The sequence below is a fragment of the Blastomyces dermatitidis genome, assembly GCF_000003525.1.
Source record: "Blastomyces dermatitidis ER-3 genomic scaffold supercont1.3, whole genome shotgun sequence".
Taxonomy (NCBI): Eukaryota; Fungi; Ascomycota; class Eurotiomycetes; order Onygenales; family Ajellomycetaceae; genus Blastomyces; species Blastomyces dermatitidis.
The window spans coordinates 2,862,810-2,934,898 of NW_025544776.1; the positions used below are offsets into that span (position 1 = coordinate 2,862,810).

The 72,089-nt window shown below is 30.8% G+C and overlaps 5 protein-coding genes and 1 pseudogene across 8 annotated transcripts in view; 4 read left to right on the forward strand and 2 right to left on the reverse strand.

The window, feature by feature from the left end:
* Nucleotides 1–16,033: 16,033 nt before the first annotated feature.
* Nucleotides 16,034–16,453, forward strand: BDCG_16654 (uncharacterized protein; the record flags this gene model as incomplete). The annotated part of the gene is made up of 2 exons (XM_045425857.1): nt 16,034–16,221; nt 16,306–16,453. The coding sequence occupies 2 exons, from the start codon at nt 16,034–16,036 to the stop codon at nt 16,451–16,453; spliced, it is 336 nt and encodes a 111-aa protein (XP_045280256.1).
* Nucleotides 16,454–23,813: 7,360 nt separating this feature from the next.
* Nucleotides 23,814–24,319, forward strand: BDCG_02989 (uncharacterized protein; the record flags this gene model as incomplete). Its single annotated transcript, XM_045418577.1, has 3 exons — nt 23,814–23,876; nt 23,985–24,254; nt 24,299–24,319. The coding sequence occupies 3 exons, from the start codon at nt 23,814–23,816 to the stop codon at nt 24,317–24,319; spliced, it is 354 nt and encodes a 117-aa protein (XP_045275113.1).
* Nucleotides 24,320–29,945: 5,626 nt separating this feature from the next.
* Nucleotides 29,946–30,034, forward strand: BDCG_16655 (annotated as a pseudogene). Its single transcript has one exon. The product of its transcript is annotated as a tRNA-OTHER (tRNA).
* Nucleotides 30,035–34,266: 4,232 nt separating this feature from the next.
* Nucleotides 34,267–35,038, reverse strand: BDCG_16656 (uncharacterized protein; the record flags this gene model as incomplete). The annotated part of the gene is made up of 3 exons (XM_045425858.1): nt 34,267–34,551; nt 34,781–34,826; nt 34,944–35,038. The coding sequence occupies 3 exons, from the start codon at nt 35,036–35,038 to the stop codon at nt 34,267–34,269; spliced, it is 426 nt and encodes a 141-aa protein (XP_045280257.1).
* A 29,550-nt stretch (nt 35,039–64,588) lies between these two features.
* On the forward strand, nt 64,589–65,236 carry BDCG_02990 (the record flags this gene model as incomplete). 3 transcript variants are annotated; one of them, XM_045418579.1, is made up of 2 exons in its annotated part: nt 64,589–64,764; nt 64,789–64,850. In XM_045418579.1, the coding sequence occupies 2 exons, from the start codon at nt 64,589–64,591 to the stop codon at nt 64,826–64,828; spliced, it is 216 nt and encodes a 71-aa protein (XP_045280259.1). In that variant the 3' UTR covers nt 64,829–64,850. The 3 variants fall into 3 exon arrangements, with proteins under 3 accessions (XP_045280259.1, XP_045280260.1, XP_045280258.1); XM_045418580.1 differs by having other exon boundaries at nt 64,589–64,718; nt 64,743–64,831; XM_045418578.1 differs by having other exon boundaries at nt 64,589–65,236.
* A 6,498-nt stretch (nt 65,237–71,734) lies between these two features.
* Nucleotides 71,735–72,089, reverse strand: part of BDCG_16657 (uncharacterized protein) — a gene marked incomplete at its 3' end in the record, with an annotated part of 593 nt that continues 238 nt past the window's right edge. The window contains exon 1 of the mRNA XM_045425859.1: nt 71,735–72,089. This exon is cut by the window's right edge and continues 238 nt beyond it. Within this exon, the coding sequence (XP_045280261.1) occupies nt 71,735–72,089 (355 nt within the window).

Genomic DNA, 72,089 nt, shown 5'->3' on the forward strand with positions numbered 1-72,089 from the left:
GAGTGTAATACTCTGATCAGGAAAAGATTCAGACATTGAAACTTTCTAATATGAAGTGAACTCAGTTGAAATATGTGATTAATTTACTGTTTCAGTTTTATAAGATAATAAAGACAGTCTTAATCACTTGTACATCAATACTGCAGTCAGTCTGATGAATATATAACAGTTTATTTACTCATCTTAAGAAGTAGTTGAATCACTTAAAAAGAAATTCAGTCTGAAATAATACTATAGCACAGGCTATTATTACTGTAAGAAATAAACTGGTATATTACTACAGCAAAACTGAACAATCTTTTACAGAGTACTATGCTATAGCAGCTCTACTAGATCTCTCTCATTGAGTTAATATCTACACTTCTCAAGATTAAACAGAGAAGAAATGAGACTTATATATTAAATTAGTCTGAGACTACTACAATGTCAACTATCAGAGATTTGAATAAGCAGATATTCAAGATATAAAGATAGTGAAATACAATTCTCTAGTAAGTAATAATCTTTGATAATACTTCATATCTCATAGAACTATAATACTAACTTTGAAACAGAACTTATATACATTGATTATAACTGAAAATCAGATAAAACTACATACTTATAAAACTGAATTTAATCACTATCTTCAAGATAATCTGATAAATTTATACATCAAATCAATTCTAGAGTTATAAAAAATTGTTAAGAGTATATATTTAACTGTTACACTGATAATATATAATATTCTGATAATTTCATTAACAGAGATGAGAATAAAGTGAAAGTTCAACTCAAGTTAAGATATTTATTATTATTATCAGAGACAATTATAAGAAGAAATAATCAAGAAACTCATGATTATAAAATATAAAATTATCAGACAGTTTAATATCTCTAATCACAGTATATCAGAGAAGTGTAGTTTTTATGAGAAAGTGAAGAATAAACTTATACAAGAATGTATTTAGTTGTTTCATGAGTATTATCAATAATTATTATCAAATTCTGATTATATAAGTAATCACTGAATGAACTGAATAAGACTGATTTTAATCTTCAGTCTCAGTCTCATTCTGATTTTGAAAGAATAATCATCTTTCACAGTTTATTCTGAGAAATTACTCTCATTTCACTGTTCTTGAATTAAATCTGGTCATTTTTCACATCATTTCTCTCAGAAATGATTCATTTTCAGATTTTTTTGAGGCTTGGTCCTGGTGGGACTCACGCCAAGAAATGTATGAGACCAGACCAAATGAGACCAAATGTGAAATTCATGGTCCCACCGGCCAGTCTAAACCCCTCCATGCTGGGCGTACTTTTTCTTCGCTTATTTTTCAACACTTTTGTCACAAGCTTATGGCATCCCTCAAAAACCTTTATTTCTGTGGCCTTTGACAGGACAAAGGGAAAGCCACCGCACGAAATGTCTTTCGAGGTCTAACCTGTGTTGGTGATTACTACACCATCCCGGAAGAACGTAGGGTTAATTTACAGTGATTCCACGGTGGTTCCACCGTTCCACGCCGGTCACGTGTCGCCGATTGTAACTGTAGCGCCTTGGTGGCATTGCTGTAGGCTACTGGGGCAAAAGAGCTCGATCACCACCAGCGCACTGCTGGTAGAAGGGCCGACCAACCACGGGACCCCCAACACCCCCCCTCAGACCAGCTATCACAGAGTACAGTACTTCCCCTCAGTGGCTCCCTTCAGTGATCTCTTCACAATGGCTCCTTTTTAATAATGGACTGGACCACTCAGTTCTAGAACTCATGAGACTTCTAGAGCACACTTCTGAGATATCTCTTGACACTGTTAAAATGTTCAGAGTATTTGTTAGAAATTTTTAAGTTCATTCTGATATTGAACTCATGCATGTTGACCACAGCAGGACTCACACTTAACAGTCTTATAATCTGTAGACTCACACTAAACAGGTCTTATAACCTGTAAACTACTGAGGTAAAAGAGCTCAATCACCACCAGTGCACTGCTGGTAGAAGGGCCGACCAACTGCGGGACTCTCAACACCCTCTCTCAAACCAGCTATTACAGAGTACAGTACTTTCTCTCAGTGACTCTCTTCAGTGGCCTTCTCACAATGGCTTCTTTTTAATAATGAACTGAATTACTCAGTTCTAGAGCTCATAGAACTTCTAGAGCACACTTCTGAAATATCTCTTAACACTGTTAAAATGTTCAGAGAATTTATTAGGAATTTTTAAGTTCATTCTGAGATTGAATCCATGCATGTTAATCACAGTGAGACTCACACTTAACAGTCTCATAATCTGTAGACTCACACTAAACAGGTCTCATAACCTGTAGACTACTGGGGCAAAAGAGCTCAATCATCACCAGCGCACTGCTGGTAGAAGGGCCGACCAACCGCGGGACCCTCAACAATTGCCCTAGCGATCGCTCCGCCTGCACGTGATCTCTTATGTTATATAATGTAGCTAGCTGCTCTCATAATAATAGAAGAAGCAACCTTTCTCACTTACAGATTATAGCCTGAAACATTCGTGTTTTTTTTCTTTTAATAAGACCTCTGATACATGTTTTTATAGAAGAATTACACTATAGTTAATTACTTGTGAATTGATTCACTTTTCTATATTGATTTGAATAGAAGATACTCTCATTACTCAGAATAAGCAGATGTGTCTAGAGATTAAGAGATTATATTCTTTCTTCAAGTTAATAACTGAATGAGATTGATCTTGTCTAAATCTCTTTTCTTATATCTATACTCAGATTGTGATGACTGATGAGTAGCTTGTCTACTTCTCAGAGTGATAGAAAGAAGACTCTACACTCTTATTCTTGTACTCAGACAGCTCAACAGGCCTCTATTAATAAAGAATCAGACAAAGATGAAGATGACATTACTCAGTATGTGAAAGTCACAGAGAGAGTCATGAAGTCATCTGCTAGTCAAGACACAGACACTCATTATGAATCTGATGATGAAATCTCAAGCTCAAGTGCTACATGTACAGCACTTATAGAAGTGTGTCCTGCCAGCAGTTCTATGCCTAGAATGAGTCAAGATGACATGATATTCATGTCATTAGATGATCTTATGATATTCTGTAATAGAATGAGTGTGTGTTGAGAGATCACCTCTGCTGCAGATGATTTCAAATCTCAGATTCACAAATATCAAAAGAATGTTTAAAAAGTCATGAATACTAAGACTGTAATCACATTTGATAGCATCAATTATCAGGCCTGATGTACAGAAATTCTTGCAGACACTGAAGTTATCAGTGAATCTGACATTCTTATGAAGAATTAATGTGTCTGTTCAGAAGATATCAGTCAAGATATATTAAGTGCTGAAAAATAAAACATTTATATCAAAACACTGTATTAATGTATATTGCAGTTCTTATTAGAATCTGTATATACAATCATTGAAACTCTTGAGTCAGATAATACAGCTATGTTATAGAAAAGAATTGAAGTTAAGTATACTATCTCACTTGTAAAAGAATGTATGAATATTATAAAAGAATTAATTATCTTACATGTTAAGAAAAATAATTATCTAGTGTTTCAGAGAAGATTCTGTTATTTAATTATATATTATAAGAAGTTAGTGAATAACTTAGAAGACTTCTATTATAATCTCTTTCTTATTGATTTAAAAGATTATTAAAAGTCTTTTATCAAGATGTATTTAGATGATTTCTACATGACTGATCAAGACTCTATTTATAATATTGATATTAAAGATCTCATAAAACAGTTGATAAATTGTATAAGTAAGTCTAAGAATGAATGTTTCAAGCTGTAGTGAGTTAATATAGTTATTATAATCTCTACTATATCATCTACTAACAGCTTCAAGTGTGATATATACAGTATAAACTGACACTCAAAGAACACTTACTGATAGACTGGCCGCCGGGACCATGAATTTCACGTTTGGTCCCATTTGGTCTGGTCCCATACATTTCTTGGCGTGAATCCCGCTGGGACTGGCTATCAAAAAAACATGTAAAGTGACTATATATCAGATCTTAAAATGAAACCATGACTTGAAAAAAATGAGAAAGTGGTTCCATTTGATCCCATTTAGTCTCATTCTTGGCATAAAGTTACTATTTTTAGACATTTTAAGGTTTTTTTTAGACTATTTTTAATTTTTTAAAAAGTAACGCTTTTTGGTAATGCTCAAATGAGATTTAAAGTCATTTAAAGCCATAAAAATAATTTAAATTGAGAAGTGGAAATCATGGTCCCATTTGGAAAATGTGACAAGAGTAGACAGTAAGTCTCACTGGGACAGTATGGGACTACTATCTAATGTTAAAACTGTGTAATGGGATCAGTCGAATTGGTAATGGGACTATCAAAAAATCTGGTCCTGGTCCCAGACACGGTCACACGGTCAGTCTACTTACTGATATCTACATTCTGAACTCACTACTAAACAGTGATGTAAGTTAAACAAGAACTGTATTATTACATCTGAAGGAAATGATAGTAGTAATATCAGTGAATACAGCAAGTGAAGAGATAAGAAGAAGAATAAGAATAAGAATGATAAAAAGAATGAATCTTCTGATCTTCTAGTCTCTCAATCTGTGACAGTCAATACTGTGATTGCTTTTTCAGTGACTGTTGACACTACATTCAAGTCTTGGTTTCTTGATATATGCACAAGCTTTAACATGATGAGGGAAAAGCAGTCTCTTATTCAATATAAGACTTATATTGATGATCTCAAGATTAACACTGCAGATGAAGATCACAGTTATATCAAGAAAATCAGCAATCTTCTCTTAGAATCTGAAGAAAGAAATATTACAATTCATGATATTCACTGAATTCTCAATCTCACAGTCAACCTGTTGTCATTTATCAAGCTTGAAGACCAGGGCTTTTGATTTGAATTGTCATTGTCTGTCTCATCTTACTTTCTCATGAGAGTCTCAAATAATGTTACTTTCACTGTGATTCACACACCTCAGAGCTCTATATATAAGATTGTTGAAAGAATGTCAGAAGTTGATATTTATCATAAGTCAAGAGTGATATATTACACTGTGAAATCATATGCATATGTGAATACTGTAACTACTGTCAATAATAATAATTTCATTAACAATAATCAGACTTGATCTCTCACAATTGCTAAAACACTTGCTGAATGATATACAGACTTAGATTATATATATACAGAAGTCATCATTGTGTTGATGAAGAATCTGTTATCAGATGTTCAAATTAAGAGTCTCAAGACTGGTTTTTTCTGTGACAGTTGTGTGAAAGAGAATATGACATGTTGTTTTTCTCAGATCTCTATGTCACAAGTGACCTGACTCATGCAATGTATTCATATTAATTTTGCAGATGATGAGTGCATATTAAATGAGATATCTGATCACTCTGTTGAGTTATATCAGAGAACTAAATACTATATATTGATTACAGATGACATGATAAGATATAGATGAGTCTATTTCATGCAAAACAAAGATCAAGCTTATGACTATTATACTCATTGAGCTCAATTTATAAAGAATTTGAAGTTTACAGCATCTGTATATGTTAGAACTGATATCAATAAGGTATTCAGATCTGCAAAGATTGTTATATTATTCAGTAATCACAGTACAATTTGAGAGCTGATAACTTCTTATTCTTCACACTAAGATAATGTCTCTGAACATGGAATTCACATGATCATGATGTATACAAGAGCAGTCATTATTGACAAGAACATTTCTAAGAAATTTTGAGTGAATATATTGAACACTGTCATTGTAATAACTAATAACACATCTATGTCTACTATACTATACAATGAGAAGTATTGATCTACAGTTATGAAAGACAAGAAACCTGTCTGCAGCTTTTATACAATCTCTTTTTCAGCTCTGATAAACACTTCACTGCAGATCTCACATTTCTGTAAGCTTGAGTTGAATGTCTACACTCATCTTTATGAATTATAGAAGTCAGTGAATAAACTGTCTACTCAGACTGATCTATATAAACTTATTGAATTCTGCAGATGCGCGATCTACCGCATGTGAAGTTCTATGTCAGATAAGCTCATTGATACAAGTGATGTGATTTTCCCTGCAAAAGCACAAGAAATGCCAAAGAATGTGACTGTCACTATAACTGCAGAAGTTAATACTGACTCAATCACTGTTATCTATATAATGAAGAATTCTGACACTTCTGATTTTTTGAAACTACATGTTTCATGAATGCAGTCTGCAAAGATCTTTATAACTTATATCTCTTCATCAATTACTGATGACTTGTCAAAGAGCTTTAAGAATGCAGTAGGCTGATCAGAAGATATAGAAGAATAGTGAAGATATTTAATATAATATGAAATAACTGATTTAGAGAGATGAAAGACCTGAACACTTGTATTATATTCTGATGTTTCTGCTGATGAATCTGTGACTCTCAGTCACTGAGTATTCATAGAGAAGAATCACTCTGAGAATCTTAATACTGATGAAGACAGTATATTGTGAAAGTTCAGATGAGTAGTCTGCAGCAATTGACTTAAGAAAAGCTCAAGAGAGGAAATGTATACCTCTGTTATAATAAATACAACAAATCACATAATATTTATCATTGCAGTGAAATGCAGATGAACTCTGTATTAAGTTGATATTGTACTTATCTATCTACACAGATGACTAGAGAAGACAGTTTATATATATCAACTCACTGATTTTGAAGCAGACACTTCACATATGATAATGTATGCTGTTGAGAAATCTCTATACAGCTTGAACCCTGCAGTAAAAATCTAGTATAATTATCTCACAATTCTGCTGCAGGAACATGAATTCATCCCCAGCCTGTACAACTCTGACCTCTGGTGACATGACACACAGAAGAATCTATATATGACAATCTATGTTAATAATCTTCATATTATAGCTGAGCAGTCTGTGAACACTAATTGATTAATGAATATGCTGAATTAAAAGCTTGAGATTAAAGATCTCAAGAAATCTAAAAGATATCTAGATATGAAAGTCAGTTGTATGAAGAATGAGATCAAATTGATACTTGAATAACATATCACATACTTGATGCAAGATTTTCATCTTGATAATACAGTTACTGTTCACTCATCTATGAATAAAGACTTATGTCTAGATGACTTCTCTGTGTCAGAGAAGAAAAGTGAATTTACAAAGACTTGATATCAACATGAAGTCAGCTGTCTGCAGTATTTAGCAGTTAAATTACATTCAGACATTGCTCATACAGCATCTCTTCTAGCACAGAAGAACTCAGCTCTCATACTGAAAGTATGAAAAGCTCTACTACATGTCATATACTATCTTCACAGCACTAAGAATCTGAGCATATTTTACAAGAATCTGGATAATGACATGAGTGACTTACTGAACACAATGTATGCATCAGTTGAATACACAGATTCTGACTGAGCTGACTCTCTCAATGATAATCAGAAGTCTATATCTGAGTTTGTCTTTAAAGTTGCAGATGCCTCTATATCATGACAATCTGTCAAGCAGCTCTGCATGTCTCTCAGCTCAAATGAAGCTGAGTATATGACTCTTAGTGAGGCAGTGTGTGAGGCAATGTGATTATATAATATAATGATAAACTTGTTATTCATTCTGAACAACTCAATCAAGATTTATACTGATAATAAGAGTTCAATTGATCTGGTCACTGTGACAGCAGTGACTGTGTGCAGTAAGTATATTGATACATGATTTCATTTCTCACATACACAGCTGAATGAGAGGATTATATCTTTGAAGTACATCTCAACTGAGAAAATGACAGCAGATGAATTGATCAAATCTTTAGACACTATTGCATTTCAGTGATTCCTTAATTTATTAGACCTTACAGGCAGAAAGGGCCAGAATGCCTGAAATTAATGTATGTAGCATGATTTGAAGAGACTCAGAAACTGCATGACAGACTTTTCTATATAGTGTTTGAAGATAATCATGGTGTTAAGATCTCGCACGGTGATGTGAGAGAAGGTGTAGTGTCTTGATAGCATTGCTCTAGCAATCGCTCCGTCTGCATGTGATCTCTTATGTTATATAATGTAGCTAGCTGCTCTCATAATAATAGAAGGAGCAATCTTTCTCACTTACAGTAACACATGTTCCATCATTGATTTCAGTGACACATTGCTGAAAATTAAATGTTAAGAAGATGTTGAAACAGCACAGAACTTCTTGACATTATCAGAGAATAGCTCAGTCATCATGTAATTAGTAAATATCATTATCAAGATACTACTGAGATACTGTAAGTCATGATATACTGTTCTATCAGTGAAATTAATACTTATATACTATTCAGTTAGACTAGTTAACTACTTTATATAAATTAAATTACTATCTAAAGAAATAAGATATTTCAAGTGTAATATAAATATCTTATTATTCAAGATTTATATATTAAATAATTATTATTTTTATCAGTATTCAGTATTAAAATATTATATAATACTATCTTTTAAATCACTGAAAGTCTGATAATAGTGTAACTATTGAAATTCTCTTATAAAATTAACAGATTCAATAGATAATTCTGTCTGATATAATATAAAGAAGTAAGTATAAAAAAAATCTACTTAATTCTTCTTATTTCATAAATAAAGATAGTTATAATTCAGTTAAAATCAGTCTTTTAATATTGAAGAATATCTCTTTTTATAAGAGAGATTCAGTGAATACACTTTTTAATTTATATATTAATAAGTTAATAACTGATGGATTAATTAATTAAAGAGATATACTGAACTGAGAATATTAACTTATTATAGAAAAGAATTAAATACTAATCTAGTTTTAAAACTAAGAACTTATTTCAATCAGTATTATAAAATTCTCACAGATTATTAAGAAATAAATGAAGTAATTCAAGCTTAAAGAGATTTATAAATTATATATTAACTTTCTCTAATATTTTATTTAATAATAGATAATTAAAAATCTTCAGAGTAATATAATCTTTTATTAATATTAACTTAATAAAGTAGTTTAATAAATTATTATTCTTATCTTCAGCTTCTTTATTTATTCTTAATAAATTATTAAAAAGTGCTGAGTAATATATATATAAATTCTGAATCTTCTATATCAGATATATATTAAAGCTATTAAAGAAATCTTTTAATATTAATTATAAAATTTACTGAAAACTCTTTTATAAGAGCAGTGTCTTTTTTACATCTTAATAACTTATTCACTGTACTAGATTTTTATAGTTTTAATATTTATTCTCTTCTATCAGAATATTATAATTGTTAGATACAGTGTATTCTTTAATCAGCTTAATATAGTATAAGTTAATATATATATTCAGTTAACTCTTTATATACTATATAAGCTTTGCTTTTTTGATATAATTACTACTACTGATATGTGTAGTAACTAGACTGACCGTGTGACCGTGTCTGGGACCAGGACCAGAATATTTGATGATTTCATTACCAATTCAACTGATCCCATTACACTGTTTTAACATTAGATAGTAGTCTCATACTGTCTCAGTGGAACTTACTGTCTACTCTTGTCACATTTTCCAAATGAAACCATGATTTCCACTTCTCAATTTAAATTATTTTTATTACTTTAAATGACTTTAAATCTCATTTGAGTGTTATCAAAAAGCCTTACTTTTTAAAAAATTAAAAATAGTCTAAAAAAAACCTTAAAATGTCTAAAAATAGTAACTTTATGTCAAGAATGAGACTCAATGGAATCAAATGAGACCACTTTCTCATTTTTTTCAAGTCATGGTCTCATTTTAAGATCTGATATATAGTCACTTTGCATGTTTTTTTAATGATTAGTCCCAGCGGGATTCACACCAAGAAATGTATGAGATCAGACCAAATGAGACCAAACATGAAATTCATAATCCCAGCGGCCAGTCTAGTAGTAACTGTACTCATAGTTAAAGCAGAGAATAATTGATAACTAATAACTGAATCAGCTTAGAATAATTCAAATATCACTGTTACTCTCACTGCAGCTTTAATAAGAAACTGTAACTATCAGTAGACTATAAGTATAATTTGATAAATCACTTCAGAATCATTTTCTCTCAGAGATTAAAATATTAATAGACTATTATTTCTTATAATAACTATATATATCTGAATAATAAGATTAATAGATGATTGATTTTAACTTTATACTGAAAATGTCATAGAAATAATCTATTTAATTATCAGACTGAGTCATTTCTCTCTGAGCTTACACTGTAAGATAAGAGATATAATAATTAAAGCTTAAGTATGTTCTTAAAGCTGATACTTCTTAAGATAAGTAATTAATAACTGTAAATAATTTTAACTGTGAGAAAAGAGAAATATCTGTAATATTCAGAAGTATTCTTACTAATTATATAGTGATAGAACAGAATAGATCAGTAATAAGTATAAAATCTCTGATATTTCAGTGAACTCACTATAATATGAATCTGAAGAGAAAAATAAAATTAAATTCAAACTTAAATATATTTAAACAAAAAGATACTGTCTGCACTGTCATACTCTGCTCTTAATATATTTAATCTCTGTGTATAAGATTCAGCAGATCATCTAATTTAGTCTGAAGATACTGTATATAATGATGAAATCAGCTGTTATTGTATAAATCATAGTTTAAATTCAGTTAATTCTTATTATTAATAAAACAGCTTCAGTAAGATCTTCTTATAATTAATTCTTTAATCTCTGTATTATTATTTTACTGTAACATATCTTTAAGAAATGTTATATGAGATGTAATCACTCTTATCTTTTCTTTATTAATATTCATTATAACTCTTTTATAATTTAATGTAGATAAGTTATGTAATAATACAGTGATAGTATCAGAGAAATTAATATCATAAGAATCAAAGATTAGAATAAAAATATTGTTTTACTTTGAGTGTTTAACAGCACTTAGTGCAGAAATTATATAAAAACTTATCAAGCTTTAGTACATATTCTGATATAATTCAAATTTATCAATGAATAATTGATATAATAGAGAAATAACTTGTATATCAGAGTAAAATATACTTTTCAAAATGTCTTATTCATATGCAGTAATTTTCAACTCAGCTTAAATTAATAAAGATTTATAATATAATTATATTTCAATAGCTTCAGTCTTGATTCTTATAATCTAATGAAGAAAATACTGATCTTTACTTTTATATTTTACTGATAGATTGAAATCTGATTCAAATATTGTATCTATATAAATATTAAGTTAGTTTAGAATCTGAATAATTGAGATATATTTCATCTCATCTTTCATTGTAATTAATTTAAATGAAATAAATAATGAATTTAAGAATGATAATCTTTATACTATCTAAGAAGTATAATGATTAACTTCTTAAACTTTTAGAACTATTATATAAGATCTTATTTTCATATCTGAATATCAGTGATTACATCTGATAAAACATACTCTCTTAATATAAGATATATCATTCAATTCTGATTTATAGTAGCATTTGAGATTTCTACACTAATATCAAATAAAATCAGAAGAAAAAAGAGGTTTATTTATTAATGAATATTATATAAAGTTGCTGAAATAATATTTAACAGAGTTTCTTCAAATGTGAGATTGTTATAACTCAGTGAAATTATTGATAAGTTTCATCATTTCTATATACATCTATCATCAGAAATTTGGGAATTTGAGAAGAACAGATATTAATGAAATTGAATTTTAAAAGTAAAGTAATCTTATGAAGAATACAGTGAGATTTTTCTGAGTAAAACTCAGAGTTAATATTTATATTAATAATACTATTAAAATTGATATTTTCTTGATTGATAAAATCAGAAATTATACTCTGTATTACTTTTTCAGAGTTGATAGGTTTTTGAAGAGTAGACTTATCAGTGATATATTCTTCAATAAATGCAGGATTTATAGCAGTGATTAATAGTTTTTTTGAGAAATATCTGACTCTTCAGCTCAGAGTCTTATTATTAAAATAAATGAATTCATTTCAAAGTTACTGTGATTATGAGCTATATCAATTACTGAATCAGAATCAATAAATTTATTAGTAGAATGAGAGATAGTAATAATATCTTTGATAGTAGTATCTTTTATAGTAATATCTTCAGTGACTGACTTATCAGAATCTTCTTAATCATTATTTTCTGAGATATTCTTCTCAGTATCTGCTTTCAAAAGTCACTTTATATACTTAATATTATCAGTGACATTCTTGTTATATAACTCTGTCTTTAGATAATATTAGTTTTTATAGTAATAAGATATTAAAAGTGATAAATATACTGAGAATAGTAATACTTTTTTATCAGAAACATTATTATCTGAATCACTGTCAGTGAAATTCTTATTTACAGTTTCTAGAAAAAGAGAGCTCTGAGATTGAAATTTTAATTAATTATCTCTGAATTCTTGTCTAGAGATAGATAGCAGATAGTATTTCAGATTTTAATTAAACAGATATAATATTTTACTTTCTGATATAATTTATAGAAATAAGTTATATAGTTGAAAAGATATGATTGAAGTGAGTGAATAATCTTGATAAAATAAAGAGATGAGATTGAATTACTGAAAAGAAGTATATTAATAAGAGCTGTAATCAGTGATAATCTATATTAAATTAATATTAATAACTAAACTGTTTTCTGTATTTTAAGATTATATTTCTGCAAGCTTCTGAAATCAGTATCATTCATTAACTAGAATTTTAATCTAATTTCAAAAATAAATACTCTTATTGACTCTAATATACTAAATCTTTCTGAACTTTCTCATCTAGTAGATTTAATAAGACAATTTACTGATTTCAAAGAAAATTCAATATTAATATTTCTTAATCATAGCAGGCACACAATGACATCAATGAATAATGCACAACAGATGAGAAGAATAGTAAGAAGAACTCAAACTCCTCACTGATAAACAATTTATTAAGAAGATATTGAAGAACTAGACACTCTGATACTGAAATGTATGAGAAAGAGATTCACTCAATGAAGCAATATCTGCAGCTAGAGATTAAATGAATGTATTTTCTATTCTTTATAAAGAAAAATCTTGATCAGACAGTTACAAAAATAATCAAAACTAATGATAAAACATTATATATATTCTCATTCAGCAGAATAACAATGCTGGACAAATCTCTCTTTACTTTATCTTTTTCTTTCAATTTCTTTCTATCTATCTATTTAATGTGTCTATCTTTAAAACTGTGTTCTCTTTTCCTTTGTCATGATATTGTCAAATGGTTTCAAAGTATCAGAAGATGTTAAAACACTGTAATTTGTAAACAGTTTTTGTATTCTGAGCTGAAATTTTCTGATTTTGCATATCTGAAATTGATGAATGTATAATAGTTAACTTTACAGATATAGGAAAAACCCTGAGAACTAAAAGTTCTCAGGTAGATGTCATAGTCTCTGACTGCATACATCTATAATTGAAGAATAATAATAATAATAATAACAATGCTGAACACAGTCAAGATCTGAAAATCAAGATTATTAAAGAAAATCAAGATAAGTATTTAAATTTAATAAAATAGTAACTTTTCAACAGAATATAACAAATTCTTGATAAGAGATTATAAATCTCTGATGAGAATTTAGTGAGAAATCTTAGAAAAATCTAAACTTTTATAATCAAGTTAGCTAACTTAATTTCAATATAAAATCATATTCAATAGAAAAGAATAAAGAGCAGAGCAAGTTCAGAGATAATCAGCTTATATAATTATTATAAAGAAACAATTATCTTTGATTACTTTTATAAGTTATTCATCACTGAAAAGTTCTTTCTGATTTTTTATTAAGTGTAGAGAGTTATTGACTTTGACTGATTCTCTGAGTAAGAATAATAATATATAAAATGTAAGTTAGTATAATTCAAATTGTTCTGAAAACTAGAAACTGATTTCAAAAACAGAGATATATGTCAATCTAATAACTTAGATCAAAATATTTGATAATACTAATATAAATGAAAATTCTACTGCAGTTATAATATAATGATAAAATATTCTGATATTTTGAGGTCTGATGAGTGATATTTCTGAATATCAGAAAATTGTTAGAGACGACTTTACAGAGATAATTCAGAATACTCTGACAGTTAAAAAGAGATATACAGTGAAAGATATGTAAAAGAAGATATAAAAAAGAATTAAATTTTCAGAGATACTTTCAGTAAAAGATAGATAATATAGAGATTTCTGATATAATCTATTTTAGATTGACCGTCTGACCGTGTCTGAGACCAGGACCAGAATTTTTGATAGTCTCATTATCAATTTGACAGATCTCATTACACGGTTCTAACATTAGATAGTAGTCTCATACTGTCTCAGTGAGACTTACTGTCTACTCTTATCACATTTTTCAAATGAGACCATGATTTCCACTTCTCAATTTAAATTATTTTTATTGCTTTAAATGACTTTAAATCTCATTTGAGTGTTATCAAAAAGTGTTACTTTTTAAAAAATTAAAAATAGTCTAAAAAAAACCTTAAAATGTCTAAAAATAGTAACTTTATGCCAAGAATGGGACTAAATAAGATCAAATGAGATCACTTTCTCATTTTTTTCAAGTCATGGTTTCATTTTGAGATCTGATATATAGTCACTTTGCATGTTTATTTAATGATTAGTCCCAGCGGGATTCACGCCAAGAAATGTATGAGACCAGATCAAATGAAACTAAATGTGAAATTCATAGTTTCGGCGGCCAGTCTAATCTATTTCTATTTCAATATATTTAGTTTTCTATGCATTTTATATATAAATTAGTTAATATATACTTTATCATATATCATTAGAAAACATCTGTCTTGATATTCATTTACAAAAGTTATTATATTATCTATCTTATATTTGATTATAGTTATAGCTGCAGCAGAATCACTGATTTTACTGTATCAGAAAATCTTCTTATTTATCTGAAATTCTGTAGATATTGTAACGTGGCGGAACTGAAGCAGTGGCTAGTCAGCGGCGACACGTAGAGGTAGTTGTTTGAGAAGCTGTATAAGTGAGCTTGACTATCTTGCTTGAATAGCGAGCTCATAGACTACAGGGTTATTGTAAGAATATCACAGATATGATACTTAGTATACTAAGAAGATTATATGAGGCATGCAGTAACTCTTGTGTATATTTCAGTAGAAGTAAAATGAATTGCTAACTTCTTTGATGAGAAGTCAGCATCTAGCTATTCTATATAGACAATGAGTGAATACTCTTCTTTCATTTCATAAGTAAGAATAGTTGAAGTGATATCTCAGCAGTGCTTCATTGTCAAGAAAGAGTAATCTGCTGACCTTGTATAGAAGCAGAGTTCTCATATTTATCAATCAGATCTTTCTATGATATATCTGAATGATATCATAGAGCAGTTGAAAACTGGTTTGAATAAGATGAAATTATTCACATAAAAGTGATGAGCTGTGTGAAACTGCAATGAGGTCTTGACATGGCTGAGAGTGTGATAATACTCTTCTCTTTAAGAGTATAGTCTCTATGCTCTCAAGATTACTGAATTAGAAATTATCTTTGTTATATAGCAATGATTATCAACTGATTGACAGTGTATATACTGTATATAATATAAAGAAATAGATGAGTTTTTCTGCTGACTGTGTAGATCTTTCTTTTCTCATCTTCATTCAAATCAAACATATGATAAGTGAGTTCCTTATATATCAATTTAGAATGAGAAAAATGTAGTTAATAAGTGACTTACATATCTCTCATCATATTCTGTTCTATATATGAAATTCTCTGCAAAAGTGATGTATTTTAGAGACAAAGCTGACAGTAGTGACAGAATTTTTCAAAAAGATTCTTCTCTCTGTGAAACATTCTTCTTCCCTCTTCTTCTTCTGTAATAGTAAGTGCATGAGAGTATTATTCTTGAAGAACAGTAGAGGGCTTATTCTGATGTTTTCTAGTGAGTAAATATCTTTGTGATGCAGCAGTGGTCTCTGTGACTGTCAAGAAAGCCAGGTTGAAGGCAGAGACAGTGTCAATGAGCCGCAGGAGCACCGCTCTCATTGTCACACCTTCTCCTGCTTCTCTCACGGCTGTGGTAGTAGTTGCCATGCCTTGCAGTGAGATGTCATTCCTTCTGCTGGCTGGTGCATCTGTGTCTGTTCTGTTCTCTGCCCCTCTCACTGCTGTTGTGACGCCGCCCCCTCCCTCAGCCAATACAGTGATGTATGACCCTGTGTGATCATTTGGAGAGGAACTCGGGGAGAGCTTGATTCTGGGAACAGTGACTCTGAGAAGCTCAATTCATAGTTCCTCTCCCGCGGCACACCTGAGCCCTGCTCAGAATACTGCTGAGTTGAGTCTGCAGAGTCCTGTGATTTCTTCATCTTCTCTCTGTGAAGAGGCTTTAGTGCAGTCTCTGACTGACACTACTACTTATCTGCACTGTGTCAAGTAGCTGAAGAAGAGAGGGATTTTATACATCTATCTCTTCTCTCACTTCTATTATTTCTATTATATCTGTAACAACAACTTCTGTCTCTCTGTAAGTATTATCTCACAGAAAGATGTTATATTGACTCTGATAAGAAGTCTAGATACTCAAGTAGTACAGAGTGAGAATCTCAGAGCTTTAAGTATTGATAAATTCTGTCAAGACTGAGAAGGTCTCTCTTACTCATCTGTAAAAGAAGATGAAAGCATAAATCTCTGAGATGAAAAAACATCTCAGAATGACTGATCTTAAGAAGAGATCAGCTGACATCACTGTTGAAAGTATTATAAAGATTAATTACTGATTAAAGAGAATCTCACTTCAGTTGAAGCAGATGACTGAGATGCTTTATAAGTTGATAAGTTGATACTTTCAGTATCTCTTATACTCTTCTGCAGTATGCTCTTCTACAGTGTCACAGTACTAACTTCTCAGCAGACAAAGATACTGATACTGAAGACTTTAACAGTGAAGAATGAGTTTGATGAGAGTGTGATTATTAATGAGTAGACTCTGAGATTCTCTCTTTTTATTTTTTCAGCAGACTGCAGTCTCATTAGATTAGCAGTGATCTGCAGATTAATTAATATTAATCTTTTTATTAATTTCAAATATTTCTTTCTTTTCTTATTAACTGCTTCAGGAATTTTATACTTGTATAGTCTCATTAAACTTCTAAAAAATTCTTTGAGAGAAAATAGAAGAAGAGTGCTATAAAGTCTATAAGATGCTGACTCATCACTGTGAGATTATCTCTAAAAAACTCTTTAAGAAAAATGAGAAGTCTTAAGTGATGTTTCTTATTCAATATCTCTGATGTGTAATGAGATAATCTCTACTAGCTATCTTATAGATTGCAATCTCTTTCTCAGCATTTTTCAAATACTCAAGCAGTTTTCATGAATTCTCTGATAATAAATATTCTTCTCATTTAATAAGGTATTGAAGCTTACTGTAATATGTTCACTTGTTCAATATTTTCTTCATAAGATATTCAGTATCACTCTCAATCTTGATATCATCTGACTGAGATGACTCTGTCTCAGAGTGTTGCTTATAGAGCTTCAAATAGAAAATGTAAAAAACAGAATGAATTAATTTCAATTCTGTGAGTAATTTTAACTCATATGTCTGCTTACTCACTACTCTTATTATCAGAAAAGATTCTAGTCACTGCTCACTGAGCTTCTTATATAATCTTATTATCTTAATATTCTTTACTGAAAGTAGCACTTGATTCTCTATTAAGAACTTTATCAGAAGATGTTTTCAATTATAGTATTTCATCTGCTACTTCTAAGCATGGTGAATGCTTTTCACTGTCTTCTTATGAATTTTGTTTAAAAGTTTCAATCTCACTTTTACTTCTAACACTGAGAAATACTTCATTCTCTGTATCTGTCTGATATTCTGACTGTCTATTTCTCTCTTTGAAACATTATCTGTGATGTCACTGAGTAATGAAGAATTATATTCATAATAAGCATAGAAAGAAGATATCTTTAAGATTACATTCTTTGCATTGTTATATGTGAATTCAGCAGTTAGAAGATGTTTGAGCTAATCATTCTGATGATATAAATAGAATACTTAAAGATACTGTTCTAGTGTCTGATTCTGGCATTCAGTCTGATCATCAGTCTGCAGATGAAATGCAATACTGAGAAGATATCTTATTATAAGATAATAGTAAAAAACTGATCAGTATTTGCTGATAAAGAGAGATTCTCAATCTGTTATTAATGATTTCAGAGCACTGTGATCATGAATGATGATATCTAAAAACAGGTCAGTCAATTCAGAGGCTTTAATCTTTTTATAAGTAGAGATATATCTGATCATCTTTATGAAGCAGTTAATAATGATCAAAATTAAGTCATATTCTTTGACTCTTATTGATTTCAGCAGATTAACTATGAAATTCATTGATAGATTCTATCATGAGCTCTTTGAAACAGGCAGTGATATCAACTCACTGTATTACTTATACTGTGAAATCTTTATTCTTTGACAGATATTGCAAGTTTCAACATACTCTTTGACATCTGTCTGAAGCTTATTCTAAGTATATTTATATTTTAGAAGCTTCTCAGTCTTCTCTAACCTGAAGTGCTCTGTATGAAAATCATTATGATGAATTCTTAATAACTTCTGATACACTGCTCTGCTATAAGAGATGAAGACTGAATTATTCAGCAGTAGAAGTTCACATTCTTCTAGTTATCAGTGACTTGATTTCTTAGCAGCACTGTTCTGCTCAGAGTCTGTCTCTTTCAAGTTCAAACTGAATTCTTTCTTCTTCAACTTTTGAATTCAAGCTGCAGTAGAGGCATCCTTCTTCTGTAACTTTTCAATGAATTTTAAAAGTAGTCAGATTGAAAGGTTGTAGACTGTTTCATTCTTTATCAATTCAATGATTGTAAGATATAACATGAGAAGCTTATGATCTTCAGTGTCAGTTCTCTACAGAGACCTGAGTTCTCTTTCACCTTCTATACTGAGTCACACAGCTGTCTCTTCAGTGCTGTTTCTGAGCTTTAGAGAATCTCAACCCTCTGCAGCCAGCTTCTTCTGCAGTGATGACAGAGATTCTTTTATAGAATTCTTCTTCACATCAATAATATTATAATCAGACTGTCTAGATAATGTGTCAGCAGGATTAAGCCAACCTGAATAGTATCAGATATAGAAATCATACTCTGAAAGCAGCTCTGCTCATCTGACTTGATGTTCTATCAAGCTCTTTGTTGTCAAGAAGTAATACAGATTTGCATGATCAGTGAGAACTTACACTGAGTACTTACTACTCTGAAGATAATGTCATCAGATCTTAAAGAATTTGATAATTGCTAATATCTTCTGATTATGAGTATCATATCTTCTCTGTGTAAGTGATAACTTCTTGAAGAAGAAAGTCACTGATCTTCATTCACAGTGTCTTATAGACTCTGTGAAAAAGCCTTCTCTCACAGACAATTCATTACCTGTTTTCTCAGAGATGATTATTCTCTGATCCTTTCAACATTGAAAGGTCTTCAGTGTCAACTGTGAAAAGATTTCACAGATCTCATTCCTGAATACATCAGTCTCATACTGACTGAATAAGTTGAGATTAAAGTGATTCAGCATTGTGACATCTGTGAAAGCTTGTTTCAATTCTGCAAATGCCTGAACAGTGTCTTAAGTGAGAATAAACAGTTCTGTTTTTCTGTCTTTCACACTTCTCTTTAACAGATCTGTAAGAGGGACAGTAATCTGTGAATATGCATAGATGAATCATCTGTAGAAATTTGCAAATTCTAGAAACACCTACATCTCACAGTATGTCCGCGGCGCCAGCCAGTCCTCAATGATGAAGACCCGGCTCCTGTTCATTGAAATGCCATTCATCTTAACAATATAATCTAAGAAATCAATCTTCTGCATGTAGAATGAGTATTTTTCAGTGTTTGCATAGAGTTGATACTGTCTCAAGTAACTCAACACTTCTCAAACATGGGTATCATGTTCTTTCTCTGATTTTGAGAAGATTAAAATGTTATTCAGGTATACTATGCAGGAGATGTTGACAAGGCCCTACAGTGCCTCATTTATATAGGTCTGAAAGATGACTGAAGTGTTACAAAGATCAAAAGATAAAACAAGATATTTGAAATTGCTGTACTTAGTATGAAAAGTCATTTTCCAAATGTCATCTTTGTTAACTCTGATTCTATGATAGACATTCTGTATATCAATCTTTGAGAACATCTTCACTTCAGATAATTGATTGATCATCTTGTCAATCAACAGTAGTAAATAGTGATTCTTAACTGTCATCTTATTGAGGCCTCTGTAGTCTATGCATAGATGTAGTCTATCATTCTTCTTAAGCACAAAGAGTATAGATACTTCTGTCAGACTCTTTGATGAATGTATTCAGTTCTTTGATTACACTTCTTCAAGATATTTGTGCAGAACATTCAACTTCTTTACAGACAAGTTGTAAAGAGGCCTGTACAGTGCTGTTACACTGTCTTCAAGGTGAATCTTATATTATATCTTGATGTCAGGAAACTTCACTGCTTCTCTTTTTAAAAAGACATTCTTAAAATCTGTAAAGAGACATTGTGTACATCTGCCTTCAATGACAGATACTGCTGCTATTCTTGTAGTGAGAATGATGACTTCTTCATCTATTCTCAAGTCTCAATCACCTGCTACACAGTATATTAACTCAATCTTTTTCTTAAGATTCTTTCAATGAAACTCTTCAGATTTCTCTATCATTATCTCTTCATCAGTGAGACAGTACTGTCATACCTGAGTAACTCAGTCAATGAGAGAATTGTTTTCTCTCAATTATGAGAGATCTAGAATGACATTCTCATCTATGATATTGACTGTGTGAAGGAGCAGACTGCTCTTCTTGAAGATTTCTTCTGAGTCTGTGATCACACACTTTGCTTGAATTATGCTAAAACAGTGATATTTCATTTCATCTGTAAATTTTGCATGATCTGACAAATCTATCTTCTTTCAACTCTTTATCAAAGAAAAGAAATAGAATATGAAGTTGATATCTGCTCTGAAGTTAAGTAGGCATCTCACTGATATCTTCTCATTCAGAGTATGCATTGTGATTATAATATGAACTTAAAGATGTGAGAATTGTCAATTCTTTTCTTTCTCTTCTTTATCTTTCACAGATATATTTGTCAGAAGAGAAGTTGACTTTAAGAAGATATCTTCTCAGTTTCTTCTCTTCTTCAGCTTCTTATAATCACTGATATAGTGATCACCTGCTCTGCAGTTGAAATAGAGATCTTTGTTAAATCTTTTTTAATGTTTCTTCACAGTGAGTGAAGAATCAGAATACTTGAAATTCTTCTTTACTTTCTCTGCACTGAAGCTGTTATAGCACTATTTAGATTCTGTTATTGATTACTTAGAAGAGGTCTTGTTAATCTTTTTCTCAGAGAATTGATTATTCAAATAGATCTGAGAAGTCAGGTTGACAAGCTCAGTGCAATTGATTGATGAACTCTGATACTGTGATATCATTGTTCACACCTTGTGAGTCAGCTTTGTAAGATAAAGCTATATTTTTAATTAATTCAAATCATCAGTCAGTTCCTCTTAATATTCTTCAAATCTTACATTGAAATCAGAAGAATTCTCATCATCTTATTAATATAATAAGTTGAACTACTGTGCTGCTGTGAAGTCACAGTTACAGTAATCTTCAATTTGATTCAGTAGAAAGTTCTTGAATTCTTCTCAAGTCATAGTAGCATTGATACACTCAAGCTCTCTCTTCTTAATAGCTCAAGTAGTCACAGAGATGCTCTCAAGGAGGTTGACAGTGTATATTACTCATATCTTATGAGTATTATACTGACTTGGATTAAGGTGGAATTTCTGTTCAAGAATACAGATAAAGCTGTGAAATTCAGATAAGATGTTTCTCTTATATCTCAGTGAATCTCTGACCTTAATCTCTCTATCTCCATGATAGATGTAGGTGTGTAGAGGCCGCGGCGGTGGCAGGGCGGTTGAAGAGCTCATGTCAAAATGCACAGTGAGTTCAGGAATCTTGAATTTCTGCTGAGATAGAGGTGTACACACTCTAGGGAATGATGTAGTGTTTTCTTCAGAGAGTGAGGTTGAGTCAGTCCCAGTATGAGTGTGTGAGGTTATATCAGTCTGTTAGAGCTTGACTGATTCAAATATGTAATCAGATCAAGTGATTTAAATTGTAACATGATGAAACTGAAGCAGTGACTAGTCAGTGATGATATATAGAGATAGTTGTTTGAAAAGCTGTATGAGTGAGCTTGACTATCTTGCTTGAATAGTGAGCTTGTAGACTACAGAGTTATTGTGAGGATATCACAGATATGATACTTAGTATACTAAGAAGATTGTATGAGACATGCAGTAACTCTTGTGTATATTTCAGTAGAAGTAAAATGAATCACTGATTTCTTTGATGAGAAGCCAGCATCTAGCTATTCTATATAGACAATGAGTGGATACTCTTCTCTCATTTCATAAGTGAGAATAGCCAGAGTGATACCTCAGCGGTGTCTCATTACCAAGAAAGAGTAATCTGCTGACCTTGTATAGAAGCAGGGTTCTCATATTTATCAATCGGATCTTCCTATGATATATCTGAATGATGTCATAGAGTGGTTGGAAACCGGTTCAGACAGGATGGAATCATCCGCATGGAAGCGATGGGCCGTGTGGAACCGCAACGGGGCCTTGGCGCGGCCGGGAGCGTGACAGATATATTTCTGACAGTATATTAAACACTTGTTCTCAGTTAATTAAAATGATTTTATATTCAAAATAGCTGTAATTCATTCAGTGATAGCCTGCACAGAAGATATTTATTATAAAAATAAGATATAGATGAAATCTGTCAGATTCACTGATTATACTTAGAGATGAAGTATGAAAGCAATCACTCTGTTATATAATAATATACAAAGATGAATCAATAATATATGTAAAGAGAATAACTTATTATCTTCTTTTTCTTTCATTCTTTCTTTCTTCTTCATGCAATAATATTACACTGTGAAAATCATTCTCTGCTTATTCTGCTCATTCTTATCTTCAGTAAGATTAGTATTTCATCAGCTGCAATAGAAAGCTTTAATAAGACAAGTTCTGATTTCAAGATATCTTATTCACAGAATATCATGAATATCAGTGATTTATAACAGCAATAACAGCAATAACAATAGCAGCAAAAATGATCAGTGAAATATCAAAGTGTACACATGCAGCTGTTGCAAAAGCTTAGAAGAAGAAGACAAGTCAGCAGAATACTCTGATGAAGCAGTCAGATAAAAAGACTATGTGTGAACACTGTATTGAATGAATTTTCTCTCATCATCTCAAAGTTTCTTATGATAAGATGAAGAAAAGCTTGAAACTGTGCAAGAACTGTAATCATGATAAAAACAAATGCATAATTCTTCTCTCTGAATTAAAAGAGTATGTTAACAAGCTGATCTGAACTCATGATTTTTATATTACTTTATCAGATGATTTCAAGAAATCAGTCAAAAGATCAATGTTGAAGACAGTGAAGAATCTGATCAAATAAATCAAGAAGATTAGAGTACACTGTCAGAAAATAAAGAGTATGACTGTTATAATCAAGTTATCAAATACAATTATCAGTGTCACTGAAAAGGCCAGAATCAAGATATAAAAAGCTATAATAAATATTGAATAGATCAAATTGACAGTTGAGTAGAAGAAAATAGTGATTAAAAAGTTTAAATTAACAGTTGAGCAGGAGAAATTGATAATTGAAAAATTCAAATTGATGATTCAGCATGAAATTCTGATGACAGTTAATTATCATATGAAAGATCAGAACTGGGCAATAGTATGTCTGACAGATATAATGAATCAGATGAATCAAAATATCTTCAACATTGTGATAAAGATGTGTCAAATATTGAACTGAGTAAGAATGTTCTCTGATACTTAACAGAACACTGATGAGAATGAGAAGTCTGACAATGCTGATAATACTGACAATTCTCTCTCTCTCATTCTCTCTGCTCTCTCTGCTTTCTCTACTATCTCTGCTGTCTATCTTGTTGCTGTTTCTGCTGCTGATGCTGCTTCTCTCACCCTCTCTGCTATCTGTCTTATCACTGCCTCTGCTGCTGCTGCTGCTACTTCTGCTAGTTCTTTCTACCTTCTCTCTGAGATTCTGATAATCAGCTCTAATTTGAATGTTTTCCACAATGAAAAAAATGTAAGTTAGAATCAGTGAAATACTTCTCACATTTATATATATAGAAGTTGATAATGATGATATAGATAAATAAATAAACTGTCTATGAATATTCAGAAACTCTTCAGCTTAAATATTATATTAACTCTGCTTCTCTCTCTGAGAAAATTTCAATCAGAATTCTCAAGTTCACTGACATTGACAAGAACAAGAACATGCAGGTGACAGAGAATGATGAGAAAGAACAGAAAATAATATAGAAAATCTGTAAGAAATTGAGTTATCACTAGAGATTGTTAATATCAGTAAAGAAGATGTTTTTTTAAGTTAGTAGTTAAAGAGATAGAAATCAGTAATATTACTAGTATAATAATGATTTTTTTCTGTTCATAACTTGTTTATGATGATTTCACAGTGATTTTATCATTATATTAAGATTTACAGTGCAGTGACAGTGTTCATCAATTGAAATGATGAAACAATTATAATTCAGTTGTATAATAAGTCTACATTTTTCCGATATAGCATCTACTCTAGTCACGTGCCACCTCAACCTATTCTTACCGGAAAAACGTAGGCTTATTATACAACTAAGTTATGATTATTTCATCATATCAGTCACTGACACTGTCACTGAACTGTAAATCTTAATATAATGATAAAATCACTGTGAAATCATCATAAACAAGTTATGAACAGGAAAAAATTATAATTATATTAATAATGTCACTGATTTCTATCTACATAATCACTAATTCTAAAAAATGTCTCATTCACTGAAATTATTCTCTATTGAAAATCTGTTACATTTCTATCTAATTTCTTCTGAATTCTCTGAATCATCTCTCTCTCATTGTCATCATTTTCTGTTATATTCACATCAGTATTATTCATTTCTGCAAACTTGCAAATTAATATTGAAGTTTTTGAAGAGTCAGTGTCAATGATCATTCACTGTTTAAAAGAGAAAATTTCAGAGAGAGAATTAGAAGCAGTGTATTTACTTATCTATATTATTATCAACTTCCGTATAAATCTGAGAATCATTTCACTGATTCTAACTTACTTTTTCTCTGAGAATGTTGAGAGGTTCAGAGCTGCTCATAGCCAGAGAATCAACTAAAGTCAGAATATCAGAGAAGAGAAAGAGAGAAAGATCAGCAGCAGTAGCAGAGATATCAGTATTAATATCAGCATCAGTATTAATAGTAAAGATAGAAAGAGAATTATCACTGTTATCAGATTTCTCATCACACTTCTATCAGTGATTAGTGAATCTCTTGAATTACTTCAATATTTTATATATCTTAACAGTAATATTCAATGCATTCTGATTAATATTATTCATAACATTTATGAGATTTATCATTGCTTGTTTTTAAGCTTCAATATAGTGATTTACTATTATTAAAATCTCATACTGCACTGCAAGTCTGCTTCTCTTAATTTTTAATTTAATCTTCTTAATGACAACTTTTTTCTTCTTAACAGTGATTTTCTTCTTTTTGAGCTTAAGCTTTGTCTTTTCAATATTCAGTTTTATCTTTTCAATCTCAATTTTTGTCTTTTCAGCAGCACTGATTGTGACATTTGAAACTTTCAGAGTAATATTAATACTTTTCATGTATTGAGCTTCTGCTTTCTGTCACTGAGTCTTGACTTTCTTAATTTATTTTAAGAGATTCTTTGCTGATTTTAATATAGTCTTCTTTATTATTATCTTAAATTGATCTGATGAAGAATGATAAAATTCATGAATTTGAATCAGACTATCAACTTGTTCTTTTAATTCTTCAGAGATAATTATGTATTTCTTTTTCTCATAATTATAATTTATACAAGACTTTAAGCTTCTCTTCATCTTATCACAAGTGACATTCAAATGACAGAGAAAAATATACTCAATACAATACTCACACATTGTCAGTTTGCTAGACTGCTTTGTTAAGATATTCAGACAGCTGCTTGCTTTCTTCTCTTAAGTCTTTGCAGCAGTAGCACAGGTATACTTAAGAGTGTTACTTGTTATTTTAGTGCTGCTGCTGTTCTTATTGTTGCTGTGATTGATACTACCGCTGTTATTATTGTTGCTATGATTGATGCTGATGTGATAAATTGCTGATATTCTTAGTATACTATACAGATAAGATATCTTGATTAGAACTTTTCTGATTAAAAGCTTTCTATTGCAACTGACAGAATACTAACCAGGCTGAGAAATGAAGAAGAACAGAAGAAGCTGAGTAAGCTGAGAATAATCTTTGTAATGTATTATTATTGCAAGAAGAAGAAAGAAGAAAAGAAGAAAAAGAAAAATATAAGTCTTTATAGATGTTATTAATTCATCTTTGCAGATTATTATACAATGAATGCAAATACTTTCATATTTCATCTCTGAGTGTAATCAGTGCATCTGATGAATTTCATTCATATCTTAATACTTTCTATACAGGCTATCACTGATTGAATTACAGCTATTTTAAATATAAAATCATTTCTATTAACTAGAAATAAGTGTTCAATGCACTGCTAGAAATATATCTACAGAATTTAAGATTTTCTGATACAGTAAAATTGATGAATTCTCTGCAGTTATTACTATACAAATTACAAGATAGAGAATATAACAACTTTCTTCAGTGAATATCAAGACAGGTATATTCTAATTATGTGTATTAAAGTATATATTAACTAATTTATATATAAAACTCATAGAAAACTAAATATATTGAAATATAAATGAATTGTGTTGAAAATCTCTACATCACTGATCTGTCTTTCACTGAAAGTGTCTCTGAAAATTCAATCTTTTTCTGCATCTTCTCTCACATATCTTTCATCAGATGTCTCTTTTTTACTGTTGAGATATTCTGAATTATCTCAGTAAAGTCATCTTTGATAATTTACTGATATTCAGAAATATCACTCATCAGATTTCAGAATATCAGAATATTTTATCATTGTAACATAGCTGCAGTGAAATTTTCATTTATGTCAGTATTATTAAATATTTTGACCTGAGTTACAAGATTGACATATATCTTTATTTTTTAGAATCAGTTTCTAGTTTTTCAATCTGAAGTTTTCAATTCAATATCTTTAACTAATGAATATTCAACTTATGTTTCATATATCATTGTTCTCACTCAGAGAATTGATCAAAGTTGATGATTTCTCACACTCAGTAAAAAACCAGAAAGAACTTTTTAGTGATAAATGAATTACAGAAGTATTCAAAGATGATTAATTCTTTATAACAGTTATACAATCTGATTATCACTGAACTTTTTCTACTCTTTATATTCTCTCATTGAATATAATTCTATATTAATAAATGATTAGCTAAGTTGATCAAAATTTTTTTAATATTTCACTGAAAAGTTGATATATTTGCTAAAATCTAATACTACTTGTCATCATTTCTTTGAGAGTTTGAGACTTTCATGTTTTAATTGCATTCAGCATTATCATTCTGCTGAATGAAAAGATGTATAATATTTTATTCTTTGTTTTTATCACACTTGTAACTGTTCAATTCAAATTATCTTTATTGAAAGAAAGAAAATACATTCATTTTATCTCCAGACACAGACACTGCTCTATCAGCTGAATTTCCTTCTCATACATTTCTGCATTCAAATGCCAGGTTCAGTGATGCCTTTTTAATAGACTGCTTGATATCAGTGATAAGTTTGACTTCTTCTCATCTGACTGATATTTGTCATTGCTGTTATTATGTTCATTCTATATTCAGATATATCAATATCAGATTTCTTTTGAAATCAGTGATTTATCACATTAAACCTACTAGATGAGAGAGTTCAGAGAGATCTAGTAGAGCAGAATTCATGACAATGTTCATTTTCAGAATCTTGATAGAACTCTGGTAAATTTGTGATATGAATAGAAATATAGTAATTTGATTCTTAATATTAAATTAATGTAGATTATTGCTGATTGCAGCTCATATTAATATATTTCTTTTCAGTAATTCAATCTCATCTCTTTATTTTATCAAGACTGCTTATTCACTTTATTCATATCTTTTCAACTTTGCAACCTTTTTCTACAAATCATATCAGAAAGTAGAATATTATGTCTGTTTAATTGAAATCTGAAACACTATCTGCTATCTGTCTCTAGACAAGAATATGAGAATGATTAATTGAAATTTCAACATCAGAGTCTCTCTTTTCTGAAAACTGCAAATGAAGATTTCACTGACAGTGATTCAGACAATGATACTCTCAGTGAAGAAGTATTACTATTCTCAGTAAGTTTATTACTTTTGATATCTCTATTATTATAAAAACTAACATTCTCTAAAGACAGAGTTATATAATGAGAATGCTGCTGATAATGTTGAGTATATTAAGTGACTTTTAAAAGTAGCTACTGAGAAGAATATTTCTGAAAATGATGATTAAGAGAATTCTGATGAGTCAGTTACTAATAATATTGAAATGTCAGCTGCTGATGTAATTGCTGTTACTATTACTGATCAATTTATTAATTCTGATTCAGTAATTGATATATCTCACAAATACAGTAACTTTGAAATGAATTCATTTATTCTTATAATGAGACTATGAGCTGAAGAGTCAGATATTTCCTGAAAAAACTACAAATCACTACTATAAATTCTGTGTTTATTGAAGAATACATCACTGATAAGTCTGCTCTCTGAAGATCTATCAACTCTGAAAAAACAATGCAGAGCATAATTTCTGATTTTATCAGTCAAGAAAATCTCAATTTCAATAGTGTTATTAATGTAAATACTAACTCTGAGTTCTGCTCAGAAAAATCTCACTGAATTCTTCATGAGATTACTTTACTTTTAAAATCTGATTCTCTTGATATCTGCTCTTCTAAAATCCTCAACTTTTCAGTGATAAATGTATATAGAAATGACACAAATTGTCAACAATCTCACAGAGTTATAACAATCTCACAGTTGAGAAAGCTCAGTCAAATATTGTTCTGATGACTTTATATGATATTTATTAAATAAACCTATTTTTTCTTCTGATTTTATTCAGTATAAGTGTGAGAATCTTGAATACTTTTATAAATCAGAGTTGAATGATATATCTCACATTGAGAGAGTGTATTTTATCAGATGTGATTGCTGACATTCAGACATGAGATCTTATATGATAGTTCTAAAAGTTCAAGAAGCTGTTCACTATACTCTGCAGACTGCACAAAGATTACTGTTCTTGAATTCATTATTTAGTCTCTTCAAAATAATTGCAATGAAGAATGAGATGAAATATATCTCAATTATTCAAGTTCTCAATCAACTTAATGTTCATATAAATACAGTATTTGAATCAGGTTTTGATCTATCAGTATATGAGAGTCAAGATCAGTATTTTCTTCACTGAGTCATGAGAATCAAAACTGAAGTTGTTGAGATATGATTATATTGCAAATCTTCACTAATTCAGACTGAGTTGAAAATTGCAGCACATGATTGAGATTTTTTGAAAAGTATATTTTACTCTAATACACAAGTTATTTCCCTATCATATTAATTATTTATTGATAAATTTGATTTATATTGAAACATGTACTGAAGCTTGATGAGTTTTTATATAATTTCTACACTAAGTACTGTTGAGTACTTGAAGTGAAACAATATTTTTATTTTAATCTTTGATTCTCATAATATCAATTTTTCTGACACTGTCACTGTATTGTCACATGGCCCCGGTGGCCGAATGGTTAATGCGGCCACCTGGTAGCGCCTTGGCGTGGGAAACCAAGGCGCGTGGGTTCGAAACCCGCAGGGAATACATTAAATCCGGAACTCAAGCACCTCAGGTTTCTAATAAATACAGAGATGTACAAATCGCTTCAATGAATCGCTCTATGTTCCTGGGCTGGGAAGTTATTATCGCATGTATCTAATTGTCACTTCTTTGTATTTTCCTATGTTCTTGTTATCTTGGCGTGGTCTCAACACCTGTATTTCCTCCTGTATAATCAACACTTGACCTGTATTTAACATCACACAAGAACTTATCATAAGCTCCGCTTGCATATAAGTATAATGAAAGAATAATAATAATAATAATAAATGTATTGTCACATGACTTATCTACATTGAATTATGAGAGAGTTATAATAAATATCAGTAAAGAAAAAATGAGAATTATTACATCTTATATTGCATTTCTTGAAAATATGCTGCAGTAAAATAGCAATGCAGAAATCAAAGAATCAACTGTAAGAAGATTATACTGAAGCTGCTTTATTAATAATAAAAATTGACTGAATCTGAACTATAATCTATACAATAACAGCTGATTTCATCATTATATGCAATATCTTTAGTCTAAACTGAATGATCTGTCAAATCTCACATATAGAGAGTAAATGTGTTAAGAGCAGAGTATAACAGCACAGACAGTATCTCTTTTTCAAATGTATTTAAGTTTGAATTTAATCTTGTTTTTTTCTTCTGATTCATATCATAGTGAGTTCACTGAAATATCAGAAATTTCATACTTATTACTGATCTGCTGTGTCTTATCATTACATAGTCAGCTAGAATACTTTTAAATATTGCAGATATTTTCTTTTTCTCATAATTAAAATCATTTACAGTTACTGATCACTCATCTCAAGAAGTATCAACTTCAGAAGTATACTCAAGTCTCAATCATTATATCTCTTATCTTACAGTGTGAGCTCAGAGAGGAATGACTCAGTTTGATAATTAAGCTGATTATTTCTATGATATTTTTAGCAGTAAATCAATCACTCATTGATAGACTGGCCGCTGAGACCATGAATTTCACATTTGGTCTCATTTGGTCTGGTCTCATACATTTCTTGACGTGAGTCTCACCAGGACCAAGCCTCAAAAAAATCTGAAAATGGATCATTTCTGAGAGAAATGGTGTAAAAAATGACCAGATTTAATTCAAGAACAGTGAAATGAGAGTAATTTTCCAGAATAAACTGTGAAAGATGATCATTCTTTCAAAATCAGAATGAGACTGAGACTGAAGATCAAAATCAGTCTCATTCAGTTCATTCAGTGATTGCTTATATAATCAGAATTTAATAACAATTATTGATAATGCTCATGAAACAACTAAATACATTCTTGTGCAAGTGTATTCTTCACTTTCTCATGAAAACTACACTTCTCTGATATACTGTGATCAGAGGTATTAAACTGTCTGATAATTTCATGTTTTATAATTATGAGTTTCTTGATTGTTTCTTCTTGTAATTGTTCTCAGTGATAGTGATAAATATCTCAACTTGAGTTGAACTTTCACTTCATTCTCATCTCTGTCAATGAAATTGTCAGAATATCACGTGTCATCAGTGCAACAGTTGAATATATACTCTCAACAATTTTTCATAACTCTAGAATTGATTTGGCGTGTAAATTTGTCAGATTATCTTGAAGATAGTGATCAAATTCAGTTTTACAAGCATGTAGTTTTGCCTGATTTTCAGTTGCAATCAATATATGCAAGTTCTGTTTCAAAGTTAGTATTATAGTTCTATGTAATATGAAGTGTTATCAAAGATTGTTACTTACTAGAGAATTGTATTTCACTATCTTCATATCTCAAACATCTGCTCATTCAAATCTCTGATACTTGGTATTGTAGTAGTCTCAGACTAATTTAATATATGAGTCTTGTTTCTCCTCTGTTCAATCTTGAGAAGTGTAGATATTAACTCAATGAAAGAAATCTAGTAGAGCTACTACAGTATAGTACTCTGTAAAAGATTGTTCTGTTTTACTGTAGTAATATACCAGTTTATCCCTTGCAGCAACAATAGCCTGTGCTATAGCATCATCTCAGACTGAATTTCTTTTTGAGTGATTCAACTGCTTCTCAAGATAAGTAAATAAACTGTTATACACTCATCAGACTGACTGCAGCATTGATGTATGAGTGATTGAGACTGTCTTTATTATCTTATAAAACTGAAACAGTAAATCAATCACATATTTCAACTGAGTTCACTTCATATCAGAAAGTTTCAATATCTGAATCTTTTTCTAATCAGAGTGTTGCACTCAATGATCAATCATCTGATGCAATCAAAGAGTCTGAACAGTTATCTTATATATTGAACTTCACTGTATTCTAACATTCTGTATCATATTCAGTGATGTGACTGATTTGTTTGTTTGTTGAATATCATGGAATTGTTATTATTATTTAGAAGAGGTACAAATCGCATTAGCAATGTTTTGAATCTATGATATTTAAATTATTAGTCAATCTATTCAAAATTAACAGTAGTGTTATCAAAAAGTGTTATTAAAAAGCAATATTAAAAAGTATTATCAAAAAACATTATCTTTTGCAAAGTGAATACAAAAGTTACTTGAGTAATTACTTTTATCTCATTCTCATCTCAAGAATCAGTCATCTCATTATTCTTCATCTCAATGTTAAGATTCTTTATCAGTGTTTGTATCACAAGTTGAATCACATGAGCAATGCAGAGAATATGACCTTGTTTATCATTTCATAAATGCAAAGTCAATTTTTGCTCTAAGCTCTTCATCATAGTGTAGTTATTCACAGCATTATCAGTTGTAATTGTAAGAAGACTGAGACTAATATTTTAATAGTTATTTTTAATCACAGTCATTAATATCTCTGCTATATAATTCTCAGTATGACTACTGATCAATGATTTAAATTCAATTAATGTCTCTCAATAAGTTCAGTTCTCATCAATGTAATAACATGTAACTCTTATAAATGCAAGATTATTTGTACTAGTTCATGCATTCACTGTGAGAGACACTCTTCAATGATTCTTCAACTCTGATTCTAGATGTTGTATATTAACTTTGTAGTGTGTCTTGAGATTGAACTGAAGACAGAATTGATGTGGAATATGAAGATTTGAATTAAGCATTTGAAGAAGTGTTCAGAATTTGAGGTTTTTAATTGATTGAAGAGAAAGATTCAGAGATATACACATGTGAAGTAATTGTTCACAGAAGTTATCAGGTGAGAGTTGTGGAATCAGAGTACTGGTATGAGGTTGTTTTCACATGATTTCCTTCAAATTAGAAAGTTAGTGTTATCAAAAATTGTTATCTGGTAGAGCAACTTACCAGCTCAGTAGTAATTTTCTGATTATTATTCTTTTATTGTCTGCATTCTGATGACTTCAGATGTCAGGAAATTTCTTCAGAGTCATGACTAGTTCATGATGAATGTTTCTGAATGAAGTTGCAGTGATTGCAGTAGAGAGATGACTCTTCAGTAATCTGCAATGCAACCTGTTGATAATTATTTCATAGTTCATCTTGATATTTGTGTTGAGTTTTTTATAAATTTCATGACCTGAAATCAGATGTGAAGAATGAAGTGATTATTCATTATAATTGAAAGAGAGCATTCTGTGTTGAATTGTAAATAATATAGACTTTGTGATTCACAGTGATTTCTTAAAGAGTTTGTGAATCTTCAATAGAAGTAAAAGAAGTGAAAGAAGTGAATTCAGAAGACATGATAATAATTTGAGAAAGATAATAATTTATTTTTAATAACTAATCACTGATGTATGTAAGAAGAATTAATATAAGAGAAAATAATCTTGTTTCTTAGCTTAGTTATAATTTTAGTACTAACTCAGATTGAATATCATCAATGTATAAAAGTAAACAAATAATCTTGATTAATCTCTGTCATATTTCTTGAAATATATTAATATTGTGAAAGAGAGTATTACTAAATTATGTTATCAGATGATATCATTAAAAATATATTAATATTGTGAATATCAATGTTGAAAAAATGTTGATACTTATACATTATAGTGATTTGTGAATCATGATAGTTAAATATATATATATATATATATATTGTTCCTGACTTGATTACAACTTGTACAATAATTTTTAAAAACTTAAAATTAATTTCAATTATTAATAATTATGAACTTACAACTAACTAATATAAAAAGAAAAAAACTTTTTCTACTCATTATCTTTCTTCTCTTTCTCATTCTTCTTATTATTCTTTATAATTTACTTCTCATTCTTCTTCTCCTTCTTCTTCTTCTCATCTGAGATGATAATCATCTCAAAATCTCTCTTCACTGCCTTCTCAGAGAAGGGTTTCTGCTGCTCTCTCTCAGCTAGGTCAATCTGCATCTCAAAATCCTGCATTTCCTGGTCTGCTGTCTCGGGTTCCATCTCAGTGACAAGCAGATTGACATACTCAGAGAGCAGAGCTGTCTTCTCAATATTCTGAATCATGAAGTGCATTTGAGACCTGAATAAGGCCTTAATTCCCTCCTTCTCTGTCAGCTTCTGCTAATCAATTAGAGAACAGAAGCATTATTAAAAATTATTATCTCTCAATAAATAAAAAACTTACCAGTTTTGACTTCTTTATCTCCTGCTTCAATACTCTCTCAATCTTCTTCTGCTACTGCTTATTTACAGCAACACTCTTCTTCTCTCTCTCTCTCTTCATCTTAGTCTCAAATCATTCTCAGAACTTCTCCTGATCTCACTGCTGCTGTATGAGACTCTTCACTGTCTTCTTCTTCAATCTCTCACAGGCGGCATCATCTACATTATTTCTATACTTAGTTCAGTCTAAATCTATCAGAAGTGTTACTTAAAATTGTTATCATTCTGCTCTCTTATGAAGCCTCTTCAAGGTATTATAATATATCTTACAATCTGTCTCCTCTCACTTAAACATCTTCTTCTTCTCTCTCTTCAATCTGTGACAGTGCTCACACGCCTTGATGATCTGCAGAACTGTAGAATATTTGAAGAGAGATGACATAATTGATTTCAGTGAGTGTTGAAGAAGAGTGAAGGCAGAAGAGATGATTAGAAATGATATAATAATAATAATGATAATGATGATGATAATGATGATAATGATAATAGTAATGATGATAATAATAGTGATGATAATGATGATGATAATAATAATAATAATGATGATAATGATGATGATAATGAAAGAAAGAGTGCATTGAAATATATTACTGACTTATCAAATATAAAGAGACTCAAAGAAAATATTAACAGCTTTCAGTGATGTACAGAAACAGCTACAGTGTTGCATAGCAACATCATCTTCATTCAATGCATACACTGTTAATATTCTTTGTATGCAGTTATTATATAATCTGTATCAGAGATACATGCAGAAAACAGATCTTTGTTACTAGAATAAATGATTACAGCAATTCTCTGTTTTTATATTATAAAGATAAGTTATTCTCATTTCTTTCTTCTCTCTTTTCTCTTCTTCAATCAATCACTAATTTCAAGCTGGTATGAAAACTATTAAAACACTCTCAGAAACCCTCAAATTGAAGAGTATAGACTAATCAAATTTTAAATGCAGAAGAAATTAAATTACCTTCTACAGATTCAATTACTCACTTCTTCTCAAATAAAACAGCAGTCGTGTCCCCCTCCCCCCCCTCAACCAAATGAAACATGGCCTGTGAAAAGCGAGTACCACATCAGGCCATAATGGCCAACACAGCCTCAGCACGCAGGGCTGCATATGCGCAGCATGTGCTGAACTGGGAGACTGTGTGAGTTGCAAACCAGCGGCAGCATCCCAGGGAGAGCTGTGCAGTGTGAGAAAGCTGCAACTCTCAGTCACATGTGCAGAGAGTGAATTGCTGCAGTAAGTGCATGTGTATTGAAGTAACACTTTTTAATAACACTCAGTCTCTGATATGATGAAAATAGAGTCTCTTCATGAGATCTGTTTCTATCAGAAGTCTGAAAATCTTATATTTTTCAAGATCATCTTCACATGCCTTGTCTGTGAAATCAATGAGAGAAATCATCAATTTCAGTGTTCTGCTCTTGATGTCATTCAAGTGGCAGCAGAGTTCACTCTGACCACACTTTTTAAGTGTATATTTTCTAATTATTCACATTTATATAGATATATACTGATTATTTATTAGGTGATGTTAAGACAATGACTCATCACAGCTGTGTTACTCTCACTGTGAGAGATACATGATTAATGATGAACATTGTAAAGACTCTGAGAAGTGAGTATTTTAAGAATGCTATGACTCTGTGATCTTGATTTTTTTTTGTTTTTGTTTTTTGTTTTTTTCTTTTTCTTTTCTTTTTTTTTTTTTATTTTTCTTTCTCTTTCTGTCTCTTTTTTTCTTTCTCTTCTTTTTTTCTTTCTCTTTTTTTTTTTTTTTTTTTTTTTTTATTGTGATTTTTTCTTGTTGTTTTATTGTTTATTTTTTCATTATTTTTTATATTATACATTTTTTTTTTTAATTAAAATGATATTAATTATGATCTGTGTTCAGAAAAGTAATAATATTTGATAACACTCTCTGTTGAATTTTCAACAAATGAGCACTATGTTATGATATTATGTAAGTGAGAAATGATTTCATAGTCTCATTTAATGCCATTTTCAATAATGAAATCAGAATGAAAATGTGACTAAGAATTCAAACATATTCTTTATCTGAGACTAGATTTTTATTTGAAAAGTGAATCTGGAATCTTTAATATTTGAAATAACAGGATTTGAGATCAATGTGATGAACACAAATCATGACCAGGAGTAATGCTTTTAGGCAATGTGATAACTGTAAAGTTTGATCCTGATCTCAGACACGGTCACACGGTCAGTCTACTCATTGATCTTATCATTCAGATATATGCAGCTATTATAAGAAGTAATAGTCTATTAATTTCTCAATTACTAAGAGAAAATGATTCTGAAGTGACTTATTAAATCATACTAAGAGCTCACTAATAACTACAATTTCTTATTGAAGCAGCAGTCAGAGTAGTGATGATATTTAAGCTATTTTAAACTGATTCAGTTGTTAGTCATCAGTCATTTCCTGCTTCAACTATGAACACTGTCATCACACATATCAGTGATTATATAAAAAAAGCAAAGCTTATATAATATATGAAGAGATGACTGAATATATATATTAATTTACACTATATTAAGTAGATTAAAGAATATACAGTATTCAATCACTGTAATTATTCTGACAGAAGAGAACAAGTATTAAGACTATAAGAATCTAGTGCAGTAAACAAATTATCAAGATATGAAAAAGACACTGCTCTTATAGAAGAGCTTTCACTGAACTTTGTAATTAGTATTAAGAGATTTCTTTGACAGCTCTGACATATATCTGATGCAGAAGATTCAAGATTTATATGCAGTTTGTTCAGCACTGTTCAATAATCTGCTGAGAATGAATGAAGAAGCTGAAGATGAGAATGATAATTCACTGAACTACTCTATTAAGTTAAAGTTAATAAAAGATTATATTACTCTGAAGATTTTTGATTATCTATTATTAAGTAAGATATCAGAGAAAGTTAGTATACAATTTACAAATCTCTTTAAGCTTGAATTACTTCATTTATTTCTCAATAAGCTATGAGAATTCTATGATGCTGATTGAAATAAGCTCTCAGTTTTGAAACCAGATCACTGTTCAATACTTTTCTATAATAGGTTAATATTTTCAGTTCAGTATGTCTGTTTAATCAATCAATTAATCAATTAATCAATCAATTAATCAGTTATTGACTTACTAATATATAAACTAGAAATCACATTCACTGAATCTCCCTTATGAAAGGAGATATCATTCAATATTAAGAGGCAGAGCTTAGCCAGATTACAATCATATTTATTCATGAAATAAGAGAAGTCAAGTGAATTTTCTTTACACTTATTTCTCTACATCATGTCATACATAATTATCTACTGAATCTGCTGATTTTGTAAGAGAATTCTGATAATTACACTATTATCAGACTGTCAGCAGTTTGAAAGACAGTATTGTATAACATTCTGATACAGAATAGTGATGAAAATGATGATTGTTTAATATATGAGTCTCAGATAATAAGATATTTGCATTGCAATTGAAATGTCTCATTTCTTTAGATAGAATAGATAGTTAATGAATAGCAGCTGTTATACTGAGTAATAGATAACTAACTAGCTTAATAGTATTGATTTCACTGACAGAACAGTATACAGTGTCTTGTAGTATCTTAGTAGTATTCTGATAATAGCATCTGTCAATTACACAGTTACTAAGTAGTGTTATAATGATGTTAGAAAGTTCTGCACTATCTCAATATTATCTTGACATTTAATATTCAGCAATGTGTCACTGAATATAATGATGAAACATGTGTTACAATCAGTGACACGTGACACGGGTGAAATGATGAATTCACAGTGTAGTTACTGTAAATTAACTCTACGTTCTTCTCATATGAATTCATTTAGTGTAACTCGCGTAGATAGATTACACATAACATAATAACATTATTCTTCAAGAGGTTATGAAGCTATTCATAAGTAATAAATAACTGTAATAATGTGCTAAATTGACATCTTCACACAGCATTACAATTGTGTCTAGATGATTTATTAATTAATTAAACTCATAATTAATCTAAGATTCAGAGAGATATCTAACTTAATAAAAGAATACATGTCTTTAAGATGAAGAAATGAGAAAATGCTAGAGCAGTAAACACAAGATCAAAGATCACTGTCAACATTAATAACAAATTACAAGACAGCTCTCAGAGTGTTTGAGCTGAATAAAAGCATTACAGAGAAACAGTCTGATGAGATTAATAAATATAAAGACTCAGTTGAAGATATTAGTAAGATGTCAGATAATGTAAGAGATTTAAGTAGCTGAAATAATAATAGCTCAGTGAGTAAGAAGACTTGTATAAGACTAGCAATTACAAGACTTCAGTATGAGATTGAATAAATAAAGATCAGTAGAGATAACTCTGTAGATAATAAAATAAAAGCAGATCTAAAAGAATATCTTCAATAAAAAGAGAAGATATCTATTATAATAAAAGTTCTTAAAGAATTCAGAAGTTAAGTAAGATCTATTAAAAGATTAATAGTTCTCACTGAATTCATTAACTACTTAATATAAAGAGAGAAAATTCTTTTAACTATAGAATAGTCTGAAACTGATAATATTCTTAAAGATAATAATTTTAATGAGAATATTACTATGAATATATAATATTTCTGAAAAGAATGCAATCTTTAATTATATAATTATATATAATCTGTAATTACTCTGCAGATCAAGACTTATTTCACTATATTTAAGAAGTTCAAATTATCAGCTTATACTCTATAAACTATTATAGAGAATAACTTTTCTAAGAGATCTGTTATACATAGAACTTATTTATTTAAAGAGCTTATTAAAATAACTTTTAAAAGTAAAGAATCTGACACAGTTTTTCTTAAATAATTAATTATTATAAGAACTGACTATATATGTCTAGAATATAAGATTTCAGATATTGTGTTTTTCAATAGACTGCTTACAGAAGTCAACAGAGATTAAGTCTCATTTATAAGAAATTGAATAAATTAAATTAATAAGAATAATACTCAACTCTTAGAGAATAATTTTATAAGTCTGTGTTATAATATTCTTTTACAGCTCTCTGCTGTCAATGAGATAAGTACTGATATATCTAAAAACTCTATCAACAACATACAAGACAAGAATAAGAAAGACAAGAACAAAGAGAAAGATAAGAACAAGAATATTAAATTCAAATCTGAACATAGAAGTAATGACACAAAGACATACTATTATTATCAAAAGATTAGTCATATTCAGACTGACTGTTGAAAGAAATACTCTGAGAAATATTCTTTAAATTTGAATTTCAACATCAATAGAAACAAGAATAAAGACAAGAATGTGAAGAATACAGATACTACTTCTATTCACAATGTTATAAAGTAAGTATTTTGTATCAAAGAAAAGATCTATATAAGTGATCAGATAGAAAAAGATATCTGAATTCTAGACTCTGAATTAAGTGCTTATATCACATCTTACAGAGATCTTGTCATGATAAAATCTCAGAAGCTGAAAGTAATGTTAAAAATAATAAATAAAATGATAGTCTCTGCTGTAGCTATAGAAGATATAAATATTTCAGTGAAAGAAATAGATATGCTGTTAAATAATATCTGCTATGTCTAAAAGTTAGAAGTGATTCAGAATAGACTGACCGTGTGACCGTGTCTGGGACCAGGACCAGAATTTTTGATAGTCTCATTGTCAATTCGACAGATCCCATTACACGGTTTTAACATTAGATAGTAGTCTCATACTGTTCCAGTGAGACTTACTGTCTACTCTTATCACATTTTCCAAATGAGACCATGATTTCCACTTCTTAATTTAAATTATTTTTATTGCTTTAAATGGCTTTAAATCTCATTTGAGCATTATCAAAAAGTGTTACTTTTTAAAAAATTAAAAATAGTCTAAAAAGAATCTTAAAATGTCTAAAAATAGTAACTTTATGCCAAGAATAAGACTAAATGGAATCAAATGAGATGACTTTCTCATTTTTTTCAAGTCATGATTCCATTTTGAGATCTGATATAAAGTCACTTTGCATGTTTATTTAATGATTAGTCCCAGCGGGATTCATGCCAAGAAATGTATGAGACCAGACCAAATGAGATCAAACGTGAAATTCATGGTCCCGGCGGCCAGTCTAGAAGTGAATCTCATGAGTATGAGTAAGCTTGTATATCAGAGTTATATCTATAAGCAGTTGATATATGAGAATAATTATACTATGTTGATTATGTCTTCTGACTGCATATTCTCATTTACAGCAAGATTAAATGAGAATGATATCTATGAGATGAAAAGACTAGTTACATACAGAGACTTGATCTAGTTTGCTATACTCAATAATAATTTTGAACCTGCAAACATATTACAGATGAAAGATGATATAATATTAAGACTATCTGACAGAAATAATACAAAGATTATAGAACTTATGATGATTATTATTATTATTATTCTTCAATTATAGATGTATGCAGTCAGAGACTATGACATCTACCTGAGAACTTTAGTTCTCAGGGTTTTTTCTATGTCTGTAAAGTTAACTATTATACATTCATCAATTTCAGATATGCAAAATCAGAAAATTCCAGCTCAGAATACAAAAACTGTTTACAAATTGCAGTGTTTTAACATCTTTTGATACTTTGAAACCATTTGACAATATCATGACAAAAGAAAAGAGAAAAAGAACACAGTCTCAAAGATAGACACATTAAATAAATAGATAGAAAGAAATTGAAAGAAAAAGATAAAGAAAAAGATAAAGTAAAGAGAGACTATAACAAAACAAATTATTAAAAGAGAGTGTATAGCTGTTTTAACAGACTATATCTGATTAATTTCCTCCTCTTCATACTCAGATAATTCTGAATTTAGCCATTTTCTTGTAGCTGCTTGAGTTTCTGATAGAAAGTCTATTAAGTATTTAATTCCTGTCTCAGTTGAGAATAAGAATCTCATATTTAATTGATTTAGATCATACTTCTCTTTCAATCTGACTCTGAGACTATTGTATAATGCACAGTGCATTACAATATACTCAGGATTCTCATTTGTATTGCAGAATGAGCATTCTATTGAGTCAAATCTATCATCAAATCTTTGTATATAAGATTTGAAATAGCCATGTCCTAGTTTCAGCTGTATTATAGATGAGAATATTTTCTTTTTACATTTAATTGAACAAGATTTCCACTTGAGTTTTGTTTCAAATCTTGAATAATGTGTACTCTTCTTTTGTTTCTGCCAGCTTTCATTTCACTTGTCTAAACAAGATTCTTTTATTTTTCTCTTTATAAAAGACCAGGACATAATTTTTTGAATAGATCTGCTTAATTCTGCACTCTTTTTTGCAGCTGAATCAGCCAATTCATTACCATGAATATTCATGTGAGCAGGAATCCAGTGCAGATGAATTATCAGCTTTGATATTCTTCTCTTTTGAATTTTCAAAACAGAGTTTAAGATCAGTTCAAGATTCATTTGATCATTATGAATCTGACTATTTCTAAGTCTTTTTAAAGCAGCTTGACTATCAGAGAATATCCATGCCTCTTTCAAACAATTTCCTCTTTTATGAGATTTTATTTCAATGAGTTTGAAAGCTTTCACTATTGCAAATAGTTCAGTATCAAAGACTTCACATTCAGAGCCTAGATTTCAGAAATCTGAGATAAAATTAATATTATCTTCAGTATAAGCAATGTCTGCGTCTAATCTATTCAAGTTCTCATTTTTTGAGCCATCTGAATAAACCAGAATAGAGTCTTTTATATTGATTGTAGAAATTCTCTTCAAATGCTGTTCATATTCTTTCTCTTTTGATAGTTCACTTATTTGTAAGTCTATAAGAGATTCAAGCTTTTCGAACTTATGATGATGCAATAGTATTAAAAGCTAGAATATCTAAATCTTATGAATATTATAAAAATGATAGCAGATTCACATGTAGAGATAAGAATTATTAGTTAATGTGCTTTATTATTCTGCAAAGTCTGTATTCAGATAAAAATGACACATTTAATCTTTGCATCTATAATATAAGCTATTAAGTCAGTAATGAGATTCTTCATCAATCTGACAGAAGATGGAAAAACACTTTTCAATAGAAATAACACTCTTACTAGAGAGAGTGTAAGCTACTGATTAAGTATAATAGATAATGCAATCTGTTATAGATGAGTAATTCTTATAATGAGAAAGAAAGAATCTACTGCAAGATTAATGAACTTCATCACAGATATTAAGATAACTATATAATATTAAGTTAGAACTCTACACTGAAATTATGAAGAACAGTTCAAAAGTCAAGAACTTAAGACCTACTGTCAAAGTAAAGAAATAATGTATGAAATGACTATATCTGACACATCATAATCAAATGACTCAGTGAAATGTGTGAATTAAATAGTTACAGAAAAGACACAAAGTCTACTATTTAATAGTGAATTAGAAAAAGAACTTTAAGATGAAGTAATACAAGCTGTGATTATAATAATCAACACATTCTCAATATCAACAAAGATATTTAAATGTAAGAAAGAAATATCACTTATATTTTTTAAAGTATGAACTGAGATGTAATCTTCTGTTCATTGAATATAGAGATGAGAATGCAAGATCTACAAAAAGAATTTAAAAGTGTTGAATAAGCTTATTGTGGTTCGGAAGAATGTACCACCGTCGGATAATAACGCGGCCGCTTCCGAACTACTAGTGTACGCGTATGAGTGTAAAGAGGCCATAGTGGCTGCTAATTAAATTAGCGTATGATATTACAATATATAAGAAGTCAGTGTACATCTGTAATTGTATGCTGGCTTAAGCAACCTTTGAATCACATCTGATAGCATGTCTAAAAATCAGTGAGAAGCACAGACTTCTTCAGAGTGTGATAATTTCATCTATGAAGTGATTTATAGTTATTATGTCAGTGTGGTTCTAGAAATGTCTCAAAAGATAGTGTATAAAGAGTAATGAGTGAAAGAGCATCTGATTGATGCTGCTTCACTTGTTAAGGGAAAACTTCACACTCAGATGAATACCACATATGAGACGCGAATGAATGAGGTGTGAGAAAGGAAATGAGAGCAGTGAATCAGATTCAAAGAAGTCCGCTCCCTACTCAAAAGAAGGATAAAAAGAAAGGAGTGACTATCATCAGAGTCATATAATGATAACAGAAATCATATAACAATATAGCGATATAATGATACAAGTAATATAATGATAGACATCATACAATCAATCAGAAATCACTGAAATGAATACCTCTTCTAGTCAATATGAACAACACTCTTCTCTGCTACCTGAACTGAAAGATATGCAGAATCTCTTAGAGAGTTTACTCAAAGCAGTAAGAAAAGTGACTGAAACTGCTGAACCAGAATTGAAGCTCTGTATGTGTATGAGAATTCTAAATGAGATTAAGATCTTGTGTATGCAGTGGCAGACTGAGATGAAAGTTAAACAATAATTAACATTCACTGCAGATCAAGTATTCACTATGAAGAGCTTCACTGATGCAATCATCATCATTAATAAGAATAGAGAAAACTAGATCTTAGGCCTGCAGCAGAAGATTAAATATTTACACAGATAGATGACTATACTGAATATAAAGATCTTATTACAATTATTCACAATCTCTTCAGAAGTGTACACATCATCAGAGATCACTATGCAGAATGAGAATCTGAGCATGAAATACATTAAGTCAGAAGATCTGCTGAAGTCATCAAGCTTCAATGATGACTGAAAAAAATAATGCTGTAATCAGCTAACTAAGTGTAAGAAATCTCACTCCTCGCGGATTCTTTACCTCTATTTCTATCTCTCGCGTAATCAATAGGGCTAGCGGCTCTTAGCTACACACAACTATATAGACTGGAGTTCACGAATACTATTCACAACTCAGCTTGAATGCTATTATACATTTAATCTCTATATTTTATCTTTCTATTATAAATACTTCTAGTAGTTAACAGTACATATCATGTCAAGCTGCAAACATCTGAATAATTATCTGTAAGTACTTATTCTTACATTTCAAGCTCAGTCAGTCAGCAATCACTTATTATGACTGAAAGAACTAGAAACTTATATACTTTCATCTCTGTGAACTCTACTACAGATACTCAGAAGCAGTTATCTGAATCATGAATAATCTCTGTGAAAGAAGTCTCAGAGAACTTATTAATTACTTATAAGATATTATTCTCTACATCTCAGACAGAGAAACTCTCTGAATTCATGAATGAATCAATCTCAGTGAAGAACATTCTTGAGCATCTCTCACAGAATCAAGCTATTTTTCTACAAGAAATACTTGCTAATTGTAAACACTCTCAAACTGAGTCTCTAGACATGATCTTCAGAGACATCTGTAAATCAAAAAGAAACTTTCTTAAGTTATAATCACTTAAGATTACTTATTGAACTATAATCTATAAAAGCTTTTACAAGTTTGTATTTGAAATTGACTTACAAGCCTGACTGTGTGATATGAAAGATGAAGAAGTCATCATCTACATGATAACAGATCTCTATTACACTGAAGTCAAGAACTGACTGAATTATCTAGAGAATAATCATGAGAGATCTCACTGATCTGTTCTCAAGATCTATCTAGAGAATAAGTTGAGAGACTTTATAAGTCAGACAGAGAACATCTGAGCTATAATCATTAATATTAGAAAAAGAGATAAGAAATCTGATGAAGACTACTCACAGCACTTTATAAAATTATGATATGAATTAAGATCTGTGAAAACAGGGCTCTGAAACAAGATCTGAATAATGATATTTATAAAGAGACTGAATAAAGATATGCAGAATAAGCTCATTGAGTGAGACTCTAAGTTCTTAATTCTGAAGAAACTGATAACTCTTATTCATCACTTACAGATCACTGTGAGAGTCACAGATCTGTAAAGAGTGAATTATTAATCAGCTCTGTGAGAGTCAGAATAACAGAGAACAGATTTATCAGAAAAAGATAATAAGACACAGAGAGATTTATATCTGACTGCTGAGTAGAGAGAGAGAGCTTTATAAGCTTCTATAAATAGAGTGTATAACAGAGAGATTAAGAAAAAGAGACTCTGCTTCATCTATTCAAAATCAGAACATCTTCATACAAACTGTCTGAATAAATTAAAATAGAAATTTGAGAAGTTGTAGACAGAGTCAGTAACAGTCTTCTTAAGAGTCTTGAAGCTGATATCTGAATCTGTTACTCTCTCAATGAAAATACTTGCTTACAGAGAGAGATTATATCATAATACTGCTGCTCTGCAAGCATGAAAAGCATTGATGAACTCAGAATGTCAGGTCACTGTGATGTCTCTAAAGCTCATGAAGTAAATGAGCTGAAAGATGAAAACTGAGAACCTGCTCTTATAATAAGCAGAATATAAGAACTCAGATCTGAGAGCTGAGAGACTTACAAAAGTCATCTTTGAATTGCAAGATCTCTCTGAAACCTGGAGAAGATTTGCAGAAACTGTGATTATCACAGATATCACAGATAATATGTACTTAGAACTTGCATGACTTCAAAGACACAATTCACACATAGCTGTTCACAAGTCAGGTTTATACTTTCAATCAGTATTGACAGACTCACTTACAGAGATAGAATCAGTTGATGCTGTAGAGTTGATTAGAGAAGACAAGCTCATTTATATAATAACTTTACAAGTATCTGAGAATCTCACAGTTATGAAAACTGAGCTTCAGATATCAGAGAAATACTGAGATCTCACAGAGATGTTCAGCTTAGCTAAGACAGCTGAGCTTTCTTCTCATCATAAGAAGAATCTGATAATAGATTTGATAGAAGAGTAGAAACTCTTCTGACAATCAATCTATAAGCTCTCTCATTATAAGACAGAGATCTTGCAGATCTATGTGAAGAAGAATCTGAAGAATGACTTTATCTGATCTTCACAGGCCTTCACAGAAGTCTTTGTGATGTTTATGAAGAAGAAGAATGAAGATCTCAGATTGTGTGTAAACTATCATAACCTGAACTTTAAGATAATAAAGAGCTGCTATTCTCTATCTCTGATTGAGAATGTGATCAACTGTCTCACAGAAGCTGTCATATTCACACAACTGAATGTGATCAATGTATATACACAGCTGTAAATACAGTCTGAAGATGAATGAAAGACTGTCTTTAAAACTGCACTGAGATTGTTTGAATATCTAGTAATGTCTTTTAATCTGATTAATGTCTTCATAATATTTCAGTCTTTCATTAATAAAACACTTCACATATATCTGAATGTCTTCATAATAATATATCTGAATGATGTGATAATGTACTTCATAAAGAAGAAAGAACACACTGAGTATGTATGAAGTGTGTTGAAGATCTTAGATGAGACAGAACTGTATATTAAGCTTATAAAGTGCAACTTCAGTACTTATTGAATTAATTTTCTAGAATATGTAATTATCACAGATGATATTCAGATGAAATCTTCACAGATTAAAACTATTCTATTATAGTCAGAGTTAACTAGTATTCATAAGATTCAGATCTTTCTGAGCTTTGTGAATTTCTATAGACAGTTTATCTTTGTATTCATGAGAATCTTCTTGATTCTTACAGACATGCTGAAGAGTGAAAATAAGAAGAAGTTATTCTGTGAATAGAGAATGAAAAGATTGTTAAGAAGAGAGAACTGTAAGAACTTTCTTATCTCAGAAGCTTATGAGGTCTTTACAAGATTGAAATAGATATTCATAAATACAGTGATACTGTTTCACTTTAATCTCTTACTTTTAATCAGATTGAAGACAGATATCTTCTTCTTTACAATTTCAGAAATAGTCTTATAACTACAGTTAAATGAGAACTGAGTTTCAGTGATCTTTTTCTCACAGAAGATACAATCTGCAGAGATCAACTATAACATTTATAATCAGAAGCTTCTTATAATAGTGAAATTCTTCTATCACTAGTGTCACTACTTTGAGAGTCTTATAACAGTGATTACTGTTAGAACTGATTATAACAGCTTATAACAGTTTACTTCAATCAAGAAACTCTTACAGCAGCAGATTCACTGAGCTCAGAGACTGAGTGAGTTCTGATTCAAGATAGAATATATTAAGAGAACTAAGAACTCAGCAGACAGACTCTTTCACAGATCAGACTATATTAAGAAGATCAGAATGACAGATATAGAGAGACTAGAGAAGATAGAAAAGCTTCACAGAATGCTCAGACTGAGTATTATGAAGAGATTGACTGAAGAGTCTCTTAATCCCTTATGAGAGAAGAGAGAGAAGAGAGAGAAGAAGTCTGTACAACTACTCTCTACAACACTGAGAGTTAATACTCTGAGAATCTTCATAAGAATTCTTGAAGAGAGTATCTATAATCTGAAGAATTTGCAGGCTTCAAGAAGCACTGCAGAAGACCTGATATAAGAGAAAACAGAGTATAAGTCTTTGCAAGATCTTCTATTCAGATTGTCTGAACTACAACTGAAGAATGAATATACTCAGTATATTTAGAAACTGCTCACAGCAGAGATCAATCCTGCAGAAATAAAGAATTGAAGAGACTTAAATAATCTCTTGCAAAGAGAGAGCTGAATTTATATATCTGTGAATAAGTTTCTACACATAGAACTTATCAAAAGATATCATGACTCTTCTCTAGTGAGTCATTTTACAGATACTAGAACTTATGAGTTGCTTATAAGAAAATACTTCTGACTGAAGATACAAGAACTTGTGAAGAAGATAGTGAATTCTTATGCTATTTATCAGAGTTTATGAGTAGTGCAGTTCAGATTATATAAAGAACTTACTTCTCTACTCATTCTATGAGAACCTTGAGAACAGCTAGAAATGAATGCTCTTATGAGCCTCTCTGAAAGTAAGAACATATATGATGCCTGCTTTGACAGTGTACTGGTGATAGTGAATCACTTTATCAAGATGATATACTTTATACTTACTCACAAGAACTTGAAGTCAAAGAATTTGACTTATATCTTTGTTCATGATATGATCTGATTGCATGAATTATCTGTGAATATTATCTCAGATAAAGAATCAATCTTCATAGAAGAGTTCTGATCTAATCTGATAACTATACTGAAGATCTTATGAGATCTAAGCACAGCTTTTCATCAATAGACAGATAATCAGACAGAATATCTAATGAGTATATTAAAACAGTATCTGTGATACTTTGTCAATTACAATCAGAATGACTGAGTGTATTGATTATCACTTATAGAGTTCATATACAACAACTTAAAACATGTTAGTATAGATAAAACTCTCTTTGAGATACTCACTGAGACTTATCTGCAGATGATCTTGATGAACCTGTGAGAGTACACTATAGAGTGTGATAATGCCTGTGAACAGGCTGAGAGAATTCAGAAGATTCAGAAGAAAGCTCATAAATTCTTAAGAAAGATCTAAGAGTATCAGAAGAGATACTATGACTTCAAGTATATTATAAAGAGTTTCAAGAAAGATAATAGAGTCTGACTGAGTTTAGAAAATATTACTATGCAGAGATCTAGTAAGAAGCTGAATCTCTTATAGACAGAGTCTTATAAGATTATAAAGAAAGTTAGCTTACAGTTCTACAGATTGAAACTGCTATCTGAGTTGCAGATATATAATGTTTTTCATGTCTCTTTACTTTATGAATATAAGGAATTCTCAGAAGAGAATTCTGTGACTCATCACTTCATCTGTGAAGCACTAGAGAGTAAAAGAGAATATCAGATCAAAGAGATTGTTGACTCAGAGAAGTGAGATTGTAAGCTCTGATTCAAGGTTCAGTGATAAGAGTATTCTGACAAGATGAATGAGTTTACTTAAGAATTATTCAGACAGATAAGATATCTGCAGAAGCTGAGACATGACTTTTATACTATGAATTCTGATAAGTTAGAATGATATAGTCTTCACTAAGAATCTGATTATAATAAAGATATTAATACTGTTATTTACAAATTCTAGTCTATAAGATAATGAGTTTCTACTGAGATGAACAGTCTGTGATGTATATAAGAGAAGAAGAAATTATATTCTTATTAAAACTAAAAAATAGAAAATAAACAGGGCTGTGAACACAATTTAGAGATTAATAAAGAAAAAATAAAGAAAATTCATACTTATATTCTTAATATCTGTAACACTTAATCTTCTTACAACTATCAATTTCTCTCTTCAAAGAAGTAGAGAGTATCATATCTGTGATACAGACAATTGTTGCATTTAATATAAAGATCATCAGAAATGCACAGACTTCAGAAAAGTCAGATATAAGAGTGCATACAGTTGCAGCAGAATCTTGAAAGCTGGTCATCTATGTGTGTGATCAGATACTTCTTACAAAGCTGTGTCTACTCTCTCAGTTATGCTGAAGTATTCAGCCTGAAAATAATTAAGACACAGAGAGAAGACTCATCTGTTCAGATCAACTTCTGTTATGAATTCATGATATTCATATTGCCTTAATTACCTGAATTTTGCAGGTACTCAGAGACTCATCTTTTATTGACAATGAAATTGCAGAAATGCACTGCGGTGTGAGAATCATTGATAGAGAACCTAGACATATTCATATATATCTGGTCAGAGATTGTGTGAGCAGGGGAAGAATGATTGTAGGCCTGTAGAGCTGCAGAAGACACTGACAACACTGAGAGCTTTATAAGAACTGTTAGCTAGAATCTGTAAGAAATTACTTATGAGAAGACTTATAGCAAAGAAAGAAACTGCACTGCTTAAAGCCAGGGACTGATCTGAGAAAGGAATGAGATGAGTCACTGGTCTGAAGATCAGATGCAGTGACAGAGCTGAGAGAGATAAAGGCACAGTTATGAGTGATAATATTCCTGCTTCATCAGCTGATAAAAAGTGATCAGAGAAGTTACAAAGACACTCACAAGAAGCTCAGTAGTGATCAGACATTATTTATAAAGATATTAAAATTAAAAAAATTTTTATTCTTGAGAAGTTCTTGAATTAATATATAAATATTGTCAGGAATACTCTCTCTCTGTCATCTGAGTGAAAATACTTTGCAGATGAATGAGAATACTCACAGTTTATAAGAATGAGAGCTGTTATAGAAAAGAGAAAAGAAGATGAGATTTTATAAACAGATCTGAGATATTTATACTACTCTAGAGAGGTTTGCTTACACTGTGAGTAATTCTATGAAACAGCTAGATCACTCTAGTAAATAAGAGTAATTGTGAATCACAGATCTGAATCTTTCTATATGACTATAAAGAGTGATTACAGACTGTGAACATCTTGATTCTATAATTCTACAGAGTTAGTGAAAGAATGAAAAATTCCTCACAATTCTACAGTGTTAAAGAACAATGATTTATAAGAATAAGTGAAAGATCAACTTGCAAATATTTCTCTTTAATGAGAATGATCTCACAGAGAGTGATTCATCTGTGAGATGAATCTGTGTGATGATCACACAAGAATCTTATGAAAATGATTGAGAGTTAACTGAAATTCTTCTATATGAAAGATGTGAGATGAATCTGTGTAATAGTCAGAGAAGAATCTGTAGACTATAAAGAATCTTATGAAATAAGAAACTGAGTGATAGACTCTTTTCTCTTCACAGTAATAAGAGATTTTTCCTCACTGAGATTTTTTATAGATGTGAAGAATTTTTAGTGAGTATCACTGCAGTGCTGAGCTGATTTTATAAAGTCACTCAGTGAAAGGCTTCACAGATGAAGCCTTAGAGAGGAAGAGATATGTAAGAAATCCCGCTTCTTGCAGATTCTTTACCTCTATTTCTATCTCTCATGTAATTAATAGAGCTAGCAGCCCTTGGCTACACACAACTATATAGACTGGAGTTCATGAATACTATTTACAACTCAGCTTGAATGCTATTATACATTTGACCCCTACATTTTATCTTCCTACTGCAAATACTTCTAGTAGTTAACAGTACATATCACGCCAAGCTGCAAACACCCGAATAATCGCCTGCGAGCACTTATTCTTACACTAAGTCAGATGTGATTATATTATCAGATTAAATGTGAACTCACAGACAGACAGTTAACAGAATTTCAACAAGTCTTAAGATCTGCTGTGTTTCTATATAAAAAAGTGAAGTCATTATAGATGACTGATAAAAAGATGAATCTCACAGACTTGAAGTGATATTCATTCTCATGAACATGGAATGAGTTTTTCAAATGAATCTTGCATAACTTTGAGAAAGTGAATACATGAGATAAGTATTATAAATACTTCACTGAGTGTAGATAAGTAAGTGATCTTACATCATACTTTACACACTTCAGCTTACACTATCTCACATTGAATGAAGAGCTTTCAACATCTTTCTGTTTACAGATCTTTATTCATAATCTTACATCTGAGTTAAGAGTGAAATGAAAATGCTTAACCTTGTAATCAGACATGATGAAAGAAGCATACAACATTTTCATTATATGAGAATAAGTGAGTCAATTACAACAGAAAATACTGCAATCAAGTATATCTCAGTGAAGAACAGATAATTAGACTTCTATAACACAAGTCACACATCTGAATATAATGAATCTAGATCTGAATGCTATCACTAAAGCACTGAATTCTCTGAAAAAGGAATTCTCTGAGTGAAAACCTTGATATCACAAGTATTGAGCTTGCTTCAACTGTGAATGCTAAAATTATGATATAAAAGATTTCACTCAGCATGCACAGTCAAGAGAAGCAAGAGAGTCAAAAAACTAGCAGAATCAGTGAGCTCAGAGACACTTGCTGATATTCTATGAAAAGTCTTCAAAGTGAAAGAGATGCTCATGTTAGATGATTCTCTGAATTCTGTAAATACAAAGAAGAAGCAGGCTTCTGAATAAGATGTGAATGAGAATGATGAAGTAGACACTCATCTCAATGTCTTGAGGCCTGAAATGTTAATGTATAAGAGACACTTGAGTAAGAATCAAGAGATGGCTGCAAAAGTGTTAGTGAATACAGAAGCTTTGATGCAATATATTAATGATTATATAATTCAAAGATTGAAAGAGATCTGCTGAGTGAAGAATCTCTGATGCATAAGATTATCTGATAACTGATATTTAATATCACCTGTAAAAGTAAGAGTTCCCTTGCACTTCAGAGAATGATCTTGCTATATTTGAGTGTGAGAGCTGCAGAACATGAAATACAATCTTATTCTTGAACTTGATTGATTTCAAAGGTTCAATCTGCAGATTCAATGATGTACATGTCATATGCAGTTGACTGATAGGAAGAAAATGATTCATATGATTCTATCAACTGATATGAGAAGGACATTTCACACCTTTGATATAGAAGGATTAAATCTGCTTATATATCAACAAACAAAGAGAATGATTTACAAGACCTCATCTGAAAGTATTCTGTATATCATACAGAATCTGAAAGCAGAGAAAACCAAGATAAAGAATATGCAGAAGGATAAGCATATGAAGAAGCTTCTGAAGAAGTATAGAAAGATCTTCTGAACAGATTTTTCATCAGAATTACTGCTGAAATGAGGATTTGTACATAAGATTGACATGAGGGATGCAAAACCAGTCAATCAGAATGTGTATTCTCTGTCACAAACATATCTTGAAGAATAGAAGTGTCAGATCACAGATCTTCTAGAACATGATCTCATACAACTCTTATCAAGTGTGTGAGGCTTTCCAGTTCTATTCATGAAAAAGATGAGTGAGAAGTGACAGATATGTATTGATTATTAAGCACTCAATAAGCTTACAATCAAGAATGAATATTCACTGTCACAGATTCAATAACAGTTGAATACAGTTGAAAACATCTGATATCTATCAAAGATCAATCTTCTCTCAGAATACTGACAGATCTGTGTAGATGAACTGTCAGTCTCATGAACTGTGTTTAATATGCAATGAGAAAAGTTCAAATTCCTGACAATGTCATTCAGTCTGATAAATATGCCTGTCATCTTTCAAACAATGATGAATACAATTCTTCATAAACAGAATAGAACCTCATGCCTCATATACCTTGATAATATTCTAGTCTTTTCAAACTCATATAATGAATATCTGAAGCATCTTGATGAAGTGCTTATAACTCTGACAGAGTATAAGCTCTACATCAAATCAATCAAGTGTGTGTTTGAAATGAAAGAGTTGAAGTTTGTAGAACATGTAGTGAGTGATAACTGTATACATCTCATTCTGAAGAAATTGAATGTCATAGCAAATTAGCCGCAGCTGAGAAATGTACATCATGTATAACAGTTTCTTGAGTTGATCTCATACTACTGCAGATTTATCAAGAATTTCACATGAATATCTGCATCACTCTCAGATCTCTTAAGAGAAACAGATGCAAATCTGTAAAAGAAGAAGTTTTATTCAATCATCTGAAATACTGCATGTGAAGAAGCTTTTCTTACACTGAGAAAACATATAATAACATTCTCAGTGCTTATTCAATCAGATTGTGATAAACCTTTCTACATTGAGACAGACACATTTAAATGAGCTATCAGAGACACTCTTCTACAGATGAGTAAGAATGACAAGCTGTACTCAGTGATATATAATGATAGGAAACTATTAAGTGCTGAGCTCAATTACTCAGTGCATGAAAAGAAATTGCTAGTGATCAAGCACACACTGATGTTGTGAAATAGATATATCAACAACAGATATATGACAACAGTGATCATGAATCATGAAAGCCTTGTCTATCTATAATCAATAATAAAACCTTTCAAATACTTAGCTCATTGAATCTTGAAGTTTCAAGTATATAATCTTCATATCAAATACTGAAAGGAATCAGATGCTGTGATATCTGATGCAATCAGTCACAGACCTGATTTCATGAGTGAGAGTCCTGTGAATCAGGCATAAGAAATGTTTGTGTTAAATGCACTGAGAAAATGCAAGAAATCAGAATGAGTGAACATCATGTTCTCTCACTTGAAGAATGACAAGATGTCAGATAATAAGTGTCTTACAAGTGTAGTAGAAGAGATGCTTCTGAACTTTAAGCTGAGAAAATTGAGAAATGAAAATGACATTGTGCTTTACTGTGATCTAGAATACATAGAAGCTCTCTATCTAGAATCTTCATTTAGATGTGACTTAGTGACTCACATGCACAAGAAATTCAGTCACTTAGAAAGCTCTGAACTCATGAGTGTACTTGAATCAAGAGCATACTGGCTAAGCATGACTGAGAACATTCAGATGTATACTCATAAGTGTCTGAATTGCCAGGTCATGAAAGAATCTAAGAAAGAATTAGAATATAAGAAAGCACAATATCAGATGAAGTATATGATACAACTGTTCAAATGATGAGAAGTGAACCTCATAGACATATTATTATGAACATCAAATGAAAATTGATGAATAATCACTGCTATTGATTATGCTACTGACTGATCAGTTGTAAAAGCAGTTTCAGAGATAACAGAGAAGATGATGACAAAGTTTCTATATAATGAGATCTATATTAACTATGAAATGCTGTGTGAGATTTTAACTGATAACAGTGTGAACCTTGTAGAAGAAGTGATGAGGCATTTCATAAGTCAGTTACAGACAAGACATTGTAGAACAATGTCATATCATTCACAGATGAATGAGAAGATGAAACACTTAAATGAAATCTTGAGTAACATGCTGATGAAATATCTAGTGAGTAAGTCTATGAGACTATAAGATGAATATCTTGGGCAGGTGCTATTGATCACATGGATTTGACAGCATGCAGTCTTCAAGTGTTCATCATTCTACCTGTTGTATGAATTGTATCAACGCATCCCGGAGAATGCTTCAGAAAAGGTGAGAGAGGGAGCAGTTATAAACACAGCAGAAACAGTAGTTGCAGATGCAGCAGGAACAGCAGTTACAGACACAGCAGTAGCAGTTGCAGATGCAACAGTTACAGATGTGAAACCAAGATTGAAAGAGATCAGTCACACACATGCAAAAGCTAATAAGTTACTTCTGAACTGAGCAATTCAATTGAAAAGAATATGAGACTCACTTATTAAGAAATTGAGTCTCAAGATGAGAATGTGAGTTCTTATATGCAATGAGAGTTCTGAGAAGTTTCAACCTAGGTGATTTGAGCTATATAAAATACTCAAATCACATTCTCTGAGAATGTATGCATTGAAAGAATCAGAGAGACAGATCTTATACAACTTAATCAATGATTCATGACTTATGAAAGTAAAGATGCAAGATCTGAGCAGATTATAGTTATTCACAGCACTATCATCAGTGTTGAAAAAGAAGAGACTTACAATTGAAAAGTCTTGTAAAGTAAGAGAAATCATAGATACTTATAAATCAGATAATCTCACTTATTCTGATCTTTTCATGATTATAAGAAAAGAATGAGAAGAAATGAAGAAATCAGATGAACATCACACTTCAATAAGTGATGAGACTGTAGTCAGTCATATGATAATATGCTGCAGACAGCAGATGCAATACAGCAGAGAGCAGTCTTAGAGCAGCAGACTTGTACATGAGTCAGATTGTAGAAGAAAAAGGAATTCAGAGTTGAATTCAACTGTTTACATCAGTTCAATCACAGAGACTACAGAGGACAAACTATCAGAAACATTTATGAATATATAAGACTAAGTTATCTCAATCTCTGAGAATGCTCAGAGGTCAGATAAGATTAGTTTTGATGAGCTGTTTACTGTAGTGATCTGAGTGAGTGAAGAGAGACAGTATAATGTGTGAGACAGAATCATAAAAGATAGAAGCTGCTGAACCTAGTCACTGAATGCTGTATTATATAGAGATTGTGTAAGAGTAGTGACTAGCAGATAAAGAAAAAGTGTAAGAAAAGAAAAGAGATAATGAATTGATCATCAACTATAAGAGTCAGCTGTAAAAAGACAAATGTTATTATACACACCTCATTCATTTTCATACATCATATGTTTAATCTATTTCCACTGTCACACCACCTGAAAAAACATCAAAAAACAAAGGAAATCTCAAAACTTGAGATCTGTAAGAGATTTGAGAGCTGCAAGCTGCTCTTACAACAATGCTGTACATGTCTCTGATTTCTCTATCACTCTGTGTATGACATTAATGTCATTTATTGCAAGATTGACTGGAATGCCAATATAGAAATGCATACATGTATGTGTAGAGAAATTGAAGAAGAGTGCAGAACCTGCAGAATCAGAAGTCAGAGCAGAGAGAGTAGAGACAGAAGAAATGAAAGAGAGAGATATAGAACTGGACAAACAATGAGAGTCATCTGAGGCTGAATACTTATAATCTGGTGTGCGCACAACCTTTCTCACAGAGAAGAGAGAGAAAGTGACAGAAGAAGCTTGAGAATGAGAGAGAGTAGTCTCAGTGATATTATTATCTTTGATCAGAATGACCTCTGATGTCAGAGCAACTAAGAATCATTGTTAGTGTATGAAAATTGCAAAAGCAGAGGTAATAATTACTGAATGAACATCTGCTGGTCTTAGAATTGTACATGTAATTACAACATGCATGAGATTTCTCAGAAAGAGAGAGAGAGACACAGAGAAATGCAGAAAGCAGAACACAGTGTGTGAATGACTCATTCTCACAATGACATCTCAGACAAGGTGTACAAGTCTCATACTCACAGGTGTAAAAGAGTATGATATCTATGTTTCTGTTTCTGAAAACATAGATATTCTTTGCCTGCATTATGAAGTCAGATAACAGATATCAGAGAATAGACTGATATGAATCTATCATTCTGAAGGAATTTATCAGAGTAGATATTTCTATGATGTTAAACTTTACAGTTGTGAAAAGCTTCTTGATATCTGTGAATATCATGACTTTGTACACAGTAAAACTTATAATGATTTTCTCTAAAAATAGAAAAATCAGTGTCAGAAAGAAAAGATGAAAAAGAAAAAGACTTATAATTTTAATACTGTTAAGAGAGAAGATGATTCTCTGATATAAATGAATAATTGTCTCACTATGAATATTTAAAATGAATGTAATAATTGATATCTGTAATTGAGCTTTAGATAGTTATGTTATATACTATCTTTATACAATAAATTATTCTGAGAGTCAGTAAGAAGAGCAGAAGTGTACACACTGAGAGATATAATTCATTAAGTCTATACAACATCTTCTTGAAACAGGGAGAGCTGGTTATGAAAGCAGAGATAGTAAAACCAGAAGTGACAGAAGTAGAGGTCATGGGAACAGAAGTAGTGAGAGCGGGAGAACCAGACACAGGAGCAGATGTAGAAGATTGAGAAAGAGTGGCAGAGAAAGAAACAGAGAAGGCAGGAAGAGATACAGAAGACTCAGCCACATATAACATGAATAATTTCTTCATTATCACATTCTTCAAGTTCTCAATCAATGATTTAACATTGAGTTTACTACTATCAGCAGACACAGATCTGTCAATATATGAAGATTCTATATGAATAAAAACAACATATCAGCATCTGTGTTCACATAAAATCATGTCAGAAAACATGATCAGAAACCCGCTGAGAAGAGAAATAGTTGAGAGTGTATGAGAAGATGAAGAGAGTGTATGAGAAGATGAAGAAGATATGCCATTTATAGTAGTATGTTCTGACAATTGTTAGAAGATAAACAAGTCCTGATCATGTTTCACAACATGTTACACTTACTGCTAACAAACTGCCTGGTATGAGCACTATGATGATGCTTGTTGTGAGAATGAGAGGCCATTTCCAGAAATGTGTATGATGTGATAGATGAATAGATAGAAAGAGTTGAACAGAAGAAGAGATAGAAATCTTAAATGATTGTGATGTTTGATAATAATGAAATGAAGAAGATAGTTAAAGAATGAGAAAAGTTAGTGAATGAGTAATATAATATAGTGAAAGTTTCTTTGTGAGAGTATATGCAAAATGCTAGCTAAATCAGAGATAGATCACATGATCATGAAATGCTAGTGATGAGCTAATCCGCATGAAGCTAGAGTGTACAACATGGTCATGTGAGCGTGACTGAATCTGGTGAGGGAGAATGTGGTTTGGAAGAATGTATGACTGTCAGATAATAACACGGCGCTTCTGAACTACTAGTGTACGCGTATGAGTGTAAAGGGGCCATAGCAGCCGCTAATTAAATTAGTGTATGATATTACAATATATAAGAAGCCGGCGTACGCCTGTAATCGTACGCTGGCTTAAGCAACCTTTGAATCACATTATGAATAGAACTGACAGTAAGAAATAACAGCTGATTGAATATTAAAAATTATATTAATATTATGTGTGAAATTCTGTTGCATATTGTCTTGAGATTGTGTGAGATGTCATATTTAATGAAGCTCTTGACATGAGTGCAAATACATCTGTAAATACAGTGAGAGAATTCAATGAATTGTCTAATGAATTGAATATTCTGAATATCAGAGAGAGATGATAACACTGCTCTCTGAAAAGACTTGTAAAGAATAAATCAGATGTTTTGAAGATAATTATCAATGAAAACTTAGAGAGTGTAATTAATTCAATCTATCTTCTAGATAATAAGACACAGCTTGTTATGAATGAAGAGTCTGAAGTAGACTGATGACTGAGACCATGAATTTCACATTTGATCCCATTTGATCTGGTCTTATACATTTCTTGGCGTGAATCCCACTGAGACTAATCATTAAATAAACATGCAAAGTGACTATATATCAGATCTCAAAATGAAACCATGACTTGAAAAAAATGAGAAAGTGATCTCATTTGATCTCATTTAGTTTCATTCTTGGCATAAAGTTACTATTTTTAGACATTTTAAGGTTTTTTTTAGACTATTTTTAATTTTTTAAAAAGTAATGCTTTTTGATAATGCTTAAATAAGATTTAAAGTCATTTAAAGCAATAAAAATAATTTAAATTGAGAAGTGAAAATCATGATCTTATTTGGAAAATGTGACAAGAGTAGACAGTAAGTCTCACTGAGACAGTATGAGACTACTATCTAATGTTAGAACCGTGTAATGGAATCTGTCGAACTGGCAATGAGACTATCAAAAATTCTGGTCCTGGTCTCAGACACGGTCACACGGTCAGTCTAGTCTGAAGACTCTGTTAATGAGAATAATTCTGTTCTAAGTATTCTGATAGATTAATTAACTACACTGATGAAAGTCAAGAGAAGCTCAGACTGAGACTATTAACATGAGACAATGAGTGAACTATCAAAAGAGAAAGAATATGAACAGCATTTGAAGAGAATTTCTACAATCAATATAAAAGACTCTATTCTGATTTATTCAGATGGCTCAAAAAATGAGAACCTGAATAGATTAGACGCAGGCATTGCTTATACTGAAGATAATATCAATTTTATCTCAGATTTCTGGAATCTAGGCTGTGAATCTGAAGTCTTTGATGCTGAACTATTTGCAATAGTGAAAGCTTTCAAACTCATAGAAATAAAATCTCATAAAAGAGAAAACAGTTTGAAAGAGGTATGAATATTCTCTGATAGTCAAGCTGCTTTAAAAAGACTTAGAAATAGTCAGATTTATAATGATTAAATGAATCTTGAACTGATCTTAAACTCTGTTTTGAAAATTCAAAAGAGAAGAACATTAAAGCTGATAATTCATTTACACTGAGTTCCTGCTTATATGAATATTCATGGTAATGAATTGACTGATTCAGCTGCAAAAAAGAGTGCAGAATTAAGCAGATCTATTCAAAAAGTTATATTCTGATCTTTTATAAAGAGAAAAATAAAAGAATCTTGTTTAGACAAGTGAAATGAAAGCTGGCAGAAACAAAAGAAGAGTGTACATTATTCAAGATTTGAAACAAAACCCAAGTGAAAATCTTGTTCAATTAAATGTAAAAAGAAAATATTCTCATCTATGATACAGCTGAAACTAGAACATGACTATTTCAAATCTTATATACAAAGATTTGATGATAGATTTGACTCAATAGAATGCTCATTCTGCAATGCAAATGAGAATCCTGAGCATATTGTAATACACTGTGTGTTATACAATAGTCTCAGAGTCAGATTGAAAGAGAAGTATGATCTAAATTAATTAAATATAAGATTCTTATTCTCAACTGAGACAGAAATTAAATACTTAATAGACTTTCTATCAGAAACTCAAGCAGCTACAAGAAAATGACTAAATTCAGAATTATCTGAATATGAAGAGGAGGAAATTAATCAGATATAGTCTGTTAAAACAGCTATATACTATCTTTTAATAATTTGTTTTGTTACAGTCTCTCTTTACTTTATCTTTTTCTTTCAATTTCTTTCTATCTATCTATTTAATGTGTCTATCTTTAAGACTGTGTTCTATTTCTCTTTTTCTTTGTCATAATATTGTCAAATGGTTTCAAAGTATCAGAAGATGTTAAAACACTGCAATTTGTAAACAGTTTTTGTATTCTGGGTTGAAATTTTCTGATTTTGCATATCTGAAATTGATGAATGTATAATAGTTAACTTTACAGATATAGGAAAAACCCTGAGAACTAAAATTTCTCAGGTAGATGTCATAGTCTCTGACTGTATACATCTATAATTGAATAATAATAATAATAATAATAACATGAGACAATGAAAAAGAAGATTAAGCTATTTGAATAGAAGAAGATATATATTGTTATTAAGAAGAGTTCAGAAATGAATATTCTTACAGATAAATGAGTATATAATTGAAAATTCAATAATAAGAGAGAAATCATTCACTTTAAAACTTACTAAGTGATTAGAGAGTTCTTGCAATAGTAAAATATTTATTATATGAGATTGTATACTGCAGTGATATCAGAGTCTATATCACATAGTCTATTTACTATATTAACTGCTAAAGAATGAAAGGTTAAATTGATTGACTATATGTCTGTGTTTTTGAATGATATATTATCTCAGAGTGAGATAATCTATATACAACTGCTCACAGATGTTAAACATGACAGAAGAGACTTGATGAGACTTCTTTGCCAGAGTTTATATGAAATGAAGCAAGCTGTAAGAATATGATAATTTCTTGTAACAGAGTATCTGACTATATTGAGATTCAAGATATCATCTTATAATGATGAATTTCTATATTACTCTGTTCACAAGATCTATCTGACATTGCATATTAATAATTATCAGATGACAGAATCTCAAGAACAGCAATTAGACTAAGTATTAAAGAAAATTGCAAAGAGATTTGAAACAAAGAATGTCAAAGAGACTAAGTCATATCTTGAAATGAAGATTAAATACCAGAGAAATGACAATCTAGCAGTTACATAGAGCTATTATATTGAGAAGATTCTTGAAGATTTCAGTATAAATAAGATGAATTCTGTGAAGATCTCAATGATAACAGATATATAACTGAAATTTTCACCTGATAAGAATGATGAATTGAATGATAACTTTACAGCTATGAGATACTGTCAAGAATTGAGATCATTGCAGTATTTGATCTCAAGTAGCTAATCAGATCTGGTATTTACAGTCAACTATCTCTCATATTTTAACTCATGTTCACACAAGACATGTTGAGCAGTATTGAAGCATGTTCTATATTATGTTAAGAAGACAAAAAACTATGATATATTATACAGAAAGAAGATCAGTGATGAGAATCTGAGTTCTGTAATATACTGTAATTCAGACTGAGTGAGGGCAGATTCTTAATACAAATTGACTACTGACTATATTATATTGATTAATAAGTCACTGATCTTATGACAGTTGCAGAGACAGATATCTATTACTAAATTAATCACAGAAGCTGAGTATATTACAGCTAGTGAGATAGCTTATAAGATAATCTGATTAAATAATATGTTATATGACATCAGATTACTAAATGATGAAAAAGTGAAAATATACTCACATCTATAAGTTGATAATAAGAAAGCAATTAATCTAGCAAAGAGAGAATTCTTAACATGAAGATTATATCACATTGAGATCAGATATTATATTCTTCACAATTTGATTGAAAATGAAGAAATTATAATGAAACATGTTAATTCTACAGTGAACATAGCTGATAATCTTATCAAGTCACTAGCAAAGCCTACATTTGAAGATTTTGTCAAAAGAATTGACATTCAGAAAATTGAGAAGAAGAAATGATTGAATGATAATAATGATACAGCAGATCAATGAATTTTACATATATTTCTTAATTTTTACAGTTATTATCATATAGACACCTTTTCTAATGAGGAAATCAGAGTTCAATTAATGTAATTAATTATTATTGCATTTTTGAAAGATTTGAGAATGAGAGAGACTCAGGGTGATGACTTATAGATCACGGCGTAGCAAGGGAAAGTGTTGATAATTACTACATCTACTCTAGTCATATGCTATCTCAACCTATTCATTTAGTGTAACTCGCGTAGATAGATTACACACAACATAACAATATTATTCTTCAAGAACCTGTCAGGTCACGTGATCTGACTTACTAATCCTTTCATTATATAACTTCTTACAAGCTAGCAACCTTTCAATCACACAAGCTTTATAGATTATGAGACCTGTTTTATGCAAAAACACTGTTAATTCAGAATTTCTTATTAATATAATTATTATTTAACTACTGCTTTATTCAATACATTTATCAGGTGCTAAAATTATCTTATTCTATCAGTATTAACATGTTTAAGATCTTGTTGATTAATAATACTACTACTTGCTTAAAAAAAAAAAAGAGGCTTACAGAAAACATATTACATTGTAAAAAAGTAAGAAAAGAAAGAGAACAATATTAGTAAGAATTTAAGAAATAAATATCAAGATAATGAATTTAACACAATTCTGCTTATATATACATTTGTAATCTTACATTCTTTCTACTGAATCAGTTTCAGTTAATAATAATTCTTTATACTTATACTCTGTCAGTGAACATTCTTCTGAAGCATTTGAAAGCTTCATTAATAAACATCTTAAAACACTCTCTCAATTCAAAGCTGATTTGAATACAGCTTCTAACATGATTAGATCAGTCTCTTAATTTACTTAATAACTTAATAAAGCTGATTCTCTTGATAAGAATAATAAACACTCAGATATTTATTATTCAGATAAGATAATATCAGATTAGCAGATAAAACATCTTAAGATAATATTTAAAATAAAGAAGAAGAGATATAAAGTTCTAGAACTTGAATTACAACTGAAAAAACTCTGTTAACAGAGAGTCTCTACATGTAATTCAAAGATTGCTTGAGTCAGTGTATAATTACAGGCGTACGCCGGCTTCTTATATATGATATCTAAATTAATTAGTGGCTGCTAGAGCCTCTTTACATTTGTAAGCATGTTTGAAAGTGTTGGAGCTACTACACAAGCCCTAACCCACGTGACCCACACACATATATTTAGCTTTCACTAGCTACTAGTTAGATAACAACAACAACCAATCATATTCAACCTCTCTCACAGGTTATGAAGCCCTTGCACTTCTACAAAGTGTTATAACCATGCAATAATCATACAATAAGCTTTTCAAATAGCTGCTTTTTTTTTCATTCAAATACCTCATATCAAATGCCTGTCAATACGAGATCAATCAACAGCAAAGAGATCCCAGAGAATCAGATAGCTGGATCCTTTCCAACATCAATAACCGCGCGAAGACAACAAGAATAATCAAGCCCAAGATAATCCTCCAGAACACGAAGATATGACAGACTGCAATGAAGCCGCCATTCTGAGACAGCATATTGCTCAGTTGAATGACAAGAACACCAAAAATCCTGATAATGATGCTCAATAACAATGCCAATAACAATATCAATATCAAAAATACTGTGGATCCGGAGGTCAGATTTCACAAAACCATAACCATAATCAAAACCATAACCCCGTGGTATCAACGATATCATGAATATAACCATAACCCGTGGTGTCAACGATGTCACGGACATAATCATAACCATAACCACCAATATCGACGCCAAAACGATGGAAATACCGATAACGATGCCAGGCCCCAGTGCCTATATGATGCCAGGCCACAGTGCCTATATGATGCCAGGCCACAGTGCCTACGATGCCAGGCCCCAGTGCCTATATGATGCCAGGCCCCAGTGCCTACGATGCCAGGCCCCAGTGCCTATATGATGCCAGGCCCCAGTGCCTACGATGCCAGGCCCCAGTGCCTATATGATGCCGGGCCACCGATTGCCCATATGATGACCTATGCCGATGACCTATGCCGATGACCTATGCCTATGCCTATGACGATGAAAACCACAAAAATAATAAGAATGAGATCCCGCGGCGTTAGAACAACTGGGGGTAATACAGATACAGGAAGGACGGATTTGAGCGTTTTTTCTTGCATATTCGCGTGTATTTGCATGTATGGAGCTAGTCCTTATGAGAAAACTAGACTCTACTTTGTGTAATTAATTATTATTGCAGATTTGAATGATTTGGGCGCTTTTGGCTGCGTGGGTTAACTGGCCTGCGTAGCATGGGGGGGTGTTGGAGCTACTACACAAGCCCTAACCCACGTGACCCACACACATATATTTAGCTTTCACTAGCTACTAGTTAGATAACAACAACAATCAACCACATTCAACCTCTCTCACAGAAAGCATCTGTGTTATTATTCAGTAATTGTATGTTCTTCTGAATTATATTCTCTCTCACTAGATTCAGTCACATTTATGTAACTGTGATATAAGCTCTAGTCTCATGCAGATTAGTGTGCTGCTAGTGTTTATAATTATACAGTTTATTGCTGATTCAGCTAGTACTTCTTATATACTCTTATAAAGAAACTTTCACTATATTATATTACTTATTCATTGACTTTTTTCATTCTTCAATTATCTTCTTTATTATTATCATTATTGAATATTATTATCTTATTCAAGACTTCTATCTCTTCTTCTATTTAATATCTTCTATCTGTTTATCTATCACATTATACATGTTTCTGGCAATGATCTCTCATTCTCATAATAAGTGTTATTGTAGTGCTTATACTGAGCAGTTTGTTAGCAGTAAGTGTAATATCTTGTGAAATATAACCAGAACTTGTTTTCTTCTAATAATTATCAGAATAACTATTCAATTTTATTCTAAATCAATCAATTCTTCTCACACAACAAGTGTGTAACTTAAATCAGTTAATAAAGAGTATAAAAAAGAATTAAGTATTAATAAAAGCTCTTCAGTCACTGAAAAAGTAATTATTATTATTATTATTATTCTTCAATTATAGATGTATACAGTCAGAGACTATGATATCTATCTGAGAACTTTTAGTTCTCAGAGTTTTTCCTATATCTGTAAAGTTAACTATTATACATTCATCAATTTCAGATATGTAAAATCAGAAAATTTCAGCTCAGAATACAAAAACTGTTTACAAATTGCAGTGTTTTAACATCATCTCATACTTTGAAATCATTTGACAATATCATGACAAAGGAAAAGAGAACACAGTCTTAAAGATAGACACATTAAATAGATAGACAGAAAGAAATTGAAAGAAAAAGATAAAATAAAGAAAGACTGTAACAAAACAAATTATTAAAAGATAGTATATAGCTGTTTTAACAGACTATATCTGGTTGATTTCCTTCTCTTCATATTCAGATAATTCTGAATTTAGCCATTTTCTTATAGCTGCTTGAGTTTCTGATAGAAAGTCTATTAAGTATTTAATTCCTGTCTCAGTTGAGAATAAGAATCTCATATTTAATTGATTTAGATCATACTTCTCTTTCAATCTGACTCTGAGACTATTGTATAATGCACAGTGTATTACAATATACTCAGAATTCTCATTTGTATTACAGAATGAGCATTCTATTGAGTCAAATCTATCATCAAATCTTTGTATATAAGATTTGAAATAGCCATGTTCTAGTTTTAGCTGTATTATAGATGAGAATATTTTCTTTTTACATTTAATTGAACAAGATTTTCACTTGGGTTTTATTTCAAATCTTGAATAATGTATACTCTTCTTTTGTTTCTGCCAGCTTTCATTTCACTTGTCTAAACAAGATTCTTTTATTTTTCTCTTTATAAAAGATCAGAACATAATTTTTTGAATAGATCTGCTTAATTCTGCACTCTTTTTTGCAGCTGAATCAGTCAATTCATTGCCATGAATATTCATATGAGCAGAAACTCAGTGCAGATGAATTATCAGCTTTGATGTTCTTCTCTTTTGAATTTTTAAAATAGAGTTTAAGATCAGTTCAAGATTCATTTGACTATTATAAATCTGACTATTTCAAGTCTTTTTAAAGCAGCTTGACTATCAGAGAATATTCATATCTCTTTCAAACAATTTTCTCTTTTATGAGATTTTATTTCAATGAGTTTGAAAGCTTTCACTATTGCAAATAGTTCAGCATCAAAGACTTCATATTCAGAGCCTAGATTTCAGAAATCTGAGATAAAATTGATATTATCTTCAGTATAAGCAATGCCTGTGCCTAATCTATTCAAGTTCTCATTTTTTGAGTCATCTGAATAAATCAGAATAGAGTCTTTTATATTGATTGTAGAAATTCTCTTTAAATACTGTTCATATTCTTTCTCTTTTGATAGTTCACTTATTTGTAAGTCTATAAGAGATTCAAGCTTTTCTCTTCAGAGAGATAACTTCTCATGATCAACTTTTTCAATATTTAAAGAAGAAAATTGATTTTTAATCAGAGAGTATAGTCTGTACAGTTGAGAAGACATTTTCTTTGAAGAATTATTTTCATTTCAATCAAGAAATCTATTCCAATTCAGTTCATTTCCAGAGTTAATTAATGAAAATTAAGAAGAGACTCTTTCTCTGATTATATAATTTGAGCTCATCTTTACAACTCTCAGAGTATAGTTTATACAGGCCTTTTCAAATCTAATAGCAGGAGAAGGAATTGAAGCTTCAATTTCCATTACTTTAATAGAAGATGATTTGAATGCTCTCAGAATTCTTCTCAAGGCTCTGTTTTGCAGACTTTGAAAGAGTTCAGTGAAATTCCCTTGATTATTTCATTAAACTTGAACTTCATAATCAGCTACTGATGTAATACAGGCTATATATAACTGTCTCATAGCCTGGAAGAATAGACCTCTCTCTGTATTTGATAGTCTGATTATGTTGTTCAATAGTCTTTCTGCCTTGACAGTTCTTTGTTGAATGTGATATTTAAAATTCAACTTGGAGTTTAATCATACTTCTAATCATTTGACATTTACACTGAGTTTAATCTCTCTATTTAAAAGAGTTAGAGATAGTTCTTTCTCATTGAATCTCAGAAAGAAGTGAATTAACTCAGTTTTATTCATATTAAATTGAATTTGATTGATATCTGCTCTAACAAAGATTTTCTTTACAGCTTCTTCAATTACTTTCAAATTCTCTTTGATAGTTTTTGAGCTGTAGACTAGATTAAGATCATTCACATAACTCAGAGATCACACTATTCTCATATTTCTATTTTTGAATAGATATGCAGTGTATACTGTAAATAAAATGAGTGAGATTGAAGATCTCTGTGATACTTCTATTTTTATCTCAGTCTTATCTTATTTCATTTCATCAAAGAAGAGTTATATACTTCTTTTAGACATAAAACAGTTAACTCATTTTATTAGAGAAAGTGACAGTTTTAATATCTTCAATATCTGAATTAACTTTAACTTTGAAACATGATTAAATGCTTCTTTTATATCAATAAAAACTGCAGTTGAGACCAGACTCTCATGCTTTGCTATTTGAATATCATGAATAACTGAGAGAACAGTGTCAATTGTAGAACACTGTTTTCTATCTCTCATTTATTCACTGAATAAAAGAGAATCATCTATAGAGCTTATAAAAAATAGTTGAGTAGCTATTATCTTTTCTAAAATCTTTTCTAGATAGTTCAATAGAAATATTACTCTATATGACTTAGAAATTGAAGTTTTTCTATTAGATTTTATAAGAATCACTTCAGTGGCTTCTCTCCAGCATTCAGAATGATATTCATTTTTCAAGAGATTGAAAAAGAGCTCAAAATATTCATTCTTTAAGTAGAAATATGTATTTTAAATAATCAAGTGATTAATTGAATCAGAACCTGCAGCAGTTTTAACAGAACTTGAGAAGATAGCTGACTCTAATTCATCTTGTATAAGATCAGATCATTCTCAGTCATTTTCATCAATATAGTTGAGAAGTGATATATTCTCTTTCTCTGAATCTGAATCTGAATCTGGTAAGTTCTGAAAGAGAAATCTCATGAAAGCTTGACATTTTTTCTCAAAAGAGTTTACTGTATATGATTCATTCTGAAACTTATATTCTAAGACTGAAAGTTTTGCTACACTTCTTATTTTAGTATAGTTAAAAGCTTTAAAAACTTTCTTCTCTTATACTTCTTCAAGAAATTTATTTCAGCAGTCTGTTTTAGCTCTTTTAATATCTGAAAAATATTCATTTCTGACAGCTTTGAACTCTTCATCAGATATTACATCATTCTTTCAATCTCTTCTAGCAGTAGCTAATTCTTTTCTTTTAGATGAGATATTCTTATTTCATTAAGATTTTAAATACTCAGAAGATTTTCTCTTTGAAATATTATCTCTAACACTTGTTAGAATAATAGATGTAATAAGCTTCACTCTATTCTCAAGCATTTCATTTGAGATATCATGATCAGAATTTCAACATAGCTTATTCTATCTTTTAGATTTTAACAGTTTTATACTTTCTTCAACTGCTTTTCAATCAGCTTTTTCAAAGTTATACTGATTAGAGAGAAGAGGATTTTCACTCATTTATTTTTCACTCAGTTTAATATTAAATTGAATAATCTCATGATCTGATTCTGATATCTCATTTAAATTAATAAACCAGTTTACAAGTCTTCTTTTCATTAGATTTTATGATATGAAGATTAGATCTATAATAGACTTCTGTTTCATGTCTTTTCTAAAGAATGTTTATTGATCAGACTTATTAATCAAATCTATTGAATGCTCAAAGATTCATTCAATCAGATTATCAGCTCTCACTGCTCTCTTGCATTCTGAATTTTATCAGAGATGATGTGCATTGAAGTCTTCTGCAATTATAGAGTTTCTTGATGAAGTTATATTCAGAAATCCTCTATCAATTATTCAGATATTGTTATATTTCTTCAATGACTTTTCATTATAGATATTTATAAGCTGTATAGTATCAAACTTATTTTCTTTATCTATAATATCACCCACCAGAATATCAGAGTCAGACATGATATTAAATCTTAGATTAAATTGATATCTTGATCTCTTTCTTTCATAGATCACTACTCTTGACTTTATATCAGACTTTTGAGATAAAAAGCAGTAGTAGCTTGAATGAGAAATGACATATTTTTGCTAAGTATCAAAATTCGGCTTCTGAAGCAGTATAAAATCAACTTTTTATTTAAATGCAATTTGAAGATAAGAATAAATACAATTTGAGTTTCTATTCACATTCTTTTGAATAAATGTGATTTTTGAAGAGTTTTTAAACTTTTTTTGTTGTTTTTATTGTATATTCATACTAAAAGAGAGTAGAGTAAAATCTAATCACTATCATCAGATAGTAGATTATAACTGTTCTGAAAAGTAGAAATCTCAACTGCTTACATTATATCTAGTTTATCATCAGAGTCATTTCTCAATTCTCTAATCTTAACAGAAGTTTGAGAATTCAAATTCTGTTTACATTTAGCTGAATCATTGAAGTTTGAAGACTTAGATAGTTGAGAGTTTCTTCTTTTTGAGCTTGCAGTTGTGAGTTTACTGGCTTGACTATTCTCTTCAGTTCTAGATTTACTCTGAGCTTCATCTTTTCTTTAGTTCTTTTGAGTTCTTGAAGTAAACATACATTCTTTTGAGCTAGATGCATGTTTTTCTTTGCAATTAGAGCATTTAAGCAGAGTATATTAACATATTTCATCTCTTTTTGAGCATGTTTCACATTTATGCTCACTAGTTTTGTAATCTCTGACACAGAATGCACATTTTGAGTCTCTGAAATAGAAGATTGCAAAGTGTCTATATCTTTGACAGTTTGAACACTGTGTTTGAGCTTTGAGATTCATTCTTAAGTCTTTGTATTCATGAACTCTCATTTTCAAACCTGCTACTCTTACTTCAGAGATCTTTGATTGTTCAATTATCTTTGTATATACTAGAACAGAGGCATTTCTTCTACTTTATCTGAACTCAATTAAATTTAGTTATACAGGCTCTTTTCTCAGTTGAATAGAGTTGTATTCTTCTAATTCATTTTTAAGAAGTAGTATTTCTTCTTCACAGTCAAAAATTTCAACTGAAATATTATAAAGAATGAATTTGTCTTACTTTTCATCTCTCTCAGATAAAATTTTTATACTTAACAAAGATTCTACTGCTGATTTTCAGAGATTCTTATTCTAAATAAGGAATTCTGCACTGAATTCAGACATTGTGATCAGAATGATGAAGTTTTCAAAGAAGAATGACTCAATTGAAGCTATAACTGATTTTTAAACTTCAATATCAGTCATTAACTGAGAAAAGAACTGCTGATTGATTTCATTTCTAATTCTGAAAATAAGGTTTGAGTTTAGCTTATTTCTCTGTAATATGTTCTGATTAGAGACTTTGAGAATAAGTCTTCTATTTCTAAAGATTTGAAGATTTTTCTCTTTTTACATTTTTTTCTTCACTCTTCTATCACTAGAAGTATGAGCAGTATTCTTCTCAGTTTTCTCAGAATTTTAAGCAGATTTTGAGATAGCAGATTTAGAGATAGCAGATTTAGAGATAGCAGATTCAGCTGCTTGAGCATATATTTTCTTCTGATTTAAAGAAGAAGAAGAAGAAGAAGTAGAAAAGAAAGAAGAGTAAACTGAAGAGTCAGTGATTATATTAGAAATTTTCAAAGTTTTTTAAACTGTATTTAAAATTCCAAGTTTGAACTTAATCACTTTCTATAGATATCTAGTCTGAGTATGAAGAATTAACAGAACTTCTTTATTCATCTCACTCAGACACTGCTTTTCAAGCAGTCAACCGCTCCACCACGAACTCGCTCGATTTTTCGAATAAGAACCCGCCGATAGATCCATCGAAAAGCCCTCGATCATACGAGCATTTTGACCCCATCGCCGACCGCATACCCCGTGTGGTGGTGGAGTTATCCAGCCAAACGTGAACCGGACGTTGTTCGAAGCTCCTGTGTGGGATTATCCCCCGTTCTCCCCTACCACACCACAACCCCGGGCCAGAGTGCCATACAAATTGTAAGGTGAAGTGACCTAGCCATATGCACCAATCTTCTCGATTTTGGAAGACCCCCGATCTGTAGTTGTGGAGATATCCGAGGAGCGACCTCCGCGAAAACCCTGTCCATCTT